Source organism: Ischnura elegans (genome assembly GCF_921293095.1).
Source record: "Ischnura elegans chromosome 13 unlocalized genomic scaffold, ioIscEleg1.1 SUPER_13_unloc_2, whole genome shotgun sequence".
Taxonomy (NCBI): domain Eukaryota; kingdom Metazoa; phylum Arthropoda; class Insecta; order Odonata; family Coenagrionidae; genus Ischnura; species Ischnura elegans.
Window position 1 is genome coordinate 4,298,097 of NW_025791658.1, and position 68,568 is coordinate 4,366,664.

Below are 68,568 nucleotides of genomic sequence, written 5' to 3' on the forward strand. Positions count from 1 at the left end.
TTTTTTTCTTTCTCCCTTCTCCTACACTCCCTACTCGGAGGAGGATCTCGAGACTTTCTCTCGGAGTTCCTCCTTGAGGAGGTGAGTGTTTTAAGAGGAAACCAAAACTCCCAAACCCTGCGTAATGGGACACTAGCTGGACGTCCGCTGGACATCCGAGATAGGACAGTGTGCGGACGGATGGCCAGGACAGCCGGCGGATGTCCTCTGGCTGTCCTGAAAATCCGCGGACACTGAGAGGACGCGACGGACGCGCAGCGGACGTCCTCTGGCAACGATGTGCTGTGTGGGTTATGTCACCCACCACGCATTAAAATAGGTTTGCAAAAGTCGCCATTCGTGTCGCTGACGGACAAATTGATCCGATTTTTATGGGGAAATAATGAATAATAAGGGATATTGACCAAAATTTATGCACATGATGATGTAATATATCAAATGCATAACATTTCAATGTCATTCCTCGCAATAGGGTGGTTTCCTTCATCAAAGAAAACGAAAGGCATTGATTGCGATTCGTTACCCACCATTAGTGTATTCATAATATACAAATTATTTGGTTTTAGAAATACCGGGTTAGACGAATGGCAATGGTCCATTTTTATCCTCATTTGAAAAGGGCCAGATTGGCGCCCATGCGATGCCACTCCACGTGACGTCACAGGGACCTAGTTTCTATACGAGAAGATAGGAGTTATACGTCGTCTGAGGTTACCATTGCATGCATGAGGCGCAGAGCTCAGGGAAACATGTCTTAACAATCACTTATTAAAACTGGCTAAGGTCGGAAAGTTTTCCTCGTTTGATAAGTTATTAATAATCCTTATTTAAGCCAAGCGCTACCAGCCAGCAGGGTACTAGGCTAGCCGCTAGCAGCCTGCGTCGTATCAGCGCTAAGCCTCGCCTCAAGGTCACCTCGCAGGGCGGGTGGGGGAACCAGAAATACGTCACGCGGAGAGACTTCCCGACATTCATACTTAAGCATCGCGTTTTCGCGCGCTTGAAAATTTTCACTTTTCATTTAATCGCGAAAAATAGATATTGTCATTTAAAAATCTAAAAGCGTGAAATACGTACTCCAGGAGTAATAATCTTTCGATTTAGGCAATAAAAAAATAATAGGAAACCACCCTATTACAAAAATCCTGCAAAGCATTGGAAAAAGGTGGATCGCATGGCACTCATCACCGCGCCGCAGACATTTTTGAAAATCGATTGAGAAAAACAACAGAAACCAGCCTTTAATGGGATGGAATTAGGGTTCCTCTCTGCACTCCCAAGGTACGCGGGTTTAAGAAATTTGAATTTGCCGGTTTTTCTTGAAGAACATTTTCAGATGTTTCATAATCAAAAAAATAGATGGCGACATCATAGAAAATAGTTGACAGTAGAATGATGCGCTCGGCTCAAATCGACTCGATCAAATGGCTCAAATTTACGATAAGTGAACTAGAGTGGATTTCTGTTAGTTGGAATTTTTATATTGTTAGAATATTTCTTATTTAATCGCCAAGAGATTAAGTGGGGAAGGAAAACACAACTATCTTCATGCCCTGACATGTAAGGCGAAGCTGTTCCGCGTTACATGTTTTTATGGGAAGTTCAAAAGTTTGTTTACAGCAGTTTAAACATGTTGGGAGTAGTTATACTTCTTTGGAGCCATTAGTATCGAGTTAATCTTTGTGGATTGAAGTTTTAAATCTCTTATAATTTAATTTCTTATGCTGTGATTGTGTTAATGTAAATCGTGATAAAGGGATTTGTCGGTCATAATCCATCAGCATAGCTGACGGAGAAGGTAACAAACTTTGGTGCTTACATTACCTTAAGTATAAATTTTCGCTTGCCCTTTGAATGCCCTTGATTCTCTCCTTTCATAGAAATTTTAGAAATAATTTGTTACTATGCGACTTTCATGGAAACTAATTATGATGGTGCATGAAGTGAACGCGAGGCCATGGAATTTATATTTTGCTCTTCTACTTTATTTCAGGCGTCACCTGGTGATTTTCATGCTAAAGAAGCTCCAAAGAATCCTCAATACTCATTCAACTGTAATCTTCGAAGAAAATTTTGAAGGTATTCGGAAAAAATTCACTGTGTATGAGTTGACGTTCTGTCACTACCTTAGCCTGAAAACTCTTTAATTGATAATTTTGGGTATTTATGTCATTATTTAGGTAATGCTTATTAATTTTAATTATTTCTTCAAATTTTCTGTATCTTTGTTGTGAAAAATTGTGTCAGTGTTCCCATCCATTCCGGATAACAGTGCGATAGTGCTGTGGGTTGGCCATGCTAGGAGGACAATCGAGGACATGTTAGTTGCTTAAGATTAATTTTAATGCTAATACATAATTAATATATTCATTGCAGCCCCACATGGGGATAATAATAAATTTTATTTGTCCTGAGACTGGTATGTTACAAGTATAGGATGAGTCTAATATAAATCTTAAATCATTTGTTACAATACACATACATATATCACAACATAGTACAATATTATGCATCAGAAACCCGTTTAGCACGTATGAATTTATCTTAAAATAATCAATTTCCTTGGAATTCATTTATATCATAATGACACTCGTTTATCAATAATAAATTTACTATTTTTTTTAATTTTTCCAATTTCTCTCTTGATTTTATATTTTTGGGTAGTTTATTGTAGCATGTCAGTGCCATTCTGTATGGGCCCTCAAGGTGTAATTTTGTATGGCTTTGTGCAGTGTGAATATTTGTTTTACACCTTGTGTTGTAACTGTGTATATAGTAGTTCTTATAGAGAATATGATTTTGTTTTTTTTTACAAATACAACAAGGTAGATACTATGAACCCTAAAGACCGCAATATACCCACACATGTAATAGCATCCTGTGAATTCTACTTAAAAATAAACAAAACTAAACTCTGTTGAATGTTTTGGAAACAATATTGTGTGCTGTTGTTCGGTGACTAAGTAACGATCCAATAACGTTAGATCAGCTCATTAGGAATCAACTTAAATTAGGCCAATAGCTGTATGATATAGTGTGCTGTATAGCCAGGCAAATCCACTTTTGTCGCACAACTGATGGTTGTTCAATTGAGTTCACTATTTATGGTCCCGACTAAAAATGCTTTTCATTAGAAACATTTCTTATGAGCTACAGATGTTGTCCCTAAAAATAGTTGTAATGTTTCATTTTATAACCCATTGATGCTTGGTAAGATTTCATTCTAAAGAAAAATATTATCGTATGGACAGAAGTGGAATGTATAATTTAAAGTGTGAGAACTGCTGTATGTGTTATGTTTGCAAGACTGGTAGAATTTTAAATACAGAGTGAAGGAACATTGAAGAAGTTTTATGTATCATCATCATCACTGGTCAACAATCCTAGGATTGGTTTGACGCAGCTCTCCACTCAGTTCTCCTATCAGCTAATCTTTTCACACCTACGTAATTCTTCTCTTTCACATCTCTCTTTACTTGTTCCATATATTTTGTCCGAGGTCTTCCTTTTCCATTCTTGCCTTCCACTTGCCCTTCGACGATTGTCTTCATCAGGCCATCATGTCTCAAGATATATTGCTTATAAGGTTGTTCCGTCTTCTTATTAAGGTTTTCATGAGGCTTCTCTTCTCTCCTACCCTTCTTAGGACTTCCTCGTTACTAACTCGGTCGATCCATTTGATTTTCATCATTCTTCTGTGGCACCACATTTCAAAGGCCTCTATCCTTGCTTTCTCTGCTGCGGTCATTGTCCATGCCTCACTTCCGTATAGGAGCATACTCCAGATGTAGGTTCTTATAAATTGTTTCTTTACTTCCATATTTAAGTTTCCCGCTGTAAGCAGGTCTCTCTTTTGGTGGAATGCTCTCTTCGCCTGGGCTTTTCTGCTGATAATTTCTTTCTTGCTTCTCCCGTCACTAGTTATCTTGCTTCCCAAATAACAGAATTCATCCACCTCTATCAGTTTTTGCCTCCCTATTTTAATGTTGGTCTTGACTTCTTCTCTTCTGCTGCATACTAAGATCTTGGTTTTCTTCGTGCTTATTTTCAGTTGATATCTACTCATTATCCTACCCATATTAGCCAGAATATTTTTCAAATCCTTCTCTGTTTCTGCTTTAACGGCTATGTCATCGGCAAATCTTAGCATGCTAATTTTTTCTCCATGGATATTCACTCCCAATTCCTTTTCTTTGATTTCATTAATGGCTTTCTCAAAAATTATGTATAGTGACGGAAAATCTTGTTTTTGCAAATCATTTATGCCTGAACTATCATTTTACCCGTTTACAGTTCCACCCGTGTCCCCCCAGCCAACCTTCCGAAGGACACGATTGTGAAAGCACATCAATTACTCTGACAAAATTATTTTGTGATTTTTTTCGAATTTCGGCTGAATTTCTCCGTCTCTTATGCATGATAATGCCCGTCCATGCCTGCGTTCTATACTGCACACGGATTTTGATGCTAACATTATCATTTGTACCATCCTTTCAACTGCTTGTGTATGGCAAGGAAAAGGTACTTCTAATACAGATCTTTCCGTAACAAGGTCTTCCAAGTTTTTGTTTGTCATCCCAGCTATTATTGGTGGTTGATTTACCTCAATTGGTTCCCAGTCAACCGAGTCGATATAATTTTGAGCATCGAAGGTTAGAAAGATTTTGTGCTTTCCCGGCGAATGGGCTGAGTGAAGAGTTCTCGGGATCGCCACCGGGTCAGGAACTCCATCATCTGCCGTCGTTTCGATGTCCGACTCGGTGATCGAAGGTTAGCTTTGGAAAATTCGAATTTCCTCAATTCCTCCTGCTGAGTTTCTCTCGATTTCAATGTATTTGTGATCGCCATTGCACGGATTTGTCTGCGTTCATCGGCTAACATTGCAAGCAGAATATTCCCTGCGTGAGCAAAATTACATTTCCCTGAATCATAGAGTAGCGGCGTCATTTGATGTCTCTATCTATATGTTTCATAAGAAGAATCATGTTCATAATATGCTTCGGGCCTTCTGTTCAATATTGTCTCAATTTTATTGAAAACCGCATTGGAGCGTAAACTTCGATAACAAATTTTGCCAGGGTCATCAGTTCTTTTGACGGTGCTGAACGATAGTTCATTGCAATGAAGCAGGCAAACAAACCAATGCAAAGGTCTTCTTACGGCCATTTCCATTCTCCTGATTACTCCGGCATGGCTTCCGGTGTTAACCTCAGTTCCATCGCACACAATTGCTTGGAGTCCATCGATAATGATCATTTCCTCCCCTAGAAAATTCGTTATGGAATCTTAGAGGCCAATAGCTTTGCTGACACATGGGGTGACATGCCATAAGTAGCGTAAACCGGGCTCTTGAACGAGAGTTACATGCTCCTCACCTATTGTTTTTCACTTTGATTGACTATAAACGAAAGCAGAGTCTTTCCTCTCGTCGAAGTAAAGCGCTTGCAGTTTAACAGTTCCCACATTCCTCCGAAGAGACGTGCGCAATCTTTCTCTTTTCCTTCTAACTTTGTTCTTGTCAACAAAAAGTACATTGACTCCTTGAGTAACCAACCCGATATCTATTAGGTGCGCAGATGCAAGTTCTGCAGAGGAATGGTTTGATGTGCAGAATTATTCACAGGATGATGCAAATCTTGGCAATTTCAAATTACTTACACTAACCTCTTTCCATGAAATCCTCTCCTTCACTTGCATCACATAACTCATCGTTCAATGTCATTTCATCACCTGAGTCTTCCAAACAGAAGTGTTATGACAAAATAGGGTGGATCATTCGGGTGTTCCTTTTTTCCTTCCAACCTGCAAAGCCTCGTCTTCCTATTTTTGGTCTCCTGCAGATCGATGGCGCCTATTATCATTTCCCTACCACTTCTCTGTCCTTAGGGAATTCCCATTCTAAACAAGGCATTTTCGAAAGAATGTCACAAACAGAATCAGTCTCACTAAAGCAATTTACATGCCGCAACATCAAAAACCTGACGTGCGTGACGAAGAAAGTCTTGCTTCAGATCAATGAAAGCATTCTTGTTGACAGATCGAATAATACTGCGATTATTTCCATGATATTGAATAATTTGTCAAACAATTTGCCTATATCCAAAAACTGGGATAGATGATCTATGCCAAATGCCTTCAATGGCATAAGTCACTGTCTCCGCGATTCCCGGCAGAGAAATAATGGTATTTTAACTTTCTTCTTCAATGTACCGAGAGGACAAAAACATTTTCATCATCTCTTCATAAGTGGGCAAATCATTACCCATGAAATTTTCGGGTGCAACAAATATCACGCACTCCACTCCACGGTACGCTTTCCCTCTATTCTAACTATTGCGTCAATCCTCCCGTAATCCTTTGGAAGGTTGGCTGGGGGGGACACGGGTGAAACTCGATGGTAGCCTCTTCCTCGTGGTGAGTTCTGGGTAGTTTCTTTACGAAACTAGCAGACAGCTTCTTAGTGAAATGCTTGGTGTTCAGGTTATGTTTTTTCTCAGCCTTGGCTGAATTTCTTGTTGAAAATAGCTCCACAGGTACGTTATTCGTCATTATGATTGATGTTAATTTCAAATAATTTACCTCATTATTACTTTTTGTGGGGTTATTTACTACCATATGATGACTTATTTGCTAAAAAATTAAATTCAATCGAAATAAATATTATTTTACCTGCAATCTTGCCCCCAAAATGGAATTTTAGAAATTTAGGCAAAAATGAGTTGTGTTGTGCGGGTGGTCTATAATCCAATTTTGTTGTTAATTCATAGACATTTTTTTAACCATAGGTTTTGTCAAAAAAACTTCAAATTTCATTTTCATAATTTATAAACATGTATCCACTCTTTGATATTATCCATTATCCTATATTTTCATAAAATTCGCCTTCATAGCCGTTTGATTCAGAAATCAGCCTGATTTTTCGCAAAATTTTAAACTTTAGAGCTCGGGCGGCAGTGGTTAATATTATCCGATTTGAAAAAAATTTTGTGTGCGAGATCCTTATATCATTTGGCAACTTTCCTGCATAGGGCAAATTTGATCAGGAAAAAAAACCTTTTTTCGGCCCACCCTATTAAACATCCAGGGTGTGCATTACAGTTGATATACGTTGATGGAAAAGGGCATGAAGTTCAAATGGATGCTGCTAAATGGCACTGAATGCATTGACGGACCAGGATCCTGAGCGCAGGTAGTGTACGTGGCGGCTACACCACTACCCTACCTGCGAGTTACTCACCAAATATGACTGTGCACATTTGTGTCGTTTTGAGTCTGCTCCCAGCACCCATTTGAACAGCACATACCCCCCCGCTTCTTATCTTGTCCCGCCCGAGAACCCACAAGCGATCGCATAGACCGAATATACGGCCGGCACGATGCCACGGGATCACACACACTTACAAGAGCGGTGAATTCGCCAAGGAGATAGCAGTGGCGTTTGGAGCTTCATATTTCATCCATATGTAGACAGGATTTTTATCTTTCTCATTGCAAAGGAATGCATTTGTTTTCTTTTATAATTCATTCATCTTTGGGTGTGCAGTTGCGAACATGCGTATTTGCACGCGTTGCCAATGCTTAGAACTTCCTCCTCATTTGTTCGTTATTATGCGGTAGAATTTTGAGTCAAATGTTGGGAGAAGAAACGACGTAAAAAATTTATAATTTAAAAAAAATGAATAAAAATTGATTTCACAGAATGAAAATTGAATCATATGTTGTGATACAGGATTGTAGACCTGTGTCAATAGGGTGGTTTCCTATTATTTTTTTATTGCCTATATCGAAAGATTATTACACCTGGAGTACGTATTTCACGCATTTAGTTTTTTAAATGACCGTATCTATTTGTCACGATTAAATGAAAAGTGGAAATTTTCAAGCGCGAGAAAACGTGACAGCTAAGTATGAATGCCGGGAAAACTCTCGTGTGACGTCGTACTGGTTCCCACTGCCGCAAGTGAGGTGACCTTGGGGCGAGGCTTTGAGCGCTGATACGACGCAGAATGCTAGCAGGTAGCAGAGTACCCTGCTAACTGGTAGTGCTTGGCTTAAATAAGGATTATTAATATGTACCTTATCAAACAAAGAAAACTTTCCGACCTTAGCCAGTTTTAATAGGTGATTATTAAGACATGTTTCCCTGAGCTCTGTGCCTCATGCATCCATTGGTAATCTCAGACGATGTAAAACTCCTATCTACTCGTATAGAAACTAGGTCCCTGTGACGTCACGTGGAGTGGCATCGCATGGGTGCCAATCTGGCCTTTTTCAAGTGAGGATAAAAATGGACCATTGCCATTCGTCTAAACCGGTATTTCTAAAACGAAATAATTTGTATATTATGAATAAGCTAATGTTGGGTAACGAATTGCAATCAATGCCTTTCGTTTTCTTTGATGAATGAAACTACCCTATTGTCAAACCACGATGGCGGAACTTTTACTGTGCCAAAAACTGGGAAACAACGTCTCCAGATATTTACAACTTCCTCGGGAATGAAGAGTATAATTTTGTTTTTTTTCAGGCTGGAGTAGTTTGACTCATATATTGGCTCTTTGCCGTGACATTGGCAGCATCATTTTGTTCCAAGACGGCTGCAATTATGGATGGTGAGGACGAGATGGCAGCACTGTGCAGGATCTGCCAGGAGCCGTCCAATATGGCCAAGGACTTGTTTGCAGGGCAGAGGTCGGGGAAACTTACCTATGAGATCATCAACGACATTTACCAGCTGGGGGTAAGTTGATGACCCAGGTAGCAGAAATACGTCTCGGAGACATTCTGAGAGCTTCAGAGACATCTCTGAGACTTCTCTGAGATATGTCACTATGTCCAAAATAATGGTCTCTGAGATTGCTCATGAGACTTTGTACTATGGTATGCTATAAATTTAGGCAAAAAAATAATTAAATTTATATTATCCAGTTATTTATACTTTTCTCGATCATTTTTAGCGACAAATTTTTGATGGATGACCTTTTGAAAATAAGAAACCCATGTTAAATGTCGTGATTTTAATAATCAAAACTGCAGAATTGCTTTAAAAAATATATATGGAAGGCATTCATGAAGTTTAAATACTTTTTTTTTTTTTTTAAATTCCTGAACATCTCACGATTACATCTCCGTGACAAATGCGATATTCGAGACCATAGTGAGACGTCTCTGAGAGGTTCGTTGCCATGTGGGGAAACCCCCAGGGGTTGGTATGGCTGAAAATAATAATTACAGCAGACCCCTGATTATCCGGCTGTGGTTTATCCGTGAAAGATTTTCACTCAATATTTTCCGCGATCTTTAAAAAAAAAATGAAATTGGGCGCAAAATCACCGGAAATACTGCATTTGAATGCTAAGATACACACCGGGCTTATTATTCCCATTGCAATTGCACGGTAGCTGCATTCGGGATCGTTTTCGAAGCCTCACAGTGCGCGATCATGCTCTGTGATCACGGATACACGTCCCGCAGCAGTTGCAACCTGAGCAACTTGTGTGTGACGCAATTACGTGGTGTGGTGCCTGACAGTGGGTGCTTTCCATTCATTGACACACGTCGACACAAGTCGACTTGCGTCGCAGTTTTCGTGTTCCATTCGGTGTGTGTCGCCGACTGTTGTGACACAAGTCAACAAACGGTAACGCACAGGAATAGGAGAGTTATAAACAGTTACCGCGAGTCGACACAAGTCGACGCGTGAGTCGCATGAATGGAAAGCACCCAGTGTAGTTTCCGACGTCGAGCAGTGTTTTGAAGCATTTGTGCAAACCACTTTAATGTATCCGTGATATCACAGCCACGGATGGGTGGTTTTCAAAACCAGGCCTAACATGGAGCGTTAATAATACAAGTACAACCATGTCATTGCTGCTTAATGGATCGCGAACTGGCGAAGAAAGCTCTCGTTGAGTCCGGGAAGCACTCCTAAATAACAGAATAACTGCATAAATAATAATATTTTGTTTGTTTTAGGTAAATTATGAACATTGCAAGACATTTTAGTGAAAATTTGGGTTGTCCGTGTTTCCCAATTATTCGTGTCGTCTCTCCCCATCATTAGCCCTTAACCATTGACGTGCAATTCTTGTTGCACTACCAGTGACGTGCAGTCTGGGAGACCGCGATAAATCAAAAATTCATGAAATATTGCTACGCCATTTTTATTGTTTTGTTTAATTTTTCTTTGAATGCTTAACTATTTTAAAACTTATATTAAAATTTTTACACTCCCAATACGAACCAATTTGTCATAAAAAATTGTGATTTGAAGCAGGATCAAAAAAAAACTGATGCCAAAAACACTTGAGTTATAATTATTATATTTCATCATCATCACTGGTCAACAATCCTAGGATTGGTTTGACGCAGCTCTCCACTCAGTTCTCCTATCAGCTAATCTTTTCACACCTACGTATTTCTTCTCTTTCACATCTCTCTTTACTTGTTCCATATATTTTGTTCGAGGTCTTCCTTTTCCATTCTTGCCTTCAACTTGTCCCTCGACGATTGTCTTCATCAGGCATCCATACATTTATTAAATTTGAGTTATCCGTGTTTTCCGGGATACTGTAGTTTACTGTACGCAACTCTCACGAAACCTAATTATTTGCAGATACTTCCTGATGATGGGCTGTTGAGGTACATTTGCAACAAATGCCACCAGACCACTTTGAAGTTCTACCGCTTCAAGAGATGTGCCGAGACGGCCCTCGAGTGCCTGCAGAAAATCAGTGACGTAAGTTCTACAGGGGAATGTCAGTTGAACCACTCTAAGCAATGGCATAGCCAGGAATTTCGTTCGGTGGGGGTCCAAAACCAGGGGGGAAAAATTTTTGAAAAATAGGGTACCAAGTAATGGGTTTTAAACTAATTTTAACACTTTTCACAATCGAAAAAACTTCATTTGTTAAAAAAATAATTTGTAAATTCATGATTTTTCAATGATTTGTTTTCTTTTATTAAGAAATATAATTGCGTTTTTATATTTTGGGGGGAATACGGACCCCCGAGACTCACCCCCTGGCTACGCCACTGACCCTAAGCTGTATGATTCTCTTGGGCCCATAACGAAAGTGGGTTTTCCTCTCTTAAATATTAGGTTGTATGCATAAATATAGATTTTTGTCATTGTCCTATGTTGTTATTCATTATTTTCCCCTACAGACAGTCCCTGACTTTCACGCACAATGCGTTCCTGAAAACATAAACGAAAGTTGAACCGTTGAGTTCCATACTAATAATAATAATAATAATTTATTTGTCCGGCGATTTGTTCTCACAAATATAGGACACGTCAATTATGGTACAAAAATACATAGATACAAAAAACTACAAGGTATTACCATACATCATGTAAAAAGCAAGGTGTTATGGATGAAGAAAATCATCCACAGAATAAAATAACTTTTTCAAAAGAAACTCATGAAGCTTTGATTTGAAGAGATACCGTATTTTCCGGCGTATAAGACGACTGGGCGTATAAGACGACCCCCAACTTTTTTGTTAAAATATATAATTCGTGCTATACTCTCCGTATAAGACTACCCCTTTTCCAACGCACACTACCGGTAAATAAAAAACATCAGATTTGATTTCAATATAGAAATTTTTAATTAATATGCTTATGACATCATGGCATGACATGATAGCATGAAAACGGTCACTAATAAACATAAGTCAGTTCCTCATAAAACATATAAAACTAAAACAGTGCAAGTGGATTAAACTTTTCCTAAAGCAGTCTGATACAAGGAAGTTAACAAACGATAGAGAGAGCTCGCAAGTCACTGCGAGTCAGCAACGCAATTTCCATTTAAAAACCTTTAAAATCCTCCTGTTCGTCATTTGATATCATGAGTACATCAATAACGTCTTGTTCTACATTTGTAAGGCAATCATCATATGGATCAAATTCCGTATCAGATGGTGTGGTCTCAGCTTCGACTTCCTCTTCATTTTGCCACAAGTAGTCGTCCTCCATACCATCTAACGAATTTGATATGCCACACTTTTTGAAAAACTTGATTACTGTTTTTGCATCAATGTCATTCCAGGCTTTTATAACAAATTTGCACAAAACATCCAGGGTTTCCGTAGAGCTCACGTGGCCCCACGGCCGTTATTACCACGTGACCACGTTTTGAATTCGTTGTCTTGGCAAGTCAGGAGCTCTCGTGATCCGTGTGATGTCTTTAATTTTATAAAGTGAAAATGAAGCACCATCGTAGTGTTTCGGGGTGTGGTGCCCATATTTCGAATGGGAGGTAGTGTACTGCCTTTTGCTTCGTATGTCAGTGTTAAAGCCAGTTGTCTGATTTATATTCCGTGCTCACGCACCTGTTAATGCATTGCATTCACAACTGTCCTCTGCTGATTGTGTTGAAGTGCCTCCGACCGTTGGTTTAATTGTCTTGCTTGGTTCTCCCTTGGCCTCCTTTTAACATGGAAGTTCACAAAGCCTGGTATATTAGATCTCAGCACTGGGTTAGGGTTAGGGTTCTGCAAATGTGTGAAGTGTTTGTTCAGTGCGGCCACCCCTCCTCCTTGCTGCCACATTCCCGGCGTATAAGACGACCCCGACTTTTTAAAAAAGATTTTAGGTGCTAGAAAGTCGTCTTATACGCCGGAAAATACGGTATATGTTTTTGACTCCCTTCACTTCTGGCGGGAGTTTGTTAAATAGCAGTAGGCCCATGTGCCAAGGTGCATAACTTGAGTTCTTGGTTCTTGTAAATGTTTGATGAAGGCTTGTAGAACTCCTTGTATAATGACAGTGGTAATCACTATTTGTTGCATAATTCGAAAGATTCTTTTTTGCACAGACAATTACAGCATACATATATACACAGGGGAGAGGTAAAATGTTGAATTTTTTAAAAAGAGGGCGACATGGAGCATAAACAGGCACCTTGCCGATAATACGGAGTATCCTCTTTTGAATTTTGAAGATTATTTTGGAATTGGGTCTAGGGCCCCAGAAGAGTATACTAAACATTACATGTGAGTAGAATTCACCATAATAAATTGATAATAGTACATCAATATCTACAGTTTTTCGGATAGACAGGATCAAAAAACAGACAGAACTCAATTTACTGCGAAGCTTCTGAATATGTTCCTCCCAAGATATTTGATTATCAAGAGTTACACCCAGGAAAGAGGAACTGAGGTTTTGTGGAATAGGTTTACCATCAGTCTTGACAGAGATCTGTGATTGCTGTTTATTCTTGTTGCAAAAGTAAATTAAATTAGATTTCATCATCATAGATTTCATCTAATCAGGGGTTATGTCCCAAAAAAGCAAAATATACCGGTTAAAACCTTATTTTATACTAAGGTTATTATTATTATTAACTAATGTTTAATAATAAATTAATAAAATCCCTCACATTATGTCCTATAATTTTTTTATTTTATCACTTTCATATTTTTTTTGTATTTGAGCACGACCACTTTTCGTTATTTAGGCGACAAATTATTTTTTCTTACATTTAAATTGTTTTTGAAAACTTCAATTTATATTGGTGGGGTAACTGAGTTTCCTCGCACTGCTGTTGGCAGGTATTTGGAGTAAATTTTCTAGGCACGGTCACTGAATCATGGGGAGACCATTCCAATGGCTTCCTTAATCCTTTTGCTGCTGTTCAATCTCCGAAAACCTTCTCCTCACATGCGGCAAAAAGGTTAAAATGAGTTTCTTTGGGCCCATGGAGCTGGTACTTAGTGGATGGGCGTGGTACACCCTCAAAAGGGTCGCTAATCCGGGACCCTTTCCTCGACGAGCTCACCCACGCAGGACCGTCTCATCATCCCTACCAGCAGGGGTCCTCCCTCGCGAAAAGTGACCGCTCTGACTGTATTTTGAAAATCAATCACTCCATCAATCCGACGATCAAAAAATGATTGTTTTCATCGCACTCCTGCCAATCAAGCAATCAAGTACGTCTTTGAACCGTGTCTCTGCGATGAAAAATAACGATTTTTTTAACTTTGCTTAAATGGCCATTTTCCGGTGGTCCGCAGCCACGTTTTTAATCGTCAGCAGTCGTTCGAGTAAGATTTTTAGGCACGGTCACGGAAGGGTTACAAGAGGTTACAAATATTAGTACGCTCAAGAAACTAGTCAAGGCTTTTCTACTCGAACAAGCATTTCACAGGGCTGCACAATACTTTAATGACATTTGGAACTAAATTCTTATTCAATTAAAGAAAATACTGTGTGTATTTTATTTTTTGTAATATGAACATTTTGTGATTTGTATATTTTTGTAATAGGGCGATTCCACGCGTCACGGACTGACCGTCACAATGCGTTTTTGAACTTTTAAGAACACACGTAATGCGAACGGACTGCCATACAAAACTTTTTCAACTTCCAAATTGCTGCACAATGGTGTGAAGTTTAACTTTGGTTGATACACTACTTTGTCTTGAAAAATACAGGACTTTCGTGACTTAAAATTCACTGTGACGGACTGACAAAAATGAAACGAACTTTCAGCTCAGAGTAAAACCTCTAAGGTTTGCTCTGAAACAAAGAGTGATCAGAGTTTCAGTAAAATACGTCTCAGAACAACAAATGCAAATTCCATAATGCTGCAAAGCCCATTACAGTAACTGATTTTACAGAGGAGTAATTCCTCTTGAAAAGCATCGTCACGGACTGACCAGAAATGTCATGGACTGACTTTTGTGATTCCCTTCTGGTATAAATTTATTCACTGCCAAAAAATTTTACAAAATAACTTCTTTAATTCAAAATTAACAAAACAAATTTGTGCAAAAACCCTTATAAAATCATTCAAAATAATGAACGAACCTCAAAATAGAAAAAAATTATTAATACAGTGGCCATAAAAATCAATTAGCGAAACAGATGTTTTTGCATGTAGATGACTCATTAAATTTAGTATGTGGCTAAAAACTGTGGTGAGCACATAAAAAAATGTCTCTTATCAGAGACACACGCGACTCATGCTAGTGTCAGCACTTAATAACGAAATTCTAGACTTTATAGCACAAATTTTGATCCATATCAGAGCCTCCAACCACTTTTTTTATTTAACCAATCAGTATGACATTTACGTGGAATTGCTCAATACATATTTTGTTTTAGTATTTTTTTTTTATTTTATTTTATCCTCAAACCACCGGATACAGCTCTTATTGGCCATTTTACACCGGGGTGTTAAACAAGTGTAACAAACGACCATGCCCTGGATCGGGGAAACCTACCCAGGCGGGACTCGAACCCGCGACCTCTAGTTTGGCAGGCGAGAACGTTACCCCGCCGCCACCGAGGCCGGCAACCCAAGTATTAACCCATTCTAATCTCTACACAACCTCAATGGAATAAAGAATAATATTACTATTACAGCAGACTCCCGATTATCTGGCTGCAGTTTATCCAGGTTGCGGATTATCCGTGCACGATTTTCACTCTCGCTCGATATTTTGCGTGACCTTTATAAAAAATGAAATTGGACACAAAATCATCGGAGTTGCGGCATTAATGCTAGGATACATTTTTGATAGAAATGTACACAGAAAGGCATTGATTGCGATTCGTTACCCACCATTAGTGTATTTATAATATACAAATTATTTGGTTTTAGAAATACCGGTTTAGACGAATGTTAATGGTCAAATTTAACTGCATCTGAAAAAGGCCAGATTGGCGCCCATGCGATTCCACTCCACGTGACGTCACAGGGACCTAGTTTCTACATGAGAGGATAGGAGTTATACATCGTCTGAGGTTACCAATGCATGCATGAGGCACAGAGCTCAGGGAAACATGTCTTAATAATCACACATCAAAAATACCTATGGTCTGAAAGTTTCCTTTGTTTGATAGGGTATTAATAATCCTAATTAAAGCCAAGCGCTACCTGCTAGCAGGGTACTCTATGCTACCTGCTAGCAGCCTGCATTGTATCAGCACTCATAGCCTCGCCCCAAGGTAGCCTCACTTTGCAACAGCGGGATCCAGAATGACAATACAATGATGCTTCAACGATGTTTACTACTCGATACTTGAATACGTTTAGTGAAACATAATTACCTAAAGAGCACATTAAATCTTACGTAGGTGGATCGGTTTCCAGCTGTGTCAAGGGGTGAAAAGAGGTGTATATACTACACGCAAGACATCGTTTGAGTGTTAGACTACACTGATAATAGTGCATTAACGTTTCAAGTTGCAGCTCTGAGCCATGCTTTGACTTAATAATGTCTTTTTGTATATTTGCCTATCAGGCACATTGCGCCTGAACTTTGGAGTTCATATATTGCACCTGACGGAAGGTTAAAGGAAATAAGACTGGGAAAGGGAACTGTGACACAAAAAACAAATGAAGGCAACAGACGTTATGCAACACAGCAAACTAACTCATGAAGTGAACACTGCGGAGTTCTGAAAAGTAATGAATTTCCCGGAGGCTAGCCTCTGCCTATCACCTTTCGGTTACCTAAGATTAATTCACACCTAAGAATAATTTATATAAAAAAGTGTTTGACTGGGGCCAAAGCAAAGGGTGTTTTCTATGCGTAAACCCCCGCCGAAATCATGGCAAATCTAAGTGTCCCGGCAGCTCAACTGGTAGAGTACCTGGCCAGCAACCAGGAGGTTCTGGGTTAGTCGGACCACATTTTTACCCTCTGATTTTCTGGCATTTTTCCATCTACCACAGCACCATTGTCCTCATCCTTTTTCTATTGCATGTTCCTATCCCTTTCTTTCCTTACCTCTGAATTTATTTGTAAATTATGGAATATAGTATAGAAATTTATGAATTATAAATGGGATAAGTTTTCTAGACATACTTACGGAAGGGTTAAAAATGGATTGGTGAATTCTGTCGAATTAACATTATGTTTTACTCTTGCTTTGCAGCCGAGCCAGAAGGGCATAAAGTTGGAGCCAGATGAAGAAATTACTGTGGAGGGAGAGGACGTCGTTAAGGTGAGCTCACATCTTTTGGGATGAATTTATTTCTTGTTTAAAATATCACGAGTGTGATGCATCTGCTCCCAGCGTGCTTCCCCGCTCTTTTCAATGCAGGTCCACAGAGGGATAGGCGCGTTTCTAATTTTAAAATGTAGAAAAAAAGGCAGGGTCTTACGTACAAATTTAATTGGGATGTTCATGTACAAATTGAGGTCAGAGGACCTCTTTAAACACAACATTGGAAGTAATTACACTATCCTCTGTTAATACTTGTTTTGCATTTTCCTTAATATTTATAAAAATATTTTGAAAAGATCTTACCCTTGAGAATGCTACATGAAGTTGGCCAAAAATTGATACAGTGAGTCCTCGTTTAACGTCACTTACTGTTCCTGAAAAATGTGACGATAAACGAAATGACGTTAATCAATACATAATATCCCATAAGAAACAATGTAAAAAGTGAATATTGGCTCCTAGACCTCACAATTCCTACGTGAAAAAATTTTAGCGTGTCATATCTGGGGCATTTTTTATGATGGGAATGCCAAGCTAAGGCATAAATACGAGTTCCTGTCTTCATCGACGACAATAGCAGCACTGACGTAAATCCTTCTCCATTTTTGTATCTTCCCGCATTTGCTTTTCGGCTTTGCTATGGTGGTCGCCCGGGCGAGCGTCACCTGGGCATCATCATCGCTGAAACATCATCGCAGTTACAGGAACCAAAATTATTGCGAACATGGCAAAAAAAGTGACGACAAAAACTCCGAGTTCTACACGGAAAAATTCCTTGAAATCACTTTTTAGGTTCCGAAAACCATTATGTCAAGTAAAACCTTGCGCACCTACCCAAGAATTCATTTTGCAGAAAATTTGCTAAAACCGTAATCACAATTAACTATAAACACACCGTTTTACACTTCGTTTAGACTGACTGTATTTCCGCCCACAAAACGAATAACCTGCAACGCCCGCCGCTTCGCTTTTTTTTCTCGCGCGAAATTTAAAAGACTTGACGTTATCGCGAAGCGTAGGTGCGATAAATGAATGACGGTCTCAAAATTTTCGTGACGTTATCGCGAAATGACGTTAAACGGGGTGAGGTAGAACGAGGACTCGCTGTATCGTCATTTAAAAATATAAAATTGTGAAATAGGTACTCCAGGGGGTCTATTCTCTAACTCGAAGCTCCCGTCGTGGTAGCTTCGAACTAGCTACCAGAATTGGCTACCAACCTTATTCTCTAACAGGGAGTAGCTTTCTCAGACCGAGAATTTCTGGTAGCTTTCTCAGACCGGATATGGGGTATGAGAAATATTTCGTGCGAACTCAGTTTTTACTCATAGAACCAATGAAATCACTCGTTTCATTTCGTAACCTGCGGGAAAATCATAATGTAGTCGTTCTCGGCTGACTTTTTCTTCTAGTTGAAATTAATGTGCTTTGTAAATTACGAAATGCTGAGTGCCTTCAGCTTTCATAATAATAGAAATACGTAGACATAATTATATTTGGCTAAGCGGCTTTTATATCAATTCAATAGTTTCGATCGATGCAGCAGTTTATGTCACGATTGATAATCATGTAGGCCATGTAAATATAATGAAGAGAAAATGTTAGTAAACTACCAACACATTAAACCAATGCTATCACATTGTCGTTCTAATTCCCGAGAACTTTACACTCAGCGCTCCTTATGCTTTTGCCTGTTTGATGCAAAAATTTTGATGACCAACTGTTTCTGTGCAGAGATTGTTCCTTCTTGCACTGCGAGAGAATATCGCAATAACATGTGCATACGATAAGTGTATATTATTTCGGGAATATCTTCAACAAAGTTAATGGGAAGGTGGAGAAAATTATGTTTGAAAGTTACGTCATTTCACTCAGATTGGCCTAAGCAATCATTTTAGGCTCACAATATGCTTCAATCGATATTTACACAAAACTCTACTGTCGTGCCGTTCTCACGACGGCTAAATTAATATTTAAATGGTTTTATGAATAAGTATTATATGCCAACCGCCAAGCTTGCACTATTGCAAGCGAGGGCGATTCATTAGAACTTGACCATCATTGTGAAAAAACAACCTATTAAACGTAGTTCCTTCTCCCAATATTAAAGTCATATTATATTATTGTTTTTGTGATGACTTCCTCCGTGGGCTTCCGGAATATCCATGGCTACACTTTCTCAAAATTCAAAACAAATACACCAACTTAACTACCGGCACTGAAATTAAATGCGTATATACGGCCAAAGACACACAAATGAAAGCAGAATGATATCATGAACACATTTATTCATTGGAAGAGCAAAAAATTTATTAATAACTATCATGAAACACCTTACATTGCATTATAACACAATAATATATCCACCTCTCTCCGGTCTGCATTTATGTAACACTAAACTCTCTTCACACAATCACTTCACAACAAAGATCGTTGCTAATAATGCACGGTAAAGTTAATCATAAATGTATAAACACTTGCAAAAATAAGACATCCATCTCTGTGCAGTGGATACATTGGCATTGGTAATGATTTCAACGCATCAATTTGTACCGTCACTACAACAGTCTCTCGCAACATCAATAATAATCACTGTTTTCGGGGTTTTTCTTCTCACTAGTAATGACTTCATGCAAAATAAGATTTCACGTGATATAAAACGATTGAAAGTAACATTTTTCTTCTCCAAATAATGAATTCAACTAGTTAACGCGATCGATAGTTCACTCCGAAACATATATGTTTAGTCACGAAATTTGTCACTCATGCCCACTACTTTGTTAAGAATACAATAATTGAAGGCTTCAAATAATTTACGCAGCATTCCCGACCTCATTAAAGAAAATAATTACGCAAAACAACAAAAATAGTCAACACTTTTCTTGTTTACCACTCAATCGCTAGCCGTGTCAAGAAAGACTGATGGGATAGAACAAAAGATTAGCGACACGCGCCACTTGGTTCACGGCGGTTCATAGGAATTCCCATGGCCCTATGGGAATTCCCTATGTATTTTGATGGTAGCTAGCTGAAGCGCGGGGTTCGAGGGCGCGCTTCGCGAAGCTACCGTGGTAGCTAGTTTGAAGCTACGGAAGTAGCTTCAAATCCCATAGAGAATAAGGGTTGGAGCCTAATAAGCTACCGGTAGCTTCTGCAAGCTCCCTTCGCCGGAGCTTCAGCGTTAGAGAATACAAGTGGGAGCAAGTAGCTTAATTAAGCATCTTACCACCAGAAAGCTACCGCGCTTCGAGTTAGAGAATAGACCCCCAGGAGTGATAATCTTTCGATTTAGGCAATAAAAAAATAACAGAAAACCACCCTACTGAAAAAGCACCTTGGTTAAGTAGATGTATACAGTGGAACCTCATTAAAGCGAGTACAGGCTATAGCGAGACCCCCGCTATTACGAGAGATAGCCGATGCACCGTCAATTGATCCTATAATAAGCATGTTAAAAATTTTGTTTTTACGAGGCCCTTTTGGTGTTGGCTCTCGCCATAGCGAGGGTTTCACCGCCGGAAAAACTTACATCAAGATTCCTTAATCTCTGTAATTGCTAGCGATCTGTTAGAAATGCGATGGTGGTTGGCGTAACATGGTGAAACTCCTTCATGATGCACAAAGGTTAAGAAAACGCTTAGCTGTTTCACAAAATAAAATATATTGCGACCGGTTTCGATACAGCGTATCATCATCTGGCCCCTGTTAGATCTGGATCTGTTAGAAATGAAGTTAATGGAGTGCTCAGTCTCAAATTTATGTGGTAAACTGTCGTTCGATAAATAAGTAGTTAATTTTGGTGAAAATATTGTGGCATTAGCATTCGCGAATGCTTCATCTTCTTTGGTTCCTCGGGCGGCAGAAAGCAGTCGTCAGCATACCCGCACGTCCATGAGTTGCATGAATAGGAAGCATTTGATGGAACACACCGTGGCCAAAAAAACACCAAACACGTCTAAGCGAGAAAATAAAAATAAAGGAGTAATATGAGGTATATATTGGCGATTATTTGCACCACCTCCGGTAAAGCGACAATTCGCTATAGCGAGTGTTTATTGGTGCACCATGGGGTGTCGTTTTATCGAGGTTCCACTGTAATTATAATTGAATGGGTATTTATTTTATTTCCTTTTTCAAATCTTTGTGAGGGGTGGCGTCCGAGAGTCCTTGTGGGCAAGCCGCCACTGGTGTAATGTGGATTTTACTTTAATGTTCCATGACATTTGCATTTCTCATCGATTCTGTTGACAGGAAAGGCGAAAGACCACAAACAGTCTATGTCGTCTGTGTGCCAACGTGAGCCGCTTCTATCGAAATATCTTCATGCAGAAACATCACGGCCTCCCTGTGTACCACATCATCAATGAGCTCTTATCTTTCAAAGTAAGTACCAACAAAAGTAATTTGGGTATCTGAGAGACTGGTCCAAAGTCACGTATGTCTCAAAATTAACATTTTCGCCGCGAACGACAAAAATATGCGACAGGACGTTTTTTTGACCCGGGAGACGAAAGCCGCAAATTTTCATTGGAAATTTACCTACTCAGGTGAACAAATGCCGAAAATAAACGTTTCCTTATGCTTCGTTCAGATTACGATTGTTCGAGCAATTGTCGGAACTATCGTGCATTCACACGACGATTGTTAAAACCTGTGCTGCCCTCTAGCGCTGACATCTAAAGCGAACGAGAAATTGACGGTTAGCGAAGCTGTTGAGGTATGCAGGGTCAAGATGTAACTGTGTTCAAAGTGTATTTACCGAATATTTTTTTCTTCCACCCATATTCTTCCTTCCTCGGACAAATCCATGAAAAAAATTGAGCTCCACGAACTTTTCGTCTTTCTCTTGTCGCTTCCTCTTCCGGTCTACCAGCGCCTAACCATCGTAGAGTGGCAACGTTCGGAACTACGTGAACTATTGTCGGAGCATGCATTCACACCGCTTGTTCGGCCAACTATCGTTAGGACGATCGCTCCGACAATCTGAATGTTAACGAGGCATAACTCTCCCCTTTTCATGACAGTCGTGGGTTCGCGGAGTCTTAGCAATCATCCACACAATCAAAGTGCCCACACGCGGTCATACAATTGTTTATCCAGTCAAGTTTTGAAATAAATATTTGTTCCTTTCTCAAAAAATGTAAACAAAGAATTGAAGTCTTTGTCTTTTGAGCAGCATTTACAGTTTTTAAACTAAATTCTACAATAAACATTAACTAATATCTCAATTTCAATGTAAAAATAAACATGGAAATTCGGTATTGCATTAAAATAAATTTTAACCTTTTCGCTACTAACGATGAAAATATGCAGTTGGACGTTTCTTATACGTAAAAATATACGTTTTCTTTGCTCTTACCATTTTATGACGGGCGTGGGTTCGCAAAGCCTTAGTTTCGGGACCTAACAAAGCAGGAATAAGGCCATGCCCTCGAAAAATATGGGAGCAGGGACGCCATTAGAGAAAGAGACTTTCACTGCTGCATTTGCATCCACGGCATCTGTCGCGTTCGTTAAATTTTTAGTTAACGTGCAGTCGGTGATTGTTATGCGATCATATTTGTTTAAAATGCCGTATCTACAGACCGAGAATTTGGCAACATTTAGACCGTGAAAACATGGAAAAAAAACTGTGAATTTTATAATTTAGTCAGAGTGAGAACCCTGTCAATGTTAACCCTTTCGAGACTGCGGAGTTTTCGTCTTAGCATGACTGCTGTACTGAGCCCCAAGAGACTCTTCTTTCTCGTGGTACGGAGCATTTTTGGAGGACATTCGTTGAGAAGGGTCTCGCTGAACCTTTTTCGACCCCTCCACGCTGGGACTTCGCATTATCTCGGACTCCGAGAGTAGTTGTGCTCCCTCCTTTCCGGGTTTACGACCATACCTGCGGCATTGGTTCGCGGTCAACTTATGTATTGCTTATACGTATTTAGCAAATGCTTAATTGTTGCTTGCACGTAAATTGCAGACTTTGAATTGAATTCCTCTTTTTTTTATGAGCATTGTCAAATTTTAAAGGAAGTTCTAAGGTCAATATTTATGCATTTATTGCAGAAACGATTTCCATGTTGATATTTATACATAACTCGAGATATAAGTTAATATTTATCGTAGAATTTCGTTTAAAAATTTTAAACGCAGCTCAAAAGACAAATTATTCAATACTTAGTTTATTTTATATGAGAAATGAACAAATATTTATTTAGAAAACTGACTGGATAAACAATTGTACGACCGCTGTCCCTTACTGCTAAGATGGGTAATAAAAGGCGAGGGGTCCGGGTACCTGCTCCTGGATTCTGAGGGTAAATCCTAAACCCCGCAGGGTTGGGTCCCGAGACAAATACGACGTAAACTCACGACCGCCCTAAAAGAAGGAGAGATAGCAAACGTATATATAAGGCTTTCGTTGTCCTGGCCAGGACACGTAAATATACGCCCGTCGTCTCCCGGGTCAGGAAAAGTCCACACGTATATTTACGTGCATAGTAGGGAAAAGGTTAATTGTCAAAAATGGTGGCACATGATGCCTATGAAGGCCGAGGGATAGTGTAAGAATGCATTTTTATCTGATTCTGATCTGTATTAAAAATTTCAAGTCAACATGACTACAGGAAGTGGGTTATAAATCAATTACAAGATTCCGTTGATGAGACGGAAAGTTATGAAATGGCGGATGAAAAAGTGCAAAAATAAGTATTTCATATAAATCACGGCAGCAGCTCAAACTTGTGTGAGTGGGTGAGGAGAGTCGAGAGCTACTGTCATGAGAGTAGCCAGGTCCAGTAGCTATCTACTGTCAGGTCAGCAACTCGATGTCAACTTGAACAGTATTGCGAAGTGACAGTAGCCCTTGTCATCATCACCGGTCAACAATCCCAGGATTGGTTTGACGCAGCTCTCCACTCAGTTCTCCCATCAGCTAATCTTTTCACACCTACGTATTTCTTCTCTTTCACATCTCTCTTTACTTGTTCCATGTATTTTGTCCGAGGTCTTCCTTTTCCATTCTTGCCTTCCACTTGTCCCTCGACGATTGTCTTCATCAGGCCATCATGTCTCAAGATGTGGTCTATAAGGTTGTTCCGTCTTCTTATTAAGGTTTTCATGAGGCTTCTCTTCTCTGCCACTCTTCTTAGGACTTCCTCGTTGCTAACTCGGTCGATCCATTTGATTTTCATCATTCTTCTGTAGCACCACATTTCAAAGGCCTCTATCCTTGCTTTCTCCGCGGCAGTCATTGTCCATGCCTCACTTCCGTGTAGGAGCATACTCCAAATGTAGGTTCTTATAAATTGTTTCTTTACTTCCATATTTAAGTTTCCCACTGTAAGCAGGTCTCTCGTTTGGTGGAATGCTCTCTTCGATTGTCTTCATCAGGCCATCATGTCTCAAGATGTGGCCTCTAAGGTTGTTCCGTCTTCTTATTAAGGTTTTCATGAGGCTTCTCTTCTCTCCTACCCTTCTTAGGACTTCCTCGTTACTAACTCAGTCGATCCATTTGATTTTCATCATTCTTCTGTTGCACCACATTTCGAAGGCCTCTATCCTTGCTTTCTCCGCTGCGGTCATTGTTCATGCCTCACTTCCGTATAGGAGCATACTCCAGATGTAGGTTCTTATAAATTGTTTCCTTACTTCCATACTTAAGTTTCCCACTTTAAGCAGGTCTCTCTTTTGGTGGAATGCTCTCTTCGCCTGGGCTATTCTGCTGATAATTTCTTTCTTGCTTCTCCCGTCACTAGTTATCTTGCTTCCCAAAGTAGCCCTTGTAAAATTGTTTTTCCCAATCACAGGTGGCTCCAGGCGACGATTTCCCGGCTTGGGTGTGCCAGGCCTGCCTCACGACTCTGATCGATTTCTACAAGTCCAAGCGATTGGCCCTCTACAAGAGTTCCTCTCTGCCACAGCCGCCCAGTTCGGACACCAATGCGGTGAGTGATTGCACCAACCTTTCCTTCTTTTGGTTCTCTTTTAGCGCATACATATTATTATTATTATTATTATATTTTGTTCTTTAATTTTCTTCAGTTTTCACTGAGTAGCTTTAGTGTTAAGAGCACGGGTTCTCACCAAGGTAACTCTTTACTGTTGAATTGGGTTGAGAAATTTTCTCGTGATATGACAGGTTGAAATTATTACAGCCTTTTGCAGTTTGATGTATGTATTTGGATGGAGGTTGAGTATTTTGAAACTATTTTGTATATGTTTTGGAATGATACCGGTAGCTGAGATGACAATTGGAGCTATATAAACCTGTTCCATATTCCATATTCTTTTTATTTCTATTGCCAATTCTTGGTACTTGTTAATTTTTCCTGTACAGGCATCCCCCGAGTTACGTAAGAGATGCGTTCCGTCAGACTTTGCGTAAGTCGAAATTTACGTAAGTCGAACCTTTGCGTTAGTGCTTCAGAGATTGCGATCGGTGCGGTGAAATTCTCAGCGGAAAAATGCGCGGTACGTTCTCGGTGAAGTTTCATTCATTTCACTGCGATATTCATGAACTCTACCGCGTATTCTTACGTTATTAGATACAAAATCGATAAACATTAATATAGTCTGAGAGTTTCATCTCGAGCATTGCCAATCAAAATGCGTAATATTATTCCCAGAGTTGACTGATCGCGTGGATTCGGGAAAGTACGGTATCTCAACACTACATTACTAAACTGAATATTTAAATTGATTCATTATGTTATACTGCGATCTAAGTCCCAAAGAATTCATTGTCTACCTACCTATAATCATTATATCTGCTGCCTTTTATATATTACGTTGATCGATGAATCTGGTGGTTTCACTGTCACAGTTAATACACGTAGGAGGAGTATCTATGATTACGAGCAAATAACACACAAAAAAAACCAGTAAATTGCTATATGTATTTCAGATACATTCACACGCACATACTCTCAATCTTTCACGCACGGAAACATACTTTCATTCTCTCATATCTCAATAAAATAACGTGAAAATATCGTCATTTGAATATTTACTTCGCTGGAAACATTGAAGAGTATTTCCAAAGTACGAAGCTAATTAAAAGTGAGGTTTTATTCAGACAACTCCGTAATTAACGTGCAACAAAGTTAGTGGGGTAAGCTTTCAATGACGCAATATTCATTTACAGTTGCACACAATATGAGAGAACGAGAAAATTCAGCTTAATAAAATTTTCCGCCAGAAACATGTAAACAATTACGCAATTAATATCGTGTGTCAACTTTTTCTTAACTTTTTTGCGGCGTTCATTGCCAATTGGCAACACTCAAAATTTCAATGCCGTTACGTGGGTACTAATCAATTCTTTTACGCAATAAAGATTTCTGCTTGAACTTCATTTTCTTTTAATTCCACAGATGGAAATGTCCAAACTTAAGGATACAATTTTTAAACAGTAGAAAGTCGGAGTTCGGGTGAGCATGCTGTATAAGAAGTTGTATCATACAGGAATGAGCACAACCACATCCATCGCTAGAACTGCAAATTTTCACATTGATTGCTGACTTGGGATTTATAAGCGATTTTTCTACAGAAATCAATGAAAATTCATTGGAGGAATGACAAAAATGGGGCTTTGTTATTTTTAGCACGTAAAAAACTAGATAACTATTCGATATTTTTTCTACAATAGGTTGTACGAGCGAATATCTAATTCTTCGCGCTTGCATTCGAAAATTAACGTAATCCTTTGAAATACGGTTATCGCTTACGTAAGTACGGATTTACGTAAGTCGAGACGTACGTAACTCGGGGGATGCCTGTAATTGTCTTTTCGATGTTATGCGACAGTGGCACGGCAATATCAACTATGTAGTCTATATCTGGTCTATTATTAACTATAGTTATCTGTTTGAATAGGCAGATCATAATAGATTTTAAATGCGCCGTTTTCAAGCACTGTTTCAGGGTGGTACACATAATATGGGGTCTTAGTATCTATTAACTTGTGTTGGTAGGCCAGTTTTTGGTAGATAATTTTTGCAACTTGATTATGTCTACTTAAATATTCTGTATTAGCTAGCATCTTACAGCCAGATATAATGTGCTGGATTGTTTCAGGTACTTGAAAACACCTTCTACATTTGTCATCTGTTATGCTTTTATCACCAAGGATGTACTTTGCATAATTTTTAGTGCGGATAACCTGGTCTTGTATTGCAAGCATGAACCCTTCGGTTTCTCCATAAAGTTCACCCAATGACAACCATTTGTTTGATGAGATTTTATCAACATATGGTTGATTGAGGTCATTGATGTGTCGTCCATGTAATTCCTTCTGGGCCCATACTTCTACCTTTCTATTTAATAGGACAGCTCCTGTGTTGGTTGCTTCATCGGTCGTGCCATTTTTTAGATTTAATGGTGTTAATTTGTTGTCGGCATATACTATTGATTTGTGAAGCATCGAACTGTTTGATTTATCGTAGAAGAAATGTTTTAGTCCATGAATTTGGTTTTTGAGGAGCTGTTGTAAATCTATTAACCCTCTACCTCCCATATAGCGGGGTAGTGTTAGCCTTTCTATTGCAGCCTTTGGGTGATGTAAATTAAATTTTGTGAATGATGTACGTATTATTATTATTATTATTATTGGGGTATTAATCGCGTTTGCAATCACAGGTGGCGGAGACGAAGCCATTGGTCAAAGTGAGAAGTCAAGAAAGTATGATGGAGAGGATGGTCAATCACGAGAGCGATAAGTCGCCGAGGAAGGTGCCAGCGCCCGTCCGACACCCTGCCGTTGACAGCTCAGAGCCCTCAACCTCGCAGAGGGCAAGCCCCCCCCAAGTAGGAGTTGTCGGTGCCATCAGTGGAGGGGTCGAGGATAAGGAAGACCTTGATGATTATTTGGAGTGGATGGAGTACGTTGAGTTCACAGATTTCATCGACAGCTTCCCACTGCCCAACTGTGAGTATAATAATAATATTAATAATAATTTATTCTCCGCAGACCATACAAATGTAGGTATCAGATTGAAAATTATTATTATAGGTAGGTATTGCAAATGGTGTCAAAACAATGAACTAAAACTTAATGCCAGTAAAACACAAGTTTTGCTGTTCAATCATATTAGTATAAATAATATGCCAGAATTAACTCTTAAAGATAACATTATCTCACTTGCCAGGGAAGTGAAATTTCTAGGCTTATATGTGCAAATAATGGAAGCTGGAGAATATATGTTTCAGAGTTGTGCTATTCTCTAAATTCTGTTCTCTATCAAATTAGGTTTCTTTATAACACTGTATCTCAAGATGTTTTGAAAACTGTTTATTTTTCAAATTTTTACACTAGAGCTTCTTATGGAATAGTCCATTGGGGAGCCTCCCCAAGCCTACTCCAAAAAATTTTTTAGTTCAAAAAAAAGTTTTTAGATGTATAAAGGGTGTTTCACAAAGGACTTCGTGTAAACCACTAATGAGAGAACTAAGACTGTTAACTATTGCATCTATGCATATATATTGTGTAGCAATTTTGGTGAAAGAAAATATTCATAAATTTAATACTAATGAAGAAATTCACCCCTATGGCACAAGAAATGCATACAATATTCATGTAACTTTTCACAAAAAGAAGATATCTTCAAATAATCCTATGGTTATGGGTACCAAAATCTATAACTTGCTACCTGACAGTGTGAAGTGTACAAAATCGACAAAAGTATTTAAAAAACTCTTAAAAGAGTATCTGATAATGAAAGGTTATTATACTGTGAATGAATTCTTTAGTGATGATCACAAACAATGTTAAATTGAATCATTTTCTTTATGACCCATGTATACAGTGATGCTTTTGTACGTTGTATTTAAATAATTATGTTGTACTTTATATACTGACGAATCTGCTATATATACAGAAGACTCTCGTTATTACGAAGTTTACGGGACTGAAAAACCGGAGGTTCGTAATAACGAAGTTTGTATGAATGTTTCTTTTTGGAATCATCAAAAAACATACTTTGTCAAAATTTCTTGTATCTTCGATGTCCTGCATTTATAATCTTCAGAGACAAGTATGTGATAGAGTGTGAGAGAGTGTATGCAAGAGAGAGTATGTAATGACAAAGTTCGTATGAACGTTTCTTTTAGGAATCAGCGAAAGAAAAAAAAAACATGCTTTGTCAAAATTTCTTGTCGCTTCAAACTCCCATGCTTATAATCTTCAGATTCATGTGCATAATATCATCATCATTAGTCAACAATCCTAAGATTGGTTTGACGCAGCTCTCCATTTCTCTCTCCTATCCGCTAATCTCTTCATAGCTACATATTTATTCTCTTTTACATCCTTTATAACCTGTCCTATATAACTCATTCGGGGCCGTCCCTTGCCCTTTTTCCCTTCCACTTGTCCTTCAACGATTGTCTTCATCAGACCATCGTGCCTCAAAATGTGGCCAACTAAGTTGTCCCTTCTTCTGCTTAATGTTTTTAGGAGGCTTCTCTTTTCTCCTACTCTCCTTAGCACTCCCTCGTTACTCACACGGTCAATCCATTTTATGCGATTAAATTATGGACAAGTCCTCATTACCTTGCTCGTAAGTTGATAAACGCATACAAGGCATCGAGAAAAGTGATTATCCTACAGAATGCAACACTGAATCACAATCGTGCGTTAACTCACGATCGTGACGAACTGATCTATCTGGGCATATGACATAGCCGGAGCCAAAAAAATCGCTGTCCGCAGGAAGAAATAACAGGCAAAACACTGAATAGTTCCAGACTTCACACCAGGTTAAATGAAATTTTGTTCAGATTATACCCAAATTGAAATCAAATTAGGGCTCATCGAAAAAAAAATACTTTGTCAAAATTTCTTGTATCTTCAGTGTCCCGCATTTATAATCTGCAGAGACAAGTGTATTGTATACATGATTAAATTATGCGCAAGTCCTCCATGTACGAAGAAGATGCGTTCCGAGACCTTTCTTATTAGTTGATAAACCTATCGATAAGGCATCGAGGAGAGTGGTTATCCTGCAATAGAATGCAACACTGCACCACAATCTTGCGTTTACTCATGATTGTGACAAGCTGATCTAGCTTGCAACGTAGCCGGAGCCAAAAAAAATCCCTGTCTGTGGGAAGAAAGACTGAGCAAAACGCTGAACAGTTCCAGACTTCACTTAAATGATACTTAGTTCGTATTATGCCCAAAGTGCGAGTTTGTTCCTCTGCGCCGTGTCGTGTCGCATCGGTAAACTCCAAAGGCGCCCAATTTGAGATTTCGGGTGCGCTTGAATTTTTCAAATGCTCGTATCACTGAAAGTTCATAAATCCAATGTGCATAGGAAGATGACTAACTGTACGTCCAATGAATGAGCGTTAATGAGTGGGTCACAATAATTCCAAAGGAATTGAACTTATTACATGACGTTGTGTGTATAGCGAAGTATCTCCTACTGAAGAAAGAACCAATATTGATGCTCTTGGACACAGTACAATGAGCGAACTTAAACATATATCATATATGTAATAATAATAATGTCTTTATTATACAAGCGAATTTAGGACAGCATTGTCCTCTCTTTATAATTAACTTGTTTGACAATCACAAACATCCATGCCCTGGATGGTGGTCAAACCACCCAGGCGGGATTCGAACCCGCGACCTCTAGGTTAGCAGTCGGGGACTTTACCCCGGCGCCACCGAGGCCGAGTGTAGGGTATATCTAGTGAAAAGGGTGAATCCAGGGGTGGAAATTTTTTTAAAACAGGGTACTAAGTAGAGGGTTTTAAACTACTTTTAACACATATACAAGAATTGCCATGAGAAAAAATTCCCCTGGACCGCGAATCGAACCACGGACCTTTGGCTTTCCGGGCCACTGCACAGACCGCTACGCTATCCAGGTTCTTTAATTCTCATGGCAATTATACCGAGGCTCATGGCCCTCGCGATCCATCAAGGATGGCAACGCGAGGGAGAAAGTACTTCCAAGAAGCCACAACCGGTTGAGAGCCTCAAACATGGAACAAACATCTTCTTTGATGATGCCACATACTGTAGAGAGAAGATTGCAATATTTTCTAGACCCCTGAGATATGTTACATAATCACAAAAAAATCTTTAGAAGTTCCACATATTTTTTTGAACCCATCCAAGCTATCAACTCACGAGCAATGACATTCTGAGGCTCATGGTACTAGGTGTAAGGTTTGAGGCTTTCAACCGGTTGTGGCTTCTTGGAAGTCCTTTCTCCCTTGCGTTGCCATCCTTGATGGACCGCGAGGGCCTAACACCTAATACCATGAGCCTCGGTATAATTGCCATGAGAATTAAAGAACCTGGATAGCGTAGTGGTCTGCGCAGTGGCCCGGAAAGCCAAAGATCCGTGGTTCGATTCCAGGTCCAGGGGAATTTTATAGTGAACCTTCATGCATCAAATTGCCCAAATTTTGGTCCCCTCCACCTCGATGTAAAGAGGTTTTCCTGTATTATGTATGTACAAAATTGTATTACATATTATTTAATTATTTTGTGTCACAGGCGATGACGTCCCCGGCTTGGATGCAGTCGTGTTGCAGGGTATGCAGGAGGCTTTGTCGTCGAGAGGGTCAAAGGAGAGCATGATGCAGTCTGCCCTGAGGGCGCAGCAGAGGGCGCTTGTGCATCGGATGCAGTCGCTCAAGTCGACGCAGACGAACCAGAAGAGACTGCACGAGTTGCGCATGATGAGACTGAAGGCGGACATTGCACTCAAGGAACAGAAGGTTCGACACATGCGAGACATGATGACCATGCGCAGGAAGATTATGGACAGCAAGGAGGAGATTAGGAAGATCAAGGTACGTGCGCAATGGCCGACTTATCAATCACGCGCAGGTACTGTCCACACATTTATCTCCACACATATATTCGAAACGCAATTATTGGTCCATGTGCCATGATGACACATTGATCTTGAGCCTGTGATTGGAAGACTTGCAACCAAAGTGTTCATTCAAACAAAATGTAACTCTGGTAAAAAATCAGGCACATCTTAATTTCCCTGGCACCCTGATCTCTCCATTTTCCTACTCACAACCCATAGCTGGCCCTGAATATTGCTAACGATAGTTGACGTCATATGAGAGAAAGCCATTACAGTGGAACCTCGTTAAAGCGAGTACGGGCTATAGCGAGACCCCCGCTATTACGAGATATAGCCGATGCACCGTCAATTGACCCTATAATAAGCGTGTTAAAAAATTCGTTTTTACGAGACCCTTTCGGTGTTGGCTCTCGCCATAGCGAGGGTTTCACCGCCGGAAGACTGTCATCAAGACTCCTTAACCTCTGTAATTGCTAGCGATCTGTTAGAAATGAAGTTAATGGAGTGCTCAGTCTCAAATGTATGTGGTAAACTGTCGTTCGATAAATATAATGATTCACGAAACAATGCTTTGCATGATTTTTATTCAGTGCGGCGCTTATAAATTGTTTGAATAGTTATTCGTTATTTGAGTAAGGAAATTTAGTGATGCAAATAAACATCGCCTTTCGTCTGAATTTATGCTTACGTTTATCGGATAGATGTTTATCTGTCGCCGCACCACTCCTGTTCCTGTATATCTGTTCGCAACAGCTATATTGGCTATTATTTGCTCCACCTCCGGTAAAGCGACAATTCGCTATAGCGAGTGTTTATTAGTGCGCCGTGCGGTGTCGTTATATCGAGGTTGCACTGTACATTGCTTCGTTTGCATTCACGGCGTCTGACGAATTTGTTATAGTTTTTAGTTAACGTGCGGCCGATGATTGTTACGTGGTCAATATTTCTGTCTAAAATGGCTTATCTACAGACCGTGAATTTGATGACGTTTAGACGGTGAAAACCTGGAAAAAACCGTGAATTTTATAATGTAGTTAGAGCGGGAACCCTGTGTTTAATTAGTTTGATAATATGTAGCAAGTTATTTTATTTTTATTTTTAATGTGCTTGTTGAAATGTAACTATAAAATTAATATTTAATACTCCACCACTTTTTTTATTGCACCTCTCACATGTTCATAAAGTAAGCCTTAGAAAAGGAAAATAATTTAGGTAGATGTGAGATGGCTGACTTATTGTGACCAATAATGATGAATGAAGTGGCACCAAGAAATCAGCCTTCTATGGAATGGAATCAGACCTCCTCTTTAAAATCCTATTGGTAATTAAAATGAAAATGAAAAAGCAGGAGCAATTTCCACAATTTTACATTTATTAAAACGACCGGTTTCGCTTTTCAGCATCATCAGGTACAAAAATATCAAGTGCGCTGTGCTTAAATAGGAAGGTAGGAGGGGGTGGTGGGCGGTAAGGCTGGGGAAGGGGATGGAGGGAGGGTGTACAGTCACGGGGCTTGGGAAAACTGAGGATGGGGTTAGAGAGGAGTATGACAAATACACTAATTGTCCTTAATGTCTTCCTCCAAGGGGAAGGTGGGAAGGCCCCTGGTACCCTCTCCGCTGGGTTCCAACGCTCCAGTCGCTCGGTCCGGTCAGCTACCCCTGGATGCCTCATGGTGTCTGCCGTCGAGGAGGATGAGGGGGGGGGGGGGAGGGGGAATGGCTAATGGAAGTCAATGGATAGGAGGGGTGAGCTGGTGTAGTACAGAAGTTCGTTGAGGAGGGGCTTATTACTTGCTCCTGCTTTTTCATTTTCATTATGTCACGTTTCCACTCCATCTCGCCTGAAACCTCAGACTATTGGTAATTGTTTACAGGGATCCGACTCCACCGTGAAAACCTTAAAACCGTGAATAAGCCGTGAATTTCGTCTGCCGTGAAAAAACCCGGAAATAGCTGTGAATTTCATCGTAAAACCTTAAAAAAATCTCTCAAACTGGATTGAAGAATTATAACAGACGGATCAAAAGGAAAATAGATGTTTCGATCATGCTTCAAGGACTAGTCAAGCGCAGATACTCTCCACTTATTTATCTGCACACGTATCGTAAGATATCCAGGTACAGGCGGTCCTCGACTTTCGTACAATTCGCACTTTCGTACATTCAAAATTGACACCTTTTACTCGACTTTCGTACGCTAAATTCGGACTTTTGGACGCTGGTCCGTAATTTTTTTAAAATTCCCGCCATGTTTATTGCGCATCCCAACATTCAATTGTTTCAAATTGCAGTATCGGCAGTATATGTGAACAATATGAACGTATATAATGAAGGAAATTGTTGGTAATTGACTCTGATTTAGGTGATTTATTTGGGAGAGAGACTGCCTGCTATAGGCTCCTTTATCAAGAGAAGAGGAAAGCCTTCATTGAAGATATTTTTCAAAAGAAGTTGACTAGACATCATCGTATAGCTTTCAATAAAACTAGTAAGATCTTCTTTCTAATTGTATTCTTTCGTTTGAGTGCTGTTTAATTCATGTAAACCTTCAGCAACGATATAACACGAAATATCACCCGAATTCCGTTTGTCTTTTGTCTTTTTTGAATAACATGCGAAATATACGCGATCACGAATGTCACCTGCCAAATGTCGAATTTTGGTGTAAAAATTAAATGGTATCCAGAGTGCGGGTTCAACAACTACATTTTGTTATGATTCTTGATATGTCTTTTCATTTATAGTGGACGTAATAAGTGGAACGTCAACTTAAACGCCAAGAGGAAGTTTCACTCGATAGCCAACGGAGTTCTTGTTTTTTAAACTTATATTTGCATTTTCTGCGTATTTTCGAAATAAATTAGATGATTTGAGGAGTTTTATTAATATATTATTTAAATTAAGTCAATTGAAATGAATTCCGTGAAAAAAAAGGTTTTAGTACGTAAATTCCGCTCTTTTGGAACGTAACCCCTAATTAGTATGGAAGTCAATGGTTCGACTTTCGTACAATTCGACTTTCGTACAAGTTTTCGGGAACGCATTGTGCACGAAAGTCGGGGACTGCCTGTAGCAATAAAAATTTGGGTAAATGTGGCAGTCAGAGAACATATAAAAACGTTTTCACGCTCTGAGGGTTAATTTCTTATGCTCTATTTTTACAGTCATGCAGATTAAACGAAACAGTGGTAAACTGGATTCATGACTTTCTGAGTGATCATAAACAGAAGGTAGCTCTTGACGGAATTATCTCTGTAATGTAGTTGTGTAAGTACCTCCTAGTGAAGTAAGTGACATCAGGCAGGTTTCCCACTCATCCGTGAATAAACCGTGAATTTCATAATGAAACCTTTAAAAATCCCTCAAACTTGATTGTAGAATTAAGATAAACAGATCACTCTCCACGAATTTATCCGTATTGTAACCAGCCCGTTCAATGGGTCCTCCCTTCCCCTGATGCCTACGTCCCAAGGAAGTGGTTATTTGCAAGAAATTTAAAAAAATTGGAAAATTTTGAAATTCCAGATGGGTGTTGGGGTTCGCCCACGAGTAAAATACGCTGATGATTTGGATGGAAATGACGGTTAGCCACCTTACAATACAGAAATAACAATTTATTATAACATCAAAAAAGAATTGTTGAACAATGAAAGGACCAAGTTATAACGACCAAAGAGAAATCAAAAAAAAAATCCCTTTTCCCACACACGAACAGTTCACTGTATATGAGGAGGGGGGTCTTCACTGGGGGGGGGAATGGAGTGCAGATACTTTACGTTCTGTCCTTGACGTTACTGCGTCCGTATGGCTCCGCGGTGTCGAACTTCCTTTTCCTTGGTTTCAGTTATTTCACTCACCACTCACTACAACATCGTTGCACTCCTTTTTCTGTCCTCAGTCCTGACACGCCGCACCTTTTTATGCCGTCCCTAGGGACGGCGGCGTGCGAAAACCAGCCATGCTATCGAATCATCCGATTCGATAGCCCGCGAGTTCAAAACAAAGCATACAACATAAAATAAAATGGTTGGTGGCTAACCGTTACAGTATGCTGTGACAACACATTGACCTTAAGGCTGTGATTGGAAGACTGGTAACCAAAGTGTTCATTAACCCTGGCGAGAAATCAGACACTTCTTCACATACCTGTCATCCTGCTACCTCCATTTTCCCACTCGCAACCCTTAGCAGGCCCTGAATTTTGCTAACGATAGGTGGCGTCATATGAGAGATAGCCATTACATTGCTGCGTTTGCACTCACGGGATCTGTTGCGTTTGTTAAGATTTTAGTTAACTTGCGGCCTATGATTGTTGCGTCATCAATGTTTCTGCCCAAAATGCCTTATCTGCAGATCGTGAATTTGATGATATTTAGACCGTGAAAACCTGGAAAAAACCGTGAATGTTATTACTGTAAAATCTCTTTACATCGTAATGGAGGGAACCAAAATTTGGGCTATTCGATGTATGGAGGTTCACTATAGAGAGGTTTTAGTGATAGGCACCATTTTTTCATATCCTTCGGTAATGAAAGGTACTACTGTCTTTTAAACCATTATATTTATGCGTTTAAATAAAAATGCATGCATTAGTGAACATGTATTTATTATTAAGTAATTACAGAAAGCAAGCGCTATCACATGATTTTTACCATTAATCTATGTCTCTCTTAAATATCTCTCTTAATTCAACAGTCACTAAAAATGATTAACATGAAAATTACAGCATATTAAAGGTGTAAAAGAAAAAAAAAGTAAGGGTAAAACATTTATTGCTGAAAATGTCATTCCATGTAGCTGCTGCTGAAAATTCCATTCCAATTGTGGCTGCATTAATGGTCTCTAGTTGTATCGGTACGATTTGCGGAGGTAGTTAGGCCGTCTCAGATGTATCTCCTTGGTATGATAATTGGAGGTTTTACGAGATAAAGAGGTTCACTACGTAGAGGTTTTACTGTATATGTATATACTAGGCACAGTTAACAGATATTGATTTTTAAATAGAGGTGTGCAGTGAGCTTGTATTTCACCACATCAATTCATTGAAATTCACTGAATTTTGACGAAAACAGCGAACATAGATGGTATAAATTTTTCTGAAAACGATTGCCATTGATATTTTTTCCTATGAGGCAACTTCAAACCGTGGATTATATACAGTGCAACCTCGATATAACGACACCCCACGGTGCACTAATAAGCACTCGCTATAGTGAATTGTCGCTTTACCGGAGGTGGAGCAAATAATAGCCAATATACCTGTTGCGAACTGGTATACAGGAACAGGAGTGGTGCGGCGACAGATAACCATCTATCCGATAAACGTAAGCATAAATCCAGACGAAAGGCGATGTTTTTTTGCATCAACAAATTTCCTTACTCAAATAACGACTAACTATTCAAACAATTTATAAGCGCCGCACAGAATAAAAATCATGCAAAGCATTGTTTCGTCAATCATTATATTTATCGAACGACAGTTTACCACATGAATTTGAGACTGAGCACTCCATTAACTTCATTTCTAACAGATCGCTAGCAATTACAGAGGTCAAGGAGTCTTGATGAAAGTCTTCCGGCGGTGAAACCCTCGCTATGACGAGAGCCAACACCAAAAGGGTCTCGTAAAAACGAATTTTTTAACACTCTCATTATAGGGTCAATTGACGGTGCATCGGCTATCTCTCGTAATAGCGGGGGTGTCGCTATAGCCCGTACTCGCTTTAACGAGGTTCCACTGTATATGCGTTTGATACCCACTAAAAATGACCATCGAAGTGTGAGGTGGGCCGGGGGAATAAACTGGTCCCTTTACCCAAAATATCTCACATTCGCACTCCTGTGGCTTTGTCTAGGGTGAGCTCTATCCACACCTACCCATTATAACCTTCGGGATGAATCCTGAGTGAACCCTGAGTTTTTTATCACTGAGTGAAAATTTTCTAACCAAATTTAGCAGTGCACGGCATCATATTTGTTCTAATTCCGCCTTTCAATAAAAGTAGTGAACGTTTTGAATCACAGCAGCCGAAATAATATTCAATAATGTTAATACAAGCTCACTGCATTCTTCCACAAAAATAAGTTTAATCCGACCCGAGTTTCGATATTACTACATCATTTCCAAGGTCGACCTTGGAAATGATGTAGTAGGTAACATCGAAACTCATGTCGGATTAAATTTATTTTTGTGGAAAATTGCAAATCATCTTTCATTTTGAATCAATTCCACTTCATCTCGCTTGATTCCTCGAATATTATACTCACTGCATTCCTCAAAATTTCATTTCATGCCATGAATGCTTAACGGCATGAGGTATTTTAAAACTAATAAATTTTATCATTCATACATGACAAGGAGTTGTGATGATGTGCATGTTTCAATGTCTAATCTAAGTGCAACTTCGAAAGGGCCTCATGCAATGTGTGTAAGGTTATATAATGGTCTGCCACTAAATATAAAAAAGGAAGAAAGATTTTCCGTGTTCAAACAAAAAGTTAGCTCTTATCTTCAAGATAAATGTTTTCACTCAGTGAATGAATATCTGGCATCTATACATTGATCGTATTTGTGTATATATAATTTTTTCATGACATGCCCTATGTACTCACTTTGGTATTTGTATCTTTTGGGCAAATAAACTATTCTATTCTATTCTATTTCACCATGAGTAACCCCCTATTTCTTCTTTGACGTGATGAATTGTCTTGCAGGCCAAAACGCAAGAATTAAACGCCTGGCGCCAATCTCTCGAGCGCAGCAAAGGTTCATCAAGTACAGGAGACGTCTCAGCCTCCTCTCCTGTTGCACCAGCAAATATCCGTTCACAGACATCTGTGTCCCTGACTCCTCACTCTCCAGCCCCCGGGGAGTCTTCGGATGTCAGTTCTGCAGAAAAAGTTGCGGTCAAAGAGGAGCCTAAAGAAGATTACATCGGGGAGACTGAAGTGCGAATCAAAGATGAGCCGATGAGCGACAATGAGGAGGTAAGCAGTGTTCAATGGGATAGTTCCCTTCAAATGGGAAATTTTTTAAGAGTTTGCATCCAATAGGGTAGTTTCCTTCATCAAAGAAAACGAAAGGCATTGATTACGATTCGTTACCCACCAATTAGTGTATTCAAAACATACAATTTATTTGGTTTTAGAAATCCCGGTTTAGGCGAATGCTAGTGGTCAATTTTAACCTCGTTTGAAAAAGGCCAGATTGGCACCCATGCGATTCCACTCCAGGTGACGTCACAGGGACCTATTTTCTATACAAGTAGATAGGAGGTTTACATCGTCTGAGATTACCAATGCATGCATGAGGCACAGAGCTCAGGGAAATATGTCTTAATAATCACCTATTAAAACTGGCTAAGGTCAGAAAGTTTTCTTCGTTTGATAGGGGAATAATAATCCTTATTTAAGCCAAGCACTACCTGCTAGCAGGGTACTCAGCTACCCGCTAGCATCCTGCGTCCTATCAACGCTCAGAGCCTCGCCCAAGGTCACCACACAAGGCGGGAGGGGGAACCAGAACGACGTCACACGGGGTTTTCCCGGCATTCATACTTAGCCGTTGCATTTTCTTGCGCTTGAAAATTTTCACTTCATTTAATCGCGAAAAATAGATATTGTCATGTAAAAATCTAAAAAGGTGAAATACGTACTCCAGGAGTGATAATCTTTCGATTTAATAAAAAAATAATAGGAAACCACCCTATGTATTCGAAAACAAAGGGACCATATGTAGAACATGGATGTTCATAAATTCTGTAAACTTTTTAAAAATCATGAATGATGGTAAAGTAAACGAGTATTTTATTACACTGTGTTTAATAAGGTTGAGTGTACAGTAAACTCCCGATTATGCTAATGGGCTAATGATGGGGAGAGAGGGCACGAATACTCGGAAAATACAGATAACCCTAAATGGCTTTCAATGTTCATAATTTATGTATATATTATGGAGGTATGAATTATGGAGGTTTATGATGAAAAGAGATTCACCACATAGAGGTTTTACTGTTGTAGCAAAAATGTGGAATGCCTTATCTAGTGAAATACAGTAAAACCTCTATGTAGTGAACCTCTTTACATCATAAACCTCCATACATCATACCATCCCTACGGTCCCGTCAGATTTACGTGTAAATTTATAGGTAAACCTCTTTGTAGTGAACCTCTTTATATCGTGAAACCTCCACTTATCATACCAAGGAGATACCCCCGAGACGGCCTAACTACCTCTTCAAATCAAACCGAGACAACTAGACACCATTAATGCAGCCGCGATTATGTACATGGAATGGCATTTTCAGTGATAAATGTTTCACCATTATTATTTTTTTCTTATGTACCTTTAATATGCTGTAATTTTCACGTTAATCATTAGTTGTGGCCATTTTGTTCCATATGAGAGCATACCTAACAGTAAATAAGAACAAAGGTATCTAACTATCCTAATCATTTTAAATGACTGGTAATTAAGAGAGATCTCATAATTTTCTCTCAAATTGTAGTAAAAATCATGTGATAGCACACGCTTTCTGTAATTATTTTGTATATAGGTAATAAATATATGTTCACTAATGCATGCATGTTTGTTTAAACACATACATATAATGGTTTTATAGACAGTAGTGCCTTTCATTTCTGAATGATATGAAAAAATGGTGCCTATCACTAAAACCTCTCTATAGTGAACTTCCATACATCATAATGCCCAAATTTTGGTCCCCTCCATTACGATGTAAAGAGGTTTTACTATGCATTTTCATAAAGTAAGGGCCGTTTGGTCGCAGGAAAAAATACAGATACACTCCCGATTATCTGGGCTAATGATTGGGGGAGACGGCACGAATAATCTTTTAAAAAAAGAAAACCCAAACTTTCTCTTTAGTGACTTGCAATGTTCACAACTTCCTAAAACAAACACATTGCGTACAGGAGTATTTAAATACAGTGCAACCTCGATATAACGACACCCCACGGTGCTCTAATAAACACTCGCTATAGCGAATTGTCGCTTTACCGGAGGTGGAGCAAATAATAGCCAATATACCTGTTGTGAACAGATATACAGAAACAGGAGTGGTGCGGCGACAGATAAACATCTATCCGATAAACGTAAGCATAAATCCAGACGAAAGGCGATGTTTTTTTGCATCACTAAATTCCCTTACTCAAATAACGACTAACTATTCAAACAATTTATAAGCGCCGCACTGAATATAAATCATGCAAAGCATTGTTTCGTCAATCATTATTTATCGAACGAGAGTTTACCACATAAATTTGAGACTGAGCACTACATTAACTTCATTTCTAACAGATCGCTAGCAGTTACAGAGGTTAAGGAGTCTTGATGAAAGTCTTCCAGCGGTGAAACCCTCGCTATGGCGAGAGCCAACGCCGAAAGGGTCTCGTAAAAACGAATTTTTTAACACGCTTATTATAGGGTCAATTGACGGTGCATCGGCTATCTCTCGTAATAACGGGGGTGTCGCTATAGCACATACTCGCTTTAACGAGGTTCCACTGTATAGAGGAAAGACGTACGTGGGAAGAGGAGTTGAGATTGAAAATACAGTAAACTCCCGATTATCCGGGCTAATGATGGGGGGAGATGGCACGAATAATCGGAAAACACGGATAATCCAAACTTTCAATTAAATGCCTTGTAATGTTCTTAATTTACATAAAACAAACAATATTTTATTATTTATGCTGTTATTCTAGTTATTTTAGAGTGCTTCCTGGACTCGATGAGAGCTTTCTTCACCAGTTTTCAATCTTTTAAGCGGCAATAACATGGCTGTACTTGTATTATTAATGCTCCTTGTAAGGCCTGGTTACGAAAACCACACATCCGTGGCTGTGTGATCACGGATACAGACAGAAAAGTGGTTTGCATGACTGCTTCAAAACCACTGCTCGACGTTGGAAACAACACTTTCAGGCACCAAGGCACTCAGTTGCGTCACACACAAGTTGCCCAGGGTGCAACTGCTGCGGGATGTGTACCCATTGATCACAGAGTGCGGTCGCCCACTGCGAGGCTTGGAAAACAGGAACACGGTGCTCCCGTGAATGCAGCTAGTGTGCAATCGCAAATGTTTTACGAAGTAGACTCTAACAGAAATAATAAGCCAGGTGTATCATAGCATTCAAATGCAGTAATTCTGGTGGGTAACGAATCGCAATCAATTTCATCTTATTTGATGCAAGAATCTACCCTGTTATTTTTTTAATCTCTCTTATCTTTTAGAGCATTGAAATCAGCATGTTTACTAAGATATTTCATGCTTTGAAGCCCAAAGTTTAAAGTTAACATCAAAAATGCTGCCGAATGTCAAATAACCCATGTAGAAAACTTCTGTTCAATATTATTATCAACTTATCAATTTTATGTTAATAGTGTAAAAGTCGAAGACAACCCGTGCGTCTTCTAAAGTTACATTTCACCACTTCGCAAGAATATTTGAAAATTACTCTAGAGTTTACGGAACCACGTTTCTGAATCTGCGTTCTCACGGCCACGGATGCGTGGTTTTTGGAAACTAGGAATTACACAGAGTAGTAAGAATATGAATGCAATCACGTTATCGCCGCAAAACATTTTGCAGTTGCTGCTAATGATTCTGGAAAGCAATCTAAAATAACATAAAATGTGCATAGATAATACCGTATTCCTCCGAATATAGTCCACCTCTGAATATAGTCCCCCCTCCCTAATTTTGAGGCTTCAGTATCGGGAATAGTTAAAAAAATGCTTCTGAATATAGTCACCCCCCTATACTTTTACCACAGGCATTTTTGGAAAATAAAAGGGGGGACTATATTCAGACATATACGGTAACATATTGATTGAATTATGTTTACGGTGAAAATTACAAGAAATTTAAGTGAAAGTTTGGATTACAGTGGAACCCTGATCTATCGTTTCTGCGCTGATTGTTTTCCCGCATTCATCGTTTGCCTTTCCAGGTCCCAAATAAAGTTCCTTACAGAAAACTTAATTTTTTCCCACATCTTGTTTGAATCCATTAATGAATATCATATTTACTCGCCAAAATCCAGCATTTCCTGAGGCATAAGCAACTTAGCCAATCATTCCCGCATTCATCGTTTTACCGCATTCGTGGTTTTTTCGTCTATCTCCCTGAAAGGCAATTGAGGTTCCACTGTATCTGGTTTGACGATTATTCTATATATTTCCCATATTCATTTTTTGCCGTTCCTGGTCCCAAATAAAGTTCTGTTCAGATAACATAATTTATTCCTGTATCTTGTTTGAATTCTTTCAATGAATATCATATTCACTTGCCAAAATTCAGCATTTCCTGTGACATAAGCAACTAAGTACTAAGCCAAACATTTCCGCATTCATCGTTTTCCCGCATGCATGTTTTTTTCGTCTATCCCCCTGAAATCGATTGAGGTTCCACTGCATTCGTGTTTTCCGTTTATTCATGCCACCTCTCCCCACCATGATAATTGGGAGTTTGCTGTACATTCAATTTGTCGAGAATCAGACTTGAGGTCAATAGGGTAGTTTCCTTCATCAAAGAAAACGAAAGGCATTGATTGCGATTCGTTACCCACCATTAGTGTATTCATAATACACAAATTATTTGGTTTTTGAAATACCGGTTTAGACGAATGACAAGGGTCAAATTTTATCCTCATTTGAAAAAGGCCAGATTGGCGCCCATGCGATGCCACTCCACGTGACGTCACAGGGACCTAGTTTCTATAGGAGAAGATAGGAGTTACATCGTCTGAGGTTACCAAGGCATGCATGAGGCACAGAGCTCAGGGAAACATGTCTTAATAATCACCTATTAAAACTGGCTAAGGTCGGAAAGTTTTCTTCGTTTGATAAGGTATTAAAAAACCTTTTTTAAGCCAAGCGCTACCATCCAGCAAGGTACTCAGCTACCCGCTAGCAGCCTGCGACGTATCAGCGCTAAGCTTCGCCTCAAGGTCACCTCACCGGGCGGGAGGGGGAACCAGAAATACGACGTACGGAGATATTTCCCGGCATTCATACTTAAGCGTCGCGTATTCGCGAGCTTGAAAATTTTCACTTTTCATTTAATCGCGAAAAATAGATATTGTCATTTAAAAATCTAAAAGCGTGAAATACGTTCTCCAGGAGTAATAATATTTCGATTAAGGCAATAAAAAAATAATAGGAAACCACCCTATTATTTATGGGTCTTACTTATCAAGTTCTCACATAGCTATGTTTGACTAATTGTTTCCTTATATTTGGTTCCAGGCAAACTCCGAATCCGTTGGTGCTGATTCCATGGTGATGAACGTGATACCTATGATAGAGGTGACTCCTGACATAAAAATAGAAATGGATACATCGGCTGATGCTGAGGTGAGCCTTTCTTTAATCAGGGTACAGTGAAATGTCTGTATAACATAGGCCATTGTAACGAAATATAACACAAAATAATATTACATAAAATAAACACCTGCCACGAGCATGATATTAATATTGAACAGAGTTCATCTAAACTCACATGTGACGGACCATATCGCACAGGGGCCAAAACTTTATACCACCAGATTTAAACAAGTTAAGAAGAAAATTTTGACTTCTAACATCATCCAAAAAAGAGAATGGTATTTATTTCTATTACATACATAACAGGGTAGTTTCTTTCATCAAAGAAAACGAAAGGCATTGATTGCGATTCGTTACGCACCATTAGTGTATTCATAATATGCAAATTATTTGGTTTTAGAAATCCCATTTTAGACGAATGTTGATGGTCAACATTAACCTCATTTGAAAAAATCCAGATCGGCACCCATGCGATGTCACAGGCGAACTGCGATTCGTTACCCACCATTAGTGTATTCTCAATATACAAATCATTTGGTTTTGGAAATCCCAGTTCAGATGAATGGCAATGGTCAATTTTATCCTCATTTGAAAAAGGCCAGATTGGCACCCATGCGATTCCACTCCACGTGACGTCACAGGGACCTAGATTCTATACGAGTAGTCAGAAGTTTTACATCGTCTGAGATTAACAATGCATGCATGAGGCACAGAGCTTAGGGAAACATGTCTTAATAATCACCTATTAAATCTGCCTAAGGTCGGAAAGATTCCTTCGTTTGATAAGGTATTAATAATCCTTATTTAATCCAAGCGCAACCAGCTAGCAGGGTACTCTGCTACCTGCTAGCATCCAGCGTCGTACCAGCACTCAAAGCCTCGCCTCAAGGTCATCTCACTTGCGGCAGCGGGAACCAGAATGACGTCACAAGGGGTTTCCCCAGCATTCATACTTAGCCGTCGCGTTTTCGCTTGCTTGAAAATTTTCATTTTTCATTTAATCGCGAAAAATAGATATCGTCATTTAAAAATCTAAATGCATGAAATGCGTACTCCAGGAATAATAATCTTTCGATTTAGGCAATGTTAAAGAAATAGGAATCCGTCCTATTGACGTGCTCCGCGCTGAATGTGTTAAAGCTCATAACTGCTTATTCTTTTGTTTACAGAGGCCCAGCTGTTCCGAAGGAGACAAGGAGGCGTCCTCGACTGAAGCAAAGCGAAATTCCCCAGAGTACCCAACGGAAACCCTGCGCCTTGCTGTCGAAGCTGTCGCGAGGCACGGTTGCTCCGTTCACATGGCGGCGAGTCGGTACGAAATCCCGCTGGGCATGTTGAAGAATTATCTGAACATTGGCGAAGCATCCGGGTATCTACGCAGCATATCCAGGAGTGAATCGGACAGAGAGTTGACTCTGTCGGTCGAGGGGGAGGAGCGGCTGGCCAAGTTCGTCTCCGAGATGAAACAACGAGGGTTCGCCCTACATAAGGATACGGTAAGTTTTCAAGTTACCTAATCCTACAGTGGGTGCATTAAATTTTGTCACGAAGTCGGGCACGCAGTCCACACTGGTGGTCCAAAATTCAATGTTTTTATTTCCTTTACTTCGGAGTTTGCCCTAGGTTTTTTATTCATTCATTATACATAGAGCCTCAATTATTTGCTGTTTGATAAATGGTCTCTCTCCTTCCTTTTCCTCAATCAATCAAAAATTTCATATTTACAGTAAAACCTCTTTACATCGTAATGGAGGGGACCCAAATTTGGGCATTTTGATGTGTGGAGGTTCACTTTAGAGAGGTTTTAGTGATAGGCACCATTTTTTCATATCCTTTGGAAATGAAAGGTGCTACTGTCTTTTAAACCATTATATTTATGTGTTTAAATAAAAATGCATGCATTAGTGAACATATATTTATTATTTGATGATAACAGACAGCCAACCATATCGCATGATTTTTACCATGATTCGATAGAAAACCATTTGATCTCTCTAAATTCAACAGTCACTTAAAATGAATAGGATAGTTGGATACCATTTTTCTTATTTACTGTTAGGTATGCTCTCATATTGAACAAAATGGCCACAACTAATGATTAATGTGAAAATTATAGCATATTAAAGGTGCATAAGAAAAAAAATAATCATGAAACATATATTGCTGAAAGTGTCATTCCATGTACGTAATCGCGGCTGCATTAGTTGTCTCTTGTTGTCTCGGTATGATTTGCGGAGGTAGTTAGGCCATCTCGGGGGTGTCTCCTTGGTATGATAAGTGGAGGTTTTACGATATAAAGAGGTTCACTACAAAGAGGTTTGCCTATAAATTTGCATGTAAATCAGACGGGACCGTAGGGGTGGTATGATGTATGGAGGTTTATGATGTAAAGAGGTTTTACTGTATTTATCAACGGGCCAAGGCCCAACTAACCCATTTTCGCCCAGAATAATGTCTGAAATTACTATTTGCTGCACCCATCTTTTCAAGCAAGTGCGATTACGTGTGCAAGCTTCAAAAATAAACTAATATATGGATCAGGTCAACAAAGCTTTTAGCAGCACATTTGTAGCAATTTGAAAACAAAATAGAGCATAGTTTTTCATAAAGAGCCTCACATACTCAGAATGGAAGGATGTGTCCATGTGGCAGAAATGGGTTAAGTTTTCAACATTTTGCAAAAAAAATTTACAAACAATAAACTTAGACTTTTTTTATTGTTTAGTGAACTTTTTGTCACGAGGGAAGACATAATTAATAGTGGTGTCTTATCTTTCCATCCACAAATGACCAGAAAGTGAGAGAGCTATAGATGTGTCGTACATTTCACAATTAAACAAAATACAGTGAAACCTCGATATAACGACACCCCACGGTGCACTAATAAACACTCGCTATAGCGAATTGCCACTTTACCGGAGGTGGAGCAAATAATAGCCAATATACCTGTTGCGAACAGATATACAGGAACAGGAGTGGTGCGGCGACAGATAAACATCTATCCGATAAACGTAAGCATAAATCCAGACGAAAGGCGATATTTTTTTGCATCACTAAATTTCCTTACTCAAATAACGACTAACTATTCAAACAATTTATAAGCGCCGAACTGAATAAAAATCATGCAAAGCATTGTTTCGCCAATCATCAGATTTATCGACTAACAGATCGCTAGCAATTACAGAGGTTAAGGAGTCTTGATGAAAGTCTTCCGGCGGTGAAACCCACGCTATGGCGAGAGCCAACACCGAAAGGGTCTCGTAAAAACGAATTTTCTAACACGCTTATTATAGGGTCAATTGACGGTGCATCAGCTATCTCTCGTAATAGCGGGGGTGTCGCTATAGCCCGTACTCGCTTTAACGAGGTCCCACTGTAGTGTAGTGTATAAAAATAGAGAATTGGCCGAGAGCACAGAGTGAGTTGGGCTCCTTCCTTTTGGGGTTTATAACCCTAATATTCTCTGTTCATTTTATCTCTGCCAGTGAGCTGTGAGTCATAGGTGGCCACAGGTATATTGGATTGGCACCGAGACAATATACCTACTCATTTGGCTCATAGCTGAGAAAACCTTAACAAGAAGACGGAACAACCTTATAGGCCACATCTTGAGACATGATGGCCTGATGAAGACAATCGTCGAAGGACAAGTGGAAGGCAAGAATGGAAAAGGAAGAACTCGAACATAATATATTGAACAAGTAAAGAGAGATGTGAAAGAGAAGAAATACGTAGGAGTGAAAAGATTAGCTGATAGGAGAACTGAGTGGAGAGCTGCGTCAAACCAATCCTAGGATTGTTGACCAGTGATGATGAGTGAGCTGGTGTAGCCTTATTAAGTGGAGATGAGGGGAGGGAAAGATTCTCGACATGTGACTGCCCCGTAACCAATCAGCTAACAGAAGGTGTGGCCTCAGTCAGTCGCTCTCAGACCTCCGCCGAGTGAACATCGTGAGTCTGCTCATGGAGCAGTGTTGCCAAACCTCATGCATTCTCCTTGTATGTCTAAGTATGCCTTCCACCAACGGTGCCTCATTCAGCGAGGTAGCTGACAATGTGATGGGCTTCTGTGAAAGTATTATCCCCAATGACTTCCAAATGAGTAGGTATATTGTCTCGGCTTTGGGGCCAAAATACTTATAGCCACCTATGACTCACACACTTTCAGTGACAAAGTAGGGCGGCTATGTACATTTGGCAGCGTTACGTTCGCTCCTCCTCTTTCTCTCTGTACTACCATTATCTCATTAACAAAGCCATCCAAGAGTGTTTTGGCTATCACAAAAGCTCACCCGCAGGCATAAAGTGAATAGATTTTAGCAGCATTTTTTAAGGCCTACTTATGATCTGTTGACATGAATTAGCTGCAAGGACTATAGGGTAGTTTACTTCATCAAAGAAAACGAAAGGCATTGATTGCGATTCGTTACCCACCATTAGCGTATTCATAATATACAAATTATTTGGGTTTAGAAATTCCGGTTTAGACGAATGGCAATGGTTAATTTTATCCTCATTTGAAAAAGGCCAGAATGGCGCCCATGCAATACCACTCCACGTGACGTCACAAGGACCTAGTTTCTATACGAGAAGTCAGGAGTTTTACATCGTCTGAGATTACCAATGCATGCATGAGGCACAGAGCTCAGGGAAACATCTCATAATACTCACACATTAAAAATACCTAAGGTCGGAAAGTTTCCTTCCTTTGAAAGGGATTTAATAACTCATATTTAAGCCAAGCGCTACCTGCTAGCAGGGTACTCTACGCTACCACCATGCTTGCCAGCAAGCAGCCTGCATCGTAGCGGCATTCATAGCCTCGCACCCAGGTGGCCTCACACAGCAGTAGCCAGGCGTCATGCGAGCTTTTCTCAGCATACATACTCAGCCGTTGGGATTTCGCTTGCTTGAAAATTTTCACTTTTTGTTAAATTGCAAAAAATAGATATTGTCATTTAAAAATCTAAAAGTGTGTAATACGTACTCCAGGAGTAATAATCTTTCGAATTAGGCAATAAAAAATAATAGGAAACCACCCCATTAAATGATAATTGATGGGCACCAATTCAGTTGATGCGGTACGCTGATTAAAAATCCAAGTGATTGTTATCTTTTGTAGAGCCATTTACTCCATGAATGTATTGAATTGTGTTCTCCTTTGCTTCCATGAATATATTAAATTAAGTAGATAGTATTCTTTGCTTGAAGAACTCAGGCTTAGAGCTCAGGGAAACATCTTTTAATAATCACCTATTAAAATTGCAGGTGGAGCAGGTTGCCAATGTTTTCCTGGAGGAGGAACTGAGTGTGCCGCCAATAAACCTACCCAATGACGATCAACCGTGCGTAAGCAGTCAGTGGGTCAGCTCTTTCTGCACCCGTCACAGTTCAAACCTTTGCAACAAACCAGATACGACGAGGCTGCCGGCCGGCCTCCAGGAATCCACCCTGCTCGTCGACTTCTACGACATCATAAAACTAATCTACAGGCGTCTGGGAATAGTCGTGGCTCCCCATCAAGTGTGGAATTGTGACGAGGCCACCTTGTGTTTAGCCAAGCAGGACGGTCGCGTCGTGTCTAAGGCTGGGAGGAGGTACTATTGTGAAGACGTGGGATGTACCGAAGTTATGCTGAGTACCGTGCTGTGTTCGGTTAGTGCCGCCGGAAAAATCGGACCCTGCATTTTTCTCACGAAGGAGAAATGCACGAAATCGCCTCTAGTGCCTCAAAACTTGATGGTCGAGACGACGAACTCGGGACGTTTGGATCACAAGGTGTTCCGGAAGTGGTTCGGCAAATTTGTCGCGGAGGTGCGCGTCAAGAAGCCCATATTGTTGGTGATAGAGGCGAAAAACAATTACCTATCGCCCGAGGTCGTCGATCTCGCCATGGAGAAGGGCGTGGTCTTCGTCCCGATACATTTCAGTGCCTCGGGCAGCCCGCACCCTGTCCTGCGCTCGGTCTTGCGTTCGTTGATGGACTCATGGGGAAAGTACCTCTCCGTGTTTCAGAACGGGGATGCCACGGTTGTGCCATGGCATTCGCACGTGCTGTATTGGTTCCTGTCGGCCCTCCGGGAGGCTGACAATATGGACAGTATTGTGGCAGGGTTTTGCAAGGCGATGATCTACCCTCCTCATCGCTGGGTGTTGGAGAGGCCCAAGGCAGCAGGTTATGAGCGGGCCAAGGGTGCAGAAGAGGAAGAGTCGAGGACATTTGAGGTAAGAGTTAAATCAATATAAGCAGGTTACCCAGTATTGGAATCAGAAATCAAAGCAAAATCACGATTCAACTCATTTCGTTCAATTCAGTGAACAGTTCATTATAAAGACCTGGTCATTAAAATGAACAGGGGGCCGATTGTGTAACTTGACTACCTTTCGATCGTTAGAGATCCGTTCACTCTCGATTGGGTTCCCGGTATTCGAACGTTAGCTGTAAGTGCGATTGTGTATGGACGATCGTCAACAAGCAATCGAAAGTTACGACGTTGTCATATTTACTTGGAATTGGGAATACGTTACGCGATTGTTTTCCTTGGACGCATGCGCAGTAAGGCCGAGAGTGGCTGTGTTTGTTTTGAAAAGCGAAACTATGTTAACAATATTGGTTTCAGAGACAATTAGCCAGTTAGGTTTATATTATTGAAAGATTTTAGCTTTGCGTATAGATCAATCTTTTTCAATTCAGTATTAAATACCTTCCTTTCCGTTGGAGCATAGCTGATATTTGGGATAAGTATTTTTACTCAGATATCACTGACTATTTTGAAATGCCGCGGTAAGTCTCCTTTTCGTTACTTTTGCAATTCGCTAAATAATAACTTGTATCATTTGTAATTGACTTAATTCATTTAGAGGAAATATGTGAACGTATGCTCGGTATTGATAGGCTCTCGTCTTCGCCTTTGTGTGTCCGCAGCATATTGAATATTTGCAGGAACAAAAACCGACGAGTGTGAATTAGTACGACATGTTTTAATAATAGTAGTTAGGTTGGCATTAACAAATGTAACTTGTGAAATAAATAAATACCTTAACATTCTCATCATCACAAACATTTCACCTATTACTTGAAAGAAAAAGCAAATATGCATAGTCATGTTTGATACCTCCTCTCGTCTCAAACGCCTGAATATTAGTTCGAAATTTACCCTTTTTGAGGAAACCGTATCGCATCGGAGACATTAATTGAAGTACGTAAAAACACTTAATTTACGAGGCCATTGAGAAGTTAAAATAAACTACTTGAGTACATAAATTAAATCATTTTACTTGTCAATAACCGCTCGACGTTCCGAATTAAATTAAACATTGTAGAGAATATAATTTGTTTAATATATTATAGTGCAGCTATAATTTAGCTAATATACAACAGTGCAACCACGTCTAAATCAAGTATGCAAAAAGGATTTCATTTCAATTACACACACGAATTACACACACATTATAAGCGAATGTAAACGTCCTCATCTTTGTATAATATAGTAAACTAACACGTACAAATTGTATTTATCTATGTAATTGCACTACTCATCCACGTTATTAAAATCACAACGCAATCATTTATAAATTAAAAAGAATGTGTAACTCACTTAATTCCACAAAAGATTATTTCATTTCATTTGCACACACATTACATAGCGAAGCAAATGTAAACTTCATCTTTATGGCATAGTGAACCGACGCGTACAAATTATATTTATCGGTCAATTCACCACTAATTCACGTAATTATCAACATAACACTGCGATTTGTAAATATAATTGATTGCATAATACACTTAATCCCAAAAAAAGGACATACAACGTGACCATGAAAGGTAATAAACATTTAAACTCTATCCCAAACCTCACCTGCGAACGATTCGATAGCCTTAATGTCAAGTGATGTGTTGACGAAGAGATGCTTTCGATCGAGAGCCGGAATACTTTCGAACGTAAACTTACACAATCGCTCCTTCAATTGTTTTCGAGTTGTTGATCTAAATTCCACGGGAACCGGATCGTTACGTTCGAACGTAAAGACAATCGGCCCCCAGGTCATTGTAATGAACCGTTCATCACAATGAACCTGTCATTACAATGAACCGTTCATTTGAACGACTCGTTCATGAACCATTCAGCACTTATTTGTAATATTAACCCTTTCACTGCTGTTCAATCTCTACGAAAACTTTCTCCTCACATGCGGCGAAAAGGTTAAAATGCGTTTCGTTGGGCCATGGAGCGGGTACTTAGTGGATGGGCGTGGTACACCCTCCAAAGGGTTGCAAATCCAGGACCCTATCCTCGACGAGCTCACCCTCGCAGGACCGTCTCATCGACCCTGGTGTGAGGGGCCTCCATCCCGAAAAGTGACTGCATTTTAAAAATCAATCAATCAATCAATCCGATCATCAAAAAATGATTGTTTGCATCGCACTCCTGCCAATCAAGCAATCAAGTACGTCTTTGAACAGTGTTTCTGCGATGAAAGATAACGATTTTATTAAATTTGCTGGAAACATGGTTGCGGACCACCGGAAAATGGCCACTTTAGCGAAGTTAACAAAATCGTTATTTTTCATCGCAGAAACACGGTTCAAAGACGTACTTCATTGGCAGGAGTGCGATGCAAACAATCTTTTTTCATTTTTTGATGATCGGATTGATTGATTGATTTTCAAATTGCAGTCAAAGCGGTCACTTTTCGGGATGGAGGCTGGTAGGGTCGATGAGACGGTCCTGCGTGGATGAGCTTGTCGAGGAAAGGGTCCCGGATTAGGGTCCCTTCGAAGTGTTTTGGCAAAAGTGCTGAGTGCATGGCAGGGTGGAAGAAAAAGTACATTCACAGCAGTGAAACGGTTAAACAAGCAGGTCAAAAACAGTTGGAGCTGCATTATGTATTTCAAACGCATTTGGAGCGGTATTTGGTATGTAATTCAAATCCTCCTCAGCTCGTATTTTGCCCAGCCGTGTATGTACCAATATCTCCGCTAGTGAGTGTTAGGCCTATGCTCTTGTAATGTTCAATAGGGTGGTTTCCTATTATTTTTTTATTGCCTAAATCGAAAGATTATTACTCCTAGAGTACGTATTTCACAATTTTAGATTTTTAAATGACGATATCTATTTTTCGCGATTAACCCTGCAGGACTCGCGCCCCTTTTTGGAACGCGAGTACTCGCGCTGAGCCTGTCGGGCTCAATTTTCTTTTTCAAGTCCTCACCTATTAAAGTCGATTATTTTTCCTCTTCTTTTGTTTAAATCAAACTAATATTGCTGAAATGGTCCATTTCATGAAAATCAAGTCCATTTACGTCTGATAAAATATGTAATTATTTCTTTATATCGAGTGTGATATAAGATAAATTATCATTGCTTGTTATTGATTTATTGACTCGTAAAACCACTACACAGTGTTGATATTAGGACAGAATGAATATTATAAGGCAAAATTAGCTATGATCATTATTCTGCAAGCAGAATAATGATCATAGCTAATATTATTTACCGGGTATGTCTGCATTTTCGCAGACATACCCGGTAAATATATTTTTCGTGTATCCACAGTCTGCACACATTTTTCAAATTTCAATGAACTTTGGGTTCTCTGTTTTTTTAGTTGCCTTTGGTTAATCTATTCTGTTAGTTTTCATAGGCTCGTCTTATAATTAGCCCTAACTCTTTGGGGAGCGATTTTATGGTTCCCCTTCTTTACGCGTGTTCATCTACGAGCCCAGCTGACAATTGCCTAAATAACGCTCTCCGAGATTTCACTTCTAAGTTTTTGTTTCCGAGGTAAAAAATGTAGGAATTTACCACAGCAATATTTAGCATTACGTAAATATTTGGCATAGGACAACGCCGTGCATTACTTGATACATTGCATGCCGTGCATAACTGATCTAGTGTACCTATCTACTTCCGATTTTGTCATGTCATAGAAAAAGGTATCATTTCTGGCTTTCTTTCGTCTCCACTACATCAATCATTTTTTTGTTATAGTTCATGGTTGATATCATAATCACAAATTTGTTCTTTCTTGGAGTGTATGACGCAAAAAAACAGGTCTTGCAGAAATCAAATGAACTGGATTTCTTATTTTTTTGTTTCAACGAAAAAAGTAGGCAATTTCCGCTTGTTTTTCCGAATTGTTCCAATCACGGCAAGTCGGAGTTTCAAGAGTTCATTTACTAAACAAAAACTAGCGAATAAATTGTCAATCAAAATATTTTTACCAGTACTGCTGATGGGGAGCATAAACTCTCCACGATATCAGCAGGGCTGTTGTTGACCGAAAACGATTTATCAGGTGTTTTACCAGCATACACTTCAAAGTTCTAAGTATAAAATATTCTAGCATCTACCTACCAAAGCAAAGTTTTTTATCCCGTATTTGTTCGGCATACTTGGGATTTATAGCTGGAATGCGAAAAGACCTCGAAAATTCACAATTTTCTTATAAATGGTTGTGTATTCACCAATAATGTAAGAACTTCTACGATTGACTTTCAAATTTTTCAAATATATCATGAATTGCAGCTATCCTATAAATTTTTTAGCTTCTTTACTCTTATTCTTTGCATTTTCTATAATTTACGCAAGCAAAAAATCACTACCAGCATGCTGAAATAGAATACTCACGGTTTTGTGGCGGAACTGGCGCAGGTGAAACTTCAGCGAGAAGAGCACCTCCAATATCTGAGCACTCTCTAGTCAGAATGACCGTGTCCTTCGAATTTTATGGCCGACGAGTGGTGATGTGAATATACTTTTCGAAAAGAGGTGTAATTATAACGAACTGTAACTAATCATTTTGTGAAATCAATACAAGTAGCTTACTTTGTGTCAACTATAGCGCGCTTGTAATTACAGTAGGAAGAGCAACAATGGATTCTCAGACATACTCTCATGTAAATAGTTTTGACTTTCAAAATATCAAGCCGATTTGGCAGAAAAAGGACCTTTACTAGGAGTATAGTGTTAGAGGTTATCGATAACAGCCTACATAGTGTATATAATGCAATCAGAGAAAAAGAATAGGCTAATGGTGGGAATCAAAAATGTAACGCGAGCACTCGCGTTGAGCCTGAGGGGCTCACACTGTGTGCATACGAAGCAAAAGTATCATAATCCAACCTTATGTTCGGTTGATCGGGATATTCTGGGCATGTAAAACATAGCCAAAAGAGTAAGGAAAAGGTAGAGAAAATCTAAGCGCATTATTGAGAATTGGTCAAGAACTATTTAGAAAATATCAACAATGTGAGCCTGTCAGGCTCAGCACGAGTTCCGGAGGGTTAAAAGAAAAGTGAAAGTTTTCAAGTATGCGAAAACGCGACGGCTAAGTATGAATGCTGGGAAAACTCCGTGTTAGGTCGTTCTGGTTCCCGGTGCCGCAAGTGAGGTGACCTTGGGGCGAGGCTTTGAGCGCTGATATGACAGGATGCTAGCAGGTAGCAGCTGGTAGTGCTTGGCTTAGATAAGGATTATTAATACCCTATCAAACGAAGAAAACTTTCCGAACTTAGGCAATTATAATGGGTGATTATTGAGTGATGTTTTCCTGAGCTCTATATTGGTAATCTCAGACGATGTAAAACTCCTATCTACTTGTATAGAAACTCAAGTTCCATTTGACGTCACGTGGAGTGGCATCATATGGGCACCAATCTGGCCGTTTTCAAATACAGTTAAAATTGACCATTGCCATTCGTCTAAACTGGGATTTCTAAAACCAAATAATTTGTATATTATGAATACACTAATGCTGGGTAAAGAATCCCAATCAATGCCTTTCGTTTTCTTTTACGAAGGAAACTACCCTATTATGAGCATTGAATTCATGGGTCACGAAGAACGATTTCACCAGAGAATCATTATTCAACACATTCCGTTGCGACCCCCATCTACCTTTTCCCTCCTGGAGGAAACGCTAATTACGTCATTTTTGGGGTCTGCTGCCGATGGTAGAGTTAGGGGTGGTTCCCAATACTTTGGTCGAAGAATTTTTTTAATTTTTTCTCACAGGATGCACCACCAAATAAAGGTACGTCACTCAATCTTACCGTGCACGTTGGTTTTAAACAGAGACACAAAAATGATTTACATATACAGTGAGTCCTCGTTTAACGTTGCTATTCGTTCCTGAAAAACTCAACGTTAAGCAAAACAACATTAGCACTAGAAGCGCTGAACTTTCCAACCCCACCAAAACCGCAGCATGGGACTTTTTTGTCCCATTGACAAAATACGTTGATCCTGTCATGTTTAAGTACAATTGACGGTTTTTTTGTGGTTTGTGTGAACAAAACACATGTTTAGGTAATGTTTAAAACGTTTTATTAAGTATAACTAGGAATACAGTAAGCTTATTTTCACAGCTAAAGTGTTGTTTGTCAAGAGGGGTGCAGCACCGGGCAGAGGTGATGTGGCCGGCGCAGTGCACAGATTATTCCCTTCTGCACTTCTAACTGGCAGAATAACGGTGTCTGTGCATCAATGCCCTTCGTAATAAACTGTTATTACGCTAAATACAAAATAAGTGTACAAAAAAAACTGAAATTGTATGTTTTCCCCGTATGGGACAAAAAAGTCCCATCCCGCTGTTCTAGTTATCGTCGTTTTACTCATGAACCAAACGTCGTACAATATTTTCAATGTAGCCATATGAAAGAGCATAAAAAAAGAGAAAAAAATCAGTTAATTTCAAAGGGATCAAACCACTAGTACATGAATGGCAAACATTTGCAAAGGGCGATGGGACAAAAAAGTCCCCTCCGAAGTTCTAGTGTTAAACGATGCAGTGTTTCCTATGTAAAACAATGTAAAAAATTTAAATTGGTTCCTAACAATCCATTTCTTCGTAAAGAATCCAGAATTTCCCGGGGGAGAATCCGAAGGAGGCCAATTATCGGAGCCGTAACTTTTAAGCAGACTTCGTGACCAATCGGGAGACATCTGAACCAGGCCAAAGATATACATTAGAAGGCCAAAATGAAAAAAAATCTGACACTCGGAAGCACGAGGATGAAGGGCAACTCCTTTTTCGTGATGATATGAATTCTTTAACCCGGCGGAAATTCGAGAAATATTCATTACCGATTATTCACTTCAGCATGATAACGATTTGCACAGTGCAACGATAAAAGGTTGGGAATAAGGCATTATTAAATGAAATTTGCAAACGAAATTAAGAAAATACTTAAATGGTGAAGCATCAATATTTTCAGTAACAGAAAAAATTATAATTTTAAAAACTCGACCTGAAAACCTTAAACTCGACCGATCTCTCCAGCAGTTGCACCTTCTTCAATTCTTTTAATAATACCAAGTTTTTGTTCTAATATCGCCATTTTTTTCTTCACGTCTGAAGAACCACCAGGATAGCCACTCTTCTTTGTGGTCATTTTTTTCGGTTGGCATCAGAAAAATATACGGATAATGGGTTAATGAAGCGATAATTATTCGCTTGGATGCATATTTAACATACGCTACCCACGCCAACCTTTTCTGTCGAACGAAAATTACCAATCGCAATAATATAGTAATATTTAATATGCATCAGATGCGCTTGCGTCCTATTCGCCATTCATTTTTTTTTCGTCGCGCATAATTTGAACAACGTTATCGTGAAGCAATAACGACGTTAAATGATCATGGGTTTCAATTTTTGGACAACGTTATCGTGAAACAACGCTAAACGGGACGACTTTAAACGAGGACACACTGTACAGTAACTTCGATTTTACTTATTTATTAGTGACTTCGATGCACTTTGATTTTACATCAAGTCTCATTTTTACGCAGTGACACTCAAGTCTGGCCGGAAATTATAGGGAATAGGGTAGTTTCCTTCATCAAAGAAAAAGAAATCCATCGATTGCTATTCGTTACCCACCATTAGTGTATTCATAATATATAAAATATTTGGTTTTAGAAATACCAGTTTAGACGAATGTTAATGGTCAATTTTATCCTCATTTGAAAAAGGCCAGATTGGCGCCCATGCGATGCCACTCCACGTGACGTCACAGGGACCTAGTATCTTTACGAGTAGATAGGAGTTTTACATCGTCTGAGATTACCAATGCATGCATGAGGCACAGAGCTCAGGGAAACATGTTTTAATAATCACCTATTAAAATTACCTGAGTTCAGAAAGTTTTCCTCGTTTGATAAGGTATTAATAATCCTTATTTAAGCTAAGCACTACCAGCTAGCAGGGTACTCTGCTAGCTGCTAGCATCCTACGTGGTATCAGCGCTCAAGCCTCACCTCAAGGTCACCTCACAGGGCGGCAGTGGGAACCAGATATACATCACACCGACTTTTCCCATCATTCCTACTTACCCGTCATGTTTTCGCGCGGTTGAAAATTTTCACTGTTCTTTTAATCGCGAAAAATAGATATCGTCATTCCAAAATTTAAGAGCGTGAAATACGTACTCCAGGAGTAATAATCTTTCGATTTAGGCTATAAAAAAATAATAGGAAACCACCCTATTGCAATGGTGAAACTTCAATTTAACATCTTTTCTTGATTTTACGATTTTTTTATTTTGCGCAGCGTAACCCCAGCCCCAAAGGTGCCGCTAATCTTGATTTTACGTAGTTGTCTTTTGACTTCCCACAAAGCAACCTCAATATTGAAGATAATTCTGATCTCAATTTCTTTTGCTTTGTTCAAATGCTTTTGATTTGCGGCAATAACAGGGTTCCCACTCAACCGTGAATAAGCCGTGAATTTCGTCTACCGTGAAAAAACCTGGAAATAGTCGTGAATTTCGTCACAAAACTGTGAAAAAATCTCTCAAACTTTATTGTAGATCTGCGATAGACATATTAAAAGAAAAATCGATATTTCGATAATGTTTTAAGGCCGAGTCACGTACAGATACTGTTCACGCATTAACCTGCACACGTGTATTCGAAGTGCAATTATTAATTGTTCCGTGTGCCATGACAGCACATTGACCTTAAGCCTGCGATTGGAAGACATTAACGCAGGCAAAAAATCAGGCACTTCTTCACTTCTACCTGCCACCCTGCTCTCCCCATTTTCCCACTCACACCCTTTAGCCGGACCTGAATTTTGCTAACGATAGGTGACGTCATGAGAGATAGCACTGTCATTGCTGCGTTTTCATTCAAGGCATCTGTTGCGTTTGTTACATTTTTAGTTAGCGTGTGGCTGATGATTGTTACGTGATCAATATTTCTGCCTTGAATGCCTTATCTGCAAACCGTGAATTTGATGATATTTAGATCGTGAAAACCTGGAAAAAATATTGAATTTTATAATTTAGTTAGAGTGGGAACTCTGAATAATTTGCGTTGTGGTTGCGTCTTCGTTCTAAAATTCAATCTAGATTCGAACATCTCATCTTACTTCCTGGGCAACCTTCGTAATATCTCCTCTTTACATTGCAGGGAACGAGTTTTGAACAACGCCTGAAGGAGTTGATGAAAAGCCTCTACACGGAAAAGCAATCGTGACCCAATAATACAGGAGATACTGCTGGTGGCAAGCGGATTGAGGAAGGAAAGAAATTTTTGTTGAAGAGATAGAAAGACATGACTTCACTCTTGTGCAGCAATTTATGTTTGAAGTCAATTAAGATCTCTCATTGTTAATTGCCTTTTATGAAAGGTACATTTTGTGATTGTGTCTTTTTTTTTATATATGTATTAGTTTAACTTAACCATCAATATTCCATTGCCCGAAATGTATATGTCTACAGAAAATGGTTTAATTTTCGAAAGACGCATAAACTATATGTATGAGGGCTGTTTTTTTTTATAAAAAATAAACCAAAATTATTGTTTTCTAAATTCATTTATTTTTCGGAATTTTCAAACTTTTCTTTATTTATTTCTACTTGGTTGCCTTCTTTGTTTAGACACTTTTCTTACCTTGAAACTAAGTTTTTAAAACCCCTCTTCAAAGAAGTTTGCCGCCTGCTCTGGAGAGCAACCAGGACAGGGTACCTACTCAACCGTGAAAACCTGAACACTGTGAATAAGTTGTGAATTTAGTCTACCGTGAAAAAACCTGGAAATAGGTTGGGGTGAGACTTTAGTCATAAAACCTTAAAAATCTCTCAAACTTATAGAAAAAGAACTACAATTGACAGATGAAAAGAAAAAAAAAGTATTTCAATCATGTTTCAAGGCCGACCCACATACAGACACTGTCTACACATTTATGTCCACACATATATTCGAAGTGCAAATATTGGTCCGTGTGTCATGACGACACGCAGACCTTAAGGCTGTGATTGGACGACCTTTAACTAAAGTGATCATTAACCCTGGCGAGAAATCAGACACCTCTTCACTTCCCTTTCAATCTTCCTTTTTCTCACTCACAACCTTTAGCCGACCCTGAAATTTTGCTAACGATAGACGACGTCATAAGACGTCACTTTAATTGCTGCGTTTTGCATTCCCGGCGTTTATCGCATTAGCTATATTTTTAGTTAACATGCTGCGGCGTCAAAGTCCCACATTGGCAAGTTACGCGAGATACTAAAGATTTACTTGTCTGTTGCCCGGGCGGAGCTTAGACTCGGTGAACGCACCGATGCTGGTAGAGATGGGGGTGGTTCCCCAAAACCTTGGTTGAGAGATAGACGAATAGGGCGCCAGGTGCATGCATTGAATGCACCACCAAGGTAGGTACGTCACAGCCTTTTACGACGAGATGAAATATAACAGAACAGGTGAACAAGTTCATTAAAATTCTGGGAGTAATGATGAATTTCCTCCATATACAAACATGCCTCCAATGGGGAAGTTTCTAGACGTAACACACATTCACACAGGTCACACTCTCCAGCAACTTCATCTCTTCATCTTACCACACTTAGTAAGACGAGGTGAAAATAAAATAAAATCATGACTCCTGTCATTACAAAAAAAATTAAGGAATGGCTGCATCCACCCTCAGCTTTTTGGGAGAGGAAGAGAAAATCCACCTCACAGCCACATGGCGACTTACGCCAACCAGAGAGTAGCAGCTCTCTGCACTACAAAAAAAAGAACCCTGCAATGAGAACATCGCATGTCAATGAATACGGAGAGAAATTGACTCTGAGGAAACTTTGAGTGGGCGGGGTGACAGGACTTACCGAATTCGGTTATGTAATTAATTATCTTCTAATTGAACATGAACTTGACATAACTTAATAGATACTTTTAATAATAATTATATAATAATTTAATTTGGTTTCACTACTTATAAGTTATTGAATGAAGTTACTACTAAATTTTTTTAAGTTTTGTAGATTCTTCATGTGTCCTCTTACGTGAAGAAATTGTTGAAAAGAATTGTTTCTGTAATGTGCAACTTGGAAGCATTCGAATTACTATACGGACTTTAATTTTATACTTTGTCTTCATCCTGGAATCAATTTAAATATGTAATGATAATTCCGTTATGAGTGCTCCAAACGAATCTTCGTTGCATTTTCTGGCCTTGGTTCTGTTAATTAAGTATTTTTTTATTATTAGTAAGATTTTGTCTTTTACAATATAAGCTCGTATTAACACGTTGCATACCGGGGTATCGAAATTCCTTGGAACGCTGATTCTGGGTGGAGGTGTTGAGATTGGAAATATGCGTTTGGTTTAAACATGGTTAAAAAGCTAATGTTTAGAATATATAACTTTACCAAATCAAACGTTATGATGCATCAATTCATTATGAATAACGAACAACAACTACAAACGTACTAACAAATACGTATTGTAAGCTTTAAAATTGTTTAGGTTGACGCGCCTAAATGACGAGAATCTTCGTCATCCGTCCGGAACGTTCGGGAAAAAAATGACGAGAATCCTCGCCATCCGTACGAAACGCGTTAAAAACTAAGATGGTCTTCTGCGTAAGGTTTTTGGGAAGCTTATCTTTTCTCTTATTCTTCTAAGTCACGAGGAAGTGCTGAGAGGAATGGGAGAAAATATAAGTCTTCTAAAAACCTTAAGCAGAAGACGGGAAAATCTAGTTGGCCACATTTTGAGGCATTACAGCCTGATAAACTGGGGTGTCTGGGGGTGTGGAATACCCGCCATGGTAAGCGGGAGGTGTGTGGGCACTCCTTTAGAAAATTTGCAAGATATAGGGTTCAAAATGGTGAGTTTTACGGCTTTCGGAGGGATATTTTATTATTTTTTTACATAATTCTATCATCATCACCATCACTGGTCAACAATCCTAGGATTGGTTTGACGCAGCTCTCCACTCAGTTCTCCTATCAGCTAATCTTTTCACACCTACGTATTTCTTCTCTTTCACATCTCTCTTTACTTGTTCCATATATTTTGTTCAAGGTCTTCCTTTTCCATTCTTGCCTTCCACCTGTCCTTCGACGATTGTCTTCATCAGGCCATCATGTCTCAAGATGTGGCCTATAAGGTTTTTCCGTCTTCTTGTTAAGGTTTTCATGAGGCTTCTCTTCTCTCCCACTCTTCTTAGGACTTCCTCGTTACTAACTCGGTCGATCCATTTGATTTTCATCATTCTTCTGTAGCACCACATTTCAAAGGCCTCTATCCTTGCTTTCTCCGCTGCGGTCATTGTCCATGCCTCACTTCCATAAAGTAATATTAATCCAATTAGGTAAATTGGATAAAACTTAAACATTTCTCTGAGGGGGGGTTTTATCCCCCAAAACCCCCCCTCGCTGCGCTACTAATCATTACCGGTCCTTGGAGTATGCCAGTGCTTATGTTTTGACCAGGGTTGATAAAAATCATGATTTTTTTCAAAAAAATCATTTTTGTTGATTTTTTTGATTTAAATTGGATTTTATTGATATAAATAGGATTTTATTGATTTAAATGAGATTTTTATGATTCTCCATTCATCAAAAATTCAGTTATTTGCCAAACTAACTATTTGGGCAGCATATATTGGAGAATGATCGTTTGCAGAAACAATAAGAGGCAACATACTCTAAACTTAATACAACATTTAGTCAATCAGGGGCAGAGAACTATGGAAATGCCAATGGTATCAAATTAAAAATTACACCGGCATAATATAAAATTGCCATTGGAAGTATCAAATGTGCTATATTATGCGGTTGTAAAGCATATGAAGTTTAGAAAAATTCTGTAATTGCAACTTTGTATGGTGCCTTAGAAGTTAAATCAGAAAACAATTTGTTTTCAACGGATACACTAGTATTTTACCCAAAGCCATTTTTTAAAATTTCCATGTTACATGCATTCCTACAGTATCATTTCTATTTAAGAGCCACCACTGTGCTGATAACTGTCGATTCATTGTATTAATTAAGAAATAAAAATCAAAATTATGCACTTACAGCTTCCTTTTCTTGACTCTTTAAAAATCAAACATATAGATGACATTATGATTTAAATCAATCAACCCTGGTTTTGACAACTGCTTGGTTGAGAAGGGGGAAGAAAGAATAATTTCCAAATGGCACTAATGAATGTTACATACAAGTTTACAATCTGTTTTTTATTAGATAATAAAGTGTCATATTTATACATAAGTTTTCTAAAAGTCATCCATCTTAAAATTTTAATACAAAATGATCACATTTATATGCAAATTAAAATCTTTTGTTATTACAGGCTTCAATAAAGCACCAAAATGGTGGTATCCTTAGGATTTCATGGAACATTAACATATCTCCAAATATGTATGTATATATCTGCTCAACATTTCACAAAAAGCCAATCACAATTCTTGCTTTATTAAAAATTGTAAATAGTGAAAACCAGTTATGAAAATATATTTTACAATTGAAATACTCCTACGATTTGGAATTTATAGAATATAAAGCACCATTTTTGGTTCATAATCATTACCCACGTATTACCCATATATTTACCCACATACACAGGTTAACAGTCTTCTATGCAACAACCTTCTTGCATCTTGTCACTAGATACATATTTTTACTCAACATTTTAATAATAACTCATATTTCATGTAAAATTGTGAATAGTGAAGAACAAGTTATGTAAAAATGTTTTACAGAAATATATCTTTTGAAATACATATACAATTTGGATTTTATCAAAAGTAAAGCACCATTGTGATTCGTAAATGCAGGAACTAGAATGTGCTCTGGTGAGAAGAGCAGGTTAACACACTCAATGCGGATGCCTTGAATACAAGGCATCGGTCCCGTTAGATTTCTCGGCCCGCCATCTGCCTCCGCGTCTTCTACTAGACCCTGCAATTGTGCCCAGCGTCTCAGTGTGTCTTATCCTGTGACTGGATACAAGTCGTTTGCTTGCAGCAGATTTTTTGCCTTCTTATTATTATAATATATTTATTATAATTTTATAATAATATTTAATATTTTCTTAAATAATAGTGAAAATTTTAATAATTTTCAACTATGTATGATTGTATACGATTTAGGAAGACATAATATCTGAAATTATTGCAAAATATTTTTCCCGCATGGTGGTGTGTTATGATAAATTTTCTCAGCATTGAGTGTGTTAAACATACAGCAAAATCCCGACTACCATTTAATTTCATGTAATTTTCACTATTTTAGTAAATTAAAAAATGTACTAAAAGCTCTTTGCATCGTAATGGAGGGGACCAAAATTTGGGCAATTTGATGTACTATGGAGGTTCACTATAGAGAGGTTTTAGTGGTAGGCACCTTTTTTTCATATCCCTCAGAAATGAAAGGCACCTACAGTCATCTAAAATGTTACATTTATGTTTTTAATCAAACATCCGTGCATTAGTGGACATATATTTATTATTTAATAATTTCAGAAAGCTAGCGCTAACGCATGATTTTTACCAGATTGATCCCAGAGAAAGCGATGTGATCTCTCTTAATTCAACAGTCACTTAAAAAGATGTCTGTAGTTAAATCGGGAGTCGGGAGTAGTAAAGTCGGGAGTCTGCTGTAGTTAAATATGCGACAGGTTATGATGTCATGCATGCATCACTGTTACTCTCCATCATGGAAGAAGACATAATGCCACTTCTAGCTATGTCCGAAGCGACCATTATGCCTTTCTTCTTATTTACTGTTAGGTATGCCCTCATATGGCACAAAATGGCACAACTAATGATTAATGAGAAAATTACTGCATAATAAGGTATGTAAGAAAAATAAGGGTGAAACATTTATTGCTGAAAATGTCATTCCACGTACGTAATCGCGGCTGCATTAATTGTCTCTAGTTGTCTCGGTACGATTTGTGGGGGTAGTTAGGCCATCTCGAGGGTGTCTCCTTGGTATGATAAGTGGAGGTTTTACGAGATAAAGATGTTCACTACAAAGAGGTTTGCCTATAAATTCAAATGTAAATCTGACGGTACCATTGGGGTGGTATGAAGTATGGAGGTTTATGATGTAAAGAGGTTCACTACTTAGAGGTTTTACTTTTATTATTTCAGCAAATTGTCCTTTATTTTAGATAGCTTTCTTTTCCCAACTGTGATACTTTTAGCGGCGATAACGTGATTGTACTCTTATTCCAACTGCCTCCTCATAATACCTGGTTTCCGAAAACCATGCACCCTTGGTTGCGGTATTACGGATTCTGAGAAGATATTCGCTCAGTGATTTTTCACCAATGCTGCAAATCTACTGTGAGATGTTGGGAACTATACCAGTGGCATCGACTCCATGGGGCCTGAGGGGGACCGAGAGCCCCCTCAAAAATTCCTTATGGGTGTGAGGAAAAATGTGTCAGGCTCGTTGATTTTCCCCGGAATATCCAGGTATCGAGATTCGAATTATCAGGGTTTTAATGTTACTCATATAACTCTTCTAAAATGCTTAAAAAACTTACAACTGCAACTTACAACTTACACTGCTTATACAATTTCTCGGGGCAAGATCCCCGGTTTGGGCCCCCCCAATATTTTTTGTAAGTCGGCGTCCCTGAACTGTACTGTCACTGTGTGAACTCGTGGAAGGATAATCCGCAACAAAGGATAAACTGCGGCCGGATAATCGGGAGTCTGCTGTAGTTAAATATGCGACAGGTTATGACGCCATGCATGCATCACTGTTACTCTCCATCATGGAAGAAGACATAATGCCACTTCTAGCTAAGTCCGAAGCGACCATTACGCCTTTTTCTCATTGCCCTTTGTTATGTTAAATCATACTTTGGATTAGGGATTTTGGAAAGGTAAAGATAGGGTAAGAGTAGGTGAAGGATATTCCATGGAGATAGCAGTCACATCAGGGGTTCCGCAAGGAAGTGCATTAGGTCTGCTATTGTTTTTCACCGTTTTACTGCCACCGATTTATCGGCCCTCGCTGGTTGAGGGAAAACTGCCAGGGGCCAATTGATTGACCAGAATTATTTCACTTTTTTATGTGATTGTGGCCTTTTCAACGGCTGTAATTTATGTAAACCCCCATAATCTATCTATGGTTATAAGATATAAATATATCTTAAGAATTGGGAAAAAATCCAGACGTATTAAATAAAATTAAGTAGCTGAAAAATTCTTAAATCCGAAGTGTAGCTAATTCCGGAAAATCGCCTTGGCAGTCTTCGTACATCTCACATGAAATGGGCTGGCAGTAACAGGGTTAATGTACATTCATGACATACATGTGGGAGTTGACTCCAAAATACGCCTTTTTGCGGATGATTGCACAATCGACCAAAGGAGAAAAAACAGTGAATGCCAGTGTACCCTTCAAAATGACTTAGATATTATATTTTCATGGAGAATCACCAACAAATTGGAAGTTAATACAAGAAAATGAGAAAAAAAAACATTCACGAGAAGGAGAAACAAGGATAATCGATCGTATATCTTGTACGGGGAAATATTTGCAACACTAACCATTGTAAATCCTTGGGGGTTAATTTCACATCCAAACTTGATTTGGAAACGCATATTGATCAGGTGGTGGGAAAATCATTTAACCTTTTCGCACCAAATTCCGCACCTGTGCGGCAAGGATTTTTTTTCCTCAACTACCAATGCCACACCAGTGCGTCCTGAATGTTCTTACCCTAACCAACGAATGCCGCGCCTTTGCGGCACAGGTCGAAAAAAGTGACCGTGGTGGACACATTAGACCCATAGACGTGGTCGCCCCTTGTGATCCTCCTTAGCGCGAGCCCAGCCCCTTCTTCGGCCGCTCAGGTCGACCCTTTCCTATCCTCTCTACGCAGTCAACTACTGTTATTTGCAGTGTGTTTTCCAAAAAAAAAATTTTTGTTTCTTACTTTTCAAATCCAATGCTATAAATGAATTCTCCTTTTTTTGCTGACCACATGGAAATTTCAAACAAAATTCTAATGTTAATATCAACGGAGTTATAGATCAACTAGTAAATATACTAAATCCGTCTATATAAACGTTAGAACTTCGTTTAAAATTTCTGAACGCTCAGAAAAAAACACGAAAATCATTTTGAATTTTAAAAAATCGATACGAACAACAAATATTTGCATATATTCTGCATTAATATGTTAGCTAGTTGACCGCGGACTCATGCTAGGAAGGGGCTTTTAATCCCTCTAGGGTCTGGGACAGAGGCCGAGGAAAAGGATCGGCGCCCCACCGAGTTGGGTCCAAAAATGTTTCGGGAGGGACCCACTGCCTTTAGTCGACGCGGAAAGGCTTCGTACAGAGGAGTAAAGAAAACTTTCAAGAAACTCGTATTGAGGAAGAATTTCCTTCAACGAAGATCCAGCGCGAAAGGGTTAAAACTCAGCATTGGGTCATGAGAGATATGAAAGAGAGTACAAAAGAAACCAAATAAATGGCCTAGATGACTACGGTTAGACCCGTATTAGGATACGCTAGTTCGGTGTAGGATCACCATTCTAAAAATGAATCTTTAAGACTTGAAAAAGTTCAGCAAAAGGCAGACAGGTAAAGTCTAGGCAAAAATAGAATGGGGGACAGTGCCATTTCATCTCAAATCAGGCAGTGTAACATAATGTAAACAAGCCACCATGTTATTTGTAAATAGTTGAAAACTAACAATGGTAGTGAGGGACACGGAGAGAAAATAGACAAGCGGGAGTCGTGTATGGAGAGAAGGAGGAGGCAGACGTGTTATAAAGAAAGATCGGAAGAAAGACTTAAGTATTAAGAGAGCGGAGGAAGACTACTAAAGACTAAAGCGGTGTATTGTGAGAGCGGAGGAAGAGATATGGCAGAATTCACTTTCGGCAGGAAGAAGAAAAGAACGCTGAGAAAAAGGAGGCGCCTACGAGAGGGAAAGAGACCGGAGGAAAGGAATACGGCAGAACTCAAGATCCCCACTGGTGCAGTTCATGGCAGTGGTTCAGTGAGTGATCGTGCGGGTAGTACAAATGGTATTGTAATAGTCATGGCGGCTTGTTGATGTTGTTTTTTGCTCCCGAGTTTCAAATTATAGAGCTTGTTTATGAAGTGTAATAAAATTATTTGTTAAGTAAGTAGTGGATAATTAAAA

At 39.2% G+C, this 68,568-nt stretch overlaps 1 protein-coding gene across 2 annotated transcripts; it reads left to right on the forward strand.

Moving 5' to 3' along the window:
• The first annotated feature begins 1,392 nt into the window (after positions 1 to 1,392).
• Positions 1,393 to 59,966, forward strand: LOC124172665. 2 transcript variants are annotated; one of them, XM_046552120.1, is made up of 14 exons: positions 1,393 to 1,798; positions 1,994 to 2,079; positions 8,528 to 8,740; positions 10,616 to 10,738; positions 16,898 to 16,966; positions 21,221 to 21,352; positions 24,769 to 24,906; positions 27,599 to 27,887; positions 31,473 to 31,771; positions 38,513 to 38,785; positions 44,070 to 44,177; positions 45,317 to 45,643; positions 49,416 to 50,372; positions 59,567 to 59,966. In XM_046552120.1, exons 3-14 carry the CDS (start codon positions 8,606 to 8,608, stop codon positions 59,630 to 59,632), a joined length of 2,916 nt encoding a protein of 971 aa, XP_046408076.1. In that variant the 5' UTR covers positions 1,393 to 1,798; positions 1,994 to 2,079; positions 8,528 to 8,605; the 3' UTR covers positions 59,633 to 59,966. The 2 variants fall into 2 exon arrangements, with proteins under 2 accessions (XP_046408076.1, XP_046408077.1); XM_046552121.1 differs by having other exon boundaries at positions 1,393 to 1,560.
• The last annotated feature ends 8,602 nt before the right edge of the window (positions 59,967 to 68,568 follow it).

Bases quoted from the DNA above. Each gene is read 5' to 3' on its own strand.
- LOC124172665 (XM_046552120.1), top strand. From the start codon at position 8,606: ATGGATGGTGAGGACGAGATGGCAGCACTGTGCAGGATCTGCCAGGAG. The intron at 8,741-10,615 runs GTAAGTTGATGA...AATTATTTGCAG, and splicing joins ACGACATTTACCAGCTGGGG to ATACTTCCTGATGATGGGCT. The intron at 16,967-21,220 runs GTGAGCTCACAT...TTCTGTTGACAG, and splicing joins AGGGAGAGGACGTCGTTAAG to GAAAGGCGAAAGACCACAAA.